The 50,550-nt window shown below is 38.9% G+C and overlaps 8 protein-coding genes across 8 annotated transcripts in view; 4 read left to right on the top strand and 4 right to left on the bottom strand.

Moving 5' to 3' along the window:
• Positions 1–210: 210 nt before the first annotated feature.
• Positions 211–8,256, top strand: LOC6647887 (neural Wiskott-Aldrich syndrome protein). Its single transcript, XM_002070491.4, has 7 exons — positions 211–499; positions 1,936–2,155; positions 6,232–6,459; positions 6,529–7,185; positions 7,250–7,432; positions 7,496–7,684; positions 7,746–8,256. The coding sequence occupies exons 2-7, from the start codon at positions 2,018–2,020 to the stop codon at positions 7,995–7,997; spliced, it is 1,647 nt and encodes a 548-aa protein (XP_002070527.2). The 5' UTR covers positions 211–499; positions 1,936–2,017; the 3' UTR covers positions 7,998–8,256.
• Positions 8,257–9,074: 818 nt separating this feature from the next.
• LOC6648048 lies at positions 9,075–13,196 on the bottom strand. Its single transcript, XM_002070490.3, has 4 exons — positions 12,894–13,196; positions 12,673–12,819; positions 12,415–12,617; positions 9,075–12,348 (listed from the first exon to the last, which is right to left on the bottom strand). Exons 1-4 carry the CDS (start codon positions 13,071–13,073, stop codon positions 9,444–9,446), a joined length of 3,435 nt encoding a protein of 1,144 aa, XP_002070526.1. The 5' UTR covers positions 13,074–13,196; the 3' UTR covers positions 9,075–9,443.
• Positions 13,197–13,363: 167 nt separating this feature from the next.
• LOC6648047 (DDB1- and CUL4-associated factor 10 homolog) lies at positions 13,364–15,979 on the top strand. Its single transcript, XM_023178821.2, has 3 exons — positions 13,364–14,087; positions 14,145–14,514; positions 14,568–15,979. The coding sequence occupies exons 1-3, from the start codon at positions 13,795–13,797 to the stop codon at positions 15,858–15,860; spliced, it is 1,956 nt and encodes a 651-aa protein (XP_023034589.1). The 5' UTR covers positions 13,364–13,794; the 3' UTR covers positions 15,861–15,979.
• On the bottom strand, positions 15,953–21,343 carry LOC6648046 (pre-mRNA-processing factor 39). The gene is made up of 8 exons (XM_002070488.3): positions 21,261–21,343; positions 20,881–20,981; positions 19,818–20,643; positions 19,572–19,756; positions 19,383–19,508; positions 17,985–18,259; positions 16,602–17,912; positions 15,953–16,517 (listed from the first exon to the last, which is right to left on the bottom strand). The coding sequence occupies exons 1-8, from the start codon at positions 21,304–21,306 to the stop codon at positions 16,145–16,147; spliced, it is 3,243 nt and encodes a 1,080-aa protein (XP_002070524.1). The 5' UTR covers positions 21,307–21,343; the 3' UTR covers positions 15,953–16,144.
• A 433-nt stretch (positions 21,344–21,776) lies between these two features.
• Positions 21,777–25,134, top strand: LOC6648045 (serendipity locus protein H-1). The gene is made up of 3 exons (XM_002070487.4): positions 21,777–22,997; positions 23,057–24,285; positions 24,354–25,134. Exons 1-3 carry the CDS (start codon positions 22,000–22,002, stop codon positions 24,758–24,760), a joined length of 2,634 nt encoding a protein of 877 aa, XP_002070523.2. The 5' UTR covers positions 21,777–21,999; the 3' UTR covers positions 24,761–25,134.
• An 11,777-nt stretch (positions 25,135–36,911) lies between these two features.
• LOC111519199 lies at positions 36,912–37,988 on the bottom strand. The gene has a single exon (XM_023178714.2). It carries the CDS (start codon positions 37,971–37,973, stop codon positions 37,104–37,106), a length of 870 nt encoding a protein of 289 aa, XP_023034482.2. The 5' UTR covers positions 37,974–37,988; the 3' UTR covers positions 36,912–37,103.
• A 93-nt stretch (positions 37,989–38,081) lies between these two features.
• On the bottom strand, positions 38,082–38,804 carry LOC6648044. The gene is made up of 2 exons (XM_023178253.2): positions 38,713–38,804; positions 38,082–38,638 (listed from the first exon to the last, which is right to left on the bottom strand). The coding sequence occupies exons 1-2, from the start codon at positions 38,739–38,741 to the stop codon at positions 38,089–38,091; spliced, it is 579 nt and encodes a 192-aa protein (XP_023034021.1). The 5' UTR covers positions 38,742–38,804; the 3' UTR covers positions 38,082–38,088.
• Positions 38,805–39,043: 239 nt separating this feature from the next.
• Positions 39,044–50,550, top strand: part of LOC6648043 — a 15,654-nt gene continuing 4,147 nt past the window's right edge. Inside the window, exon 1 of the mRNA XM_047013521.1 lies at positions 39,044–39,228. The gene's annotated coding sequence lies outside the window, so the exon portion shown is untranslated. The remainder of the gene's footprint in view (positions 39,229–50,550) is intronic.

Raw genomic sequence — 50,550 nt, forward strand, 5'->3', positions numbered from 1 at the left:
CTCTTAAATTTGTGACTTCATAAATGTGTTTTGGGTTATGTTTTCGTTCCGACAAATTTTTTTACTGCAATATTTGAGTTGTTACGGCCAATATTCAATTTGTTGCGGCGAATAGTCAATTTGTTCCGGCGAATATTCAATCTGTTACGGCGAATATTTATTGTGTTACAGCGAATTTACTATGTGCAGGCGAATTCAATTCTGTTGTTGTTGCATTTTAGTCGAGGCGAAGTGTCGAAATGTCATTAAATTGGACCTTAAAAATTTAAAATTGTTATTAATTTAATTAAAATATATGTGTAATTTGTTCTCAGAGAGTTTAGGCATTTCTTTAGTTAACACAGCGGACAAGTGAAATAGCAAACAAAACGCGACGTTCAATATGCAACAGACAACGCGTAAAAATTTAGAATAAATTTTGCAATAATAAAAATTAAATCGTATACAGTGAGGCCAACGAAGGCCAAGGAGTGCTGGTGGTGCTGCTGCCTCTGCTGTGGTGTGTAACAACAACAAACCAAAACGAAACGTCTTAAAAAGTGCATTAAAATAAAAGGCAACAAAAAAAATCAATGATTAGCTAAAAGTGTGCATGCATACACCCAACCCCACCCCATATCCAAAACCTTTGAAACTGAAACTGTAAATAGCATCCATGTATGTACATATATGCAGTGGGGCGACAATGGTGACGCAAAGACCTTGAGCCACACCGACAGCGACGAAACGAGACGATAGCGCGTCTATTTACATTTTTACCCCACCTGGAGTGGGCACTACTGCTACGGACAGGTGTTGGGTATTGTTTTAGCTATTCGTCGTCATCATCAGATCAGATCAGCATCATCAACACATCATCTTTATATTCTATCGCGAATTTGAAACCGCTTTTTTGGCTCAAAACCACACACATACCACATACACGTAACAATTTATACTTCGTTATACAGTGAAAACTCTCAATTGTCCGCTTGATAGACATGTATTTTTATTCCTAGCTAATGTAACTCAAAATGCAGAAGACATTGAGCCAATAAACTAAATTTTTGAAAATATATGTGTAGGCGCAAATCAAGTTTCTTTTAAAAACTTTCCGCAATAATTAAAGCTAACGTCTTGTGAGATAAACATTTATTTATATGTATGTATGTATGGTATTCAAGAGTGTGACTCAGGCCAGGCCAGGTGAAGGGAATTTGCATAGCAATTGATGACAGAAATAAAAACAAAATCAAGATAAATCAATTAAATTGGTGACAAATTTGAATTTCAAAATCAAGAAACTTTTGCTTTACATTCGGCGAGGTGGGAAACCTTTCATCAGACCTTTAACCAAGTTTTTACTGTATATACATACATGCGCATGTCTAATCAGTGTGTGCCTGTGTGTGTGTGTGTGTGTCTAAGTGTTTGGTAAAGATAAGAAAAACATTGGCCAAAAGAGTTAACCCCTTGTCTCTCTCTCTATGAACTCGGAATTGGAATCGCAACACGGCGATTGGTGACTCAACAATGGCCATTTGCCACTTTGCCTCGTCTCCATTTCCATTTCCATTACCATTAGCATTCGTATGACATTTGAGTGAACAAGATCCACTTGGAAATCCAAAACAAAATCGAGTTGCGCTGTGCTTCCACATTATTTTATTATTATTATTATTATAATCATCATTTGGACGACGACGACGGTTGACCAGTATTTTTTTTTTATATTTTTGGTGGGGAGACGACCTCTAGCTCTATCAGTCTGCTGTGTGTGTTCGGGTGTGTGTGTGTGTGTGTGTTCATTTTTATTTAATAAATAAATTAGTAACATTTCTCTTTTCGGCTTTTTTTGCGAGACTCTGTGCCCATTATTTTATTCATTTGTTTAAGCGATCGCGCGTATTGTTAATCAACCCAAAAAAAATAATACAAAACGTATTCAATATTTAGCTTAAACGGTATTCCCCGTTCCCCCTATATATATATATAAATATATACATAAAACCCGCCCTGGCCTGGCCTTGCCCATTAAATGATCAGCAGCAGCATGAGGCCACAGGATGGTCAACAGGCAGCTGGGCTGCCGCGTCCCAAATTGAATGCAACTAGCACACTGCTCACCCAGGAGGAGAACGACGCCGTCTTCAAACTTCTTGGGAGAAAGTGTCAGGTGAGTATCAATGGATGGATGGATGGATGATTAATGCCAGGCAAATGTGATTAATATAAATATGGTAAAAGGCTTGAGTAAGCACTTCCTGTTGATTCGAATTTTCGACCAGAACAGTTGTTCTTTCATATCAAGAGAAAAACAGTTGTCGCTTTTCCTTTCCAATGGCAAACTACTTTTAATTTCAATTGCGATTTACTCATCGCTTATATCATTCATAGGTATCTATCTACATAATTCCCAACCCAATGCCAACTTTAACAAATTCCATGTTAAATAGTCTTATAAAATCGTTCGTTCTTCGTTTGTAGTTTATCATTAGTTTGAAATCTTATCAACAAAATGCTTTAGTCAGCAAAATACTTGAATTTTTTTGCGTTGGTGGAGTTAACAAAAGAATAGAGAGAAAAAAACAAAAAGCAAATGCACACGGGAATGTGAGCACATTAGGGTGGTCTCCAGCTGAAGTTTTTCCCATCATCTATCTCTAAATTTCAAATAAAACATTTCCAAATGAGGTACTAAAATTTCTAAGGTTTTTAATGAATTCTTTATTTAAATATTTTAAATATGGGAACTGTTATAAGTTTTCTTTGATATTAAAGAAGTTTTATGTACATGTTTAAAAAAAAAACCACATTGAAAAGAAATGTTTTTTATATGAAATCGTTATGAACCCGTTTAGTAACATGCAACCTAATATCAACATCTTTTAAAGTCTTCAAAGCATAGGTTTACTATTACTTAAGGTAAATGAATGGGCTTATTTAATATCCGTGTGGAGTATTTTTGGCACTTGCCTACACATAAAAAACAAACAATTGCTCGACCCTAAAATCTAAAAACTAGTACAGATTGATATTGCAAAATTGTTATGTTCTTGTTTACCAAACTCTTTTGCGTATAATTCATTTTGTTTTATGTAACATTAACACCCCTTGCTCGTTTTTATATATTCGAATATTGGCTTAGTTTCCAGTCACCCACACAAGCAACCACCCATTCAACCATACTATTTATAGGCAATTGTTATCTTATCATATTCAGGTTGGCTCGCCCAATGCCAAGAATCTAAGCACGATAAGCAACTTGGAATTTTCTAACGGTTAAAGCACTCTCAATCTAACCGTTATGCGTCGGAGTCCTCTGCCCAATTATATAGTACATACATAAGTAGCAAAACAACATAAAAAGTTGTTCAATTTATAATTACAATTCCACGCTTTGTTAGTTTTTGGACTAACTACAACTTTATGTATGTTGCTCTCGACTATTTGCAACAACTTTCCATTGACAAAAACAGTTGAAAATTGTTTTGAACTTTGCAAATACAAAAAGGCAACAGTCTCCAACCCGCAACCGCAATAGCCCCTCCCCTTCAGGCCACCTAATTTGCCATTATGACGCGCTGATGACACAGTCCAAGCCCAAGACCCCGGTCCGGCCATAGCCCGTCATCGAGAGAGACATATAGTCATAGTCATTATGTGATAACGTACAAAAGCCGAAGCTTACTGCACTTGTTTTTTTTTTTAGTTTCTTGCTTGCTACACTTGCTCCTACATATTTATTCAATACCCTAGTCAAACGAAAATTAAGTATAACTGAGGATAAGTGCTTCTCTTTTAAACACCATGAATCACTTATTGATTACATTAATTAATCAATATGCAATATTATTTATGTGTGCCCCGATGTAGGGCAATAACACTAACAATAAGTTATAGAACTCTGATAAGAAGCATTTCCTAATTTATATGATTTCCTGATTTGGCAATCTAAAAAACCTTGAAAATCTGAATAAGCTAAGTTTCCTAACTAAATTCTTAGTTGAAGAAACCCTTTGATTGGTTTAAGTGCAGCTTAAAATGTAGTTTAGTTATTTGATTTACACTGTGTGTTTTATGATTAAATGGTTTTCATTTTAAGTTAGTTATAACTTTTGGCAATGTTATCTTTAATTGATTGTTGTTGGCTTATCCCCCCATCCTTTAAAACCACAGATTTCGTGGCGATTAGCAAATATAAATACAATTCCTTTATTCATAGGGTATATTTGGTTCGTTGCCCCTTTAAATTGTTAGCAAATCTTCTGCTTTTCCTTTACCAGGTTACTCTTGGACTTTCTAATTGCTTTTATTTGCTTAAAACTTCATTTTGCTGATGTTTAAATTTAGCAAAATCATGAATATTTTATATATGCATACAAAATATTTGTTTATAAATAAACGGGAAATACGTTTGGCGAGTTAAAAATAGTTTAGATCATACAGAAAGTGATGTGAATGTATTTTTACGGTTAGATTTAAAAGGGGTTAATGTTTATATTACTTACTACACTCCACTCAGTGCATTCAGTCTTCAATGGTGACATTCGCTAAGCCAAACAAACATTGAGACGATAGGCCTATCTTAAAAAATACTCTGTACAATTATCATTGGCTATTCAAGTGGCTATATTGGGTTAGACAAACTTTCTAAGTACATATCATATCTTTTTAAGCTTCAATAGAGATCAATAGAGTAATAGAGTAAGACCTTAGAAAATGAGAAGAATTAATCTAACATAAACCCCTCCTTTATTGCTTTTGATATCAGATCGTGAGGTAACTAATTAAGAGCCTTAATTAGATTCTCTCCTCCACCATCACAAAATTGATCCTTTAGTTAATTTTAACACAATCTAAACCTTTAGTTTGGAAGGAGCCAATCTGGGGCCCTTTAAGATTTGTCGTTGATTGATTGGGATATGATTTTGTTGGTCTAGCTGGAAGAGGGTATGTTAAAGTCGATGACTTTATTTATTTATGTTGTTTTTGTTTGCTCTGTTGTATGCCATCGATTTTATGTTTTTTTTCACAAAAAAGAAACAGCAAAGCTTGTACATAGAAGGCAAGACATCATTTTACAATGCTACTTATGTATGTCCACACCATAATACACACACTCGCACACACACACACACACACACACACACTCAACTCGTATGAATGGATACAAGTCAGCTAAACATCAATAAAAATTCAAATGTTCACAATTTCGCACTTGACAGAGAGTGGCATAGACATCGTCGACATGAATGTGTGTTTGTGTGTGTGCGGGGCAGTGTGTGTGGGTTGCTTTTAGAGAGCACCTCCATCAATGTCTCTTTCATTTAAGCCAAAAGGTCATTAAAAAAACAGAAACATCGACATGCATCTAATTCTGCACTCTGGAATGACCGCGCTAGTTAGCAGTTAGCTATCTGGACATTAATTGGTAATGTTGGATCACAGTTCAACTAGAATAACGATGCATTGAATCAATTAGTTGAAGGCCATTCAGGTCATGGCCAACAAAATGTAACAACTTGGCTTGGGGCACTAAATTAGAAAGTCCTCTGTATGCAAGGAAGATTTTCCTTCTTCTTCTCCTTCTCCGTGTTTTTGTATTGTTAGCCTTGACTTTTGTATCATCATGTGTTGCAGGTTTTTTTCTCTTGGCAAGGATCTCTAACTGCGGCAAATTTTGTGTGGCCTTCTCACAGTCGTTTGTCGCCAACGTTTCCTGCGAGTGCCAATAACAAAAAATTGCACGCACAAAATGCATTTCCGTTCCGAGCCCAGCTAGAGCTAGAGCTCTGCCATGGGCTATTAAATAAAAAAAAGTGTTGTTGAGGGGGAGGGGGAACTACGTGCTCCACATGCCAAATCATAGGATTAGCAATTGGAGGAGTTCAGTGGCTGGCAAATGCAGCGAATATTGAAGATGTTGTTGGCCCGACCCAAGCCAGCTCTAGCCACCAGCTAATCGGTATTCAAATGAGCGACATTTGCGTATGTTCGGGCCAAACTAAAACCGAAACTGAAAGTCAGTCAGATGAGTTTCTCAACTCAAACGGGACAGTTTACAGTGCGCTTGGGAGTCAGTCGAGACATTTTGCTGCATTCAAATGAGGCGCAAACTGAAGGTGTTTGGCTTTTGTTTGGCTCGAAAATATTAGATAACCGCTTGTTGGGTTGGCCTTTCCCTTACCTTTACCTTTATCTTTACGTTTACCATTACATAAATCAACTTATGTTTTGCTCCATTTACAGACACTAAATACGGCCGTTGTGCAGATCTATAAGACGGAGGGCAATGCACATTCGCACTGGAAAAAGAAGCACACGGGAGTTGTATGCTTTGTTAAGGATAGCGCCATTCGATCGTATTTCCTGCGCGCCTATTGTCTGATCAAGAACGAGTTGATCTGGGAACATGAGCTTTATGATGGCATGGAGATTGTAAGATCGCGTCCCTTTCTCTTGACCTTTGAGGGAAGTGTAAGTATTTACCCACAACATATTTTTTCACTTAAAGTAAATCTCTCATCATTCCTCTCTGGTGCACAGGATGGACATGTTGGACTTAATTTCGTGTCCGAGGAAGAATGTGATTCATTCTTTTGCATTGTGGATGCCACCATTGCGACTCGCAATCGCAAGCGAGAAGAGAAACGTCAACATCGCCAGAAGAGTCAGCAGGCGCCTAATGCTCCGACAGCGGCACTGCCACGTGAGCCAGTGCGTCCGATGACGGGGGGGCAACAGGGTAGCAATTCAATTTCGGCCACCGATGGTGGCTCAGTGCAGTTGCGCAACAATCAGATCAGTTCCGTAAATCTGACACCGGCGCCAGCCAAGGGATTCTTGTCGAATAATTTTGGCAACTTTAGCTCATCATCGGCGTCGGGGGCCAAGGATAAGAAGCGCAAAGTTACCAAGGCCGACATTAGCCAGCCCACGAATTTTGTACATGTTAGTCATGTGGGTTGGGACGAGAAACAAGGATTCGCTTTGACTGGTAATGATAGCGACGAGATTCTAAACAGTTTCCTGGTCAAGGCGGGCGTGTCAGAGAGTCAACTCAAGGATCGGGAGACAAGAGAATTCATCTATGACTTTATACAACACAATAATGTGTTGGCTTCGGTCACGCAGGAGGCGGAAAAATCACCAACGGAATCAACGCCACATATGCCGCCACCAGTGCCGAGTCGTCATCATCATGTAAGTGCAGCATTTAACCTCCAGACATCAGAGTCGAGAGATTAAACCCAAAATTTTATTATAGTCACAAAATGGCAACCAAAGAAGTGCACCACCGCCACCACCACCACCATTGAGAAATCCGCCTCCACCAATTCCCACAACTGTGCCGGGCGCAAATCGACCTCCGCCACCACCCAGCAGGCCACCGCCTATAAATGTAGCGCCACCACCGCCCCCAGCACCAGTTAGTGCACCAGCTGCAGCGGTAAGTTATGCAATGATCTCATTGGCCAAATTCGATCTTAATGTTCATATAAATACCTTATAGCCACCTCCACCGCCACCACCACCACCAGCGGCTTGTGCGCCACCGCCTCCGCCGATGCCCGTTGGAGAAATACCCATTATCACGACTACCCATGCACCCAGTCAAGCGGCCAGAGCACCCATTCAGCCGGCAATGCCGGATCCACGAAATGCTCTCATGGATGCGATTCGCAAGGGTACAACGCTTAAGGTGAGGATTGGTTAATCAAATTATGTTTCCTGTTGGATTTCAAATTCTTGTGTATTTGCAGAAAGTGGATGCAGCTGCCCTTAGCACTGGTAGCGGAGACTCTCGCAGTGACCTCATGTCTGAAATACGTACGGGTATCGAGCTGAAACCGGCAACTCAGCGGGAACTGGGTAATCAGCGCGACAGCGGCAACGAGGGCACTGATGCCCTGGCCAATGCACTGCGACGTGCTTTGGCGGCACGCGGTAATGCCATACATTCGGACGATGATGAGAGTGAATCCTCCGACAATGACGGCGAATGGGATGACTAAAATGAGAGAGTTTCAATTATCTGTGTGTGTGGGGACGAAATAATATACATATATATATACACATATATCTGTGGCAGACAACAAATTATTCCAAATATAAGCAATAATTTATTCTTGTGCTTTGGCATTTCGATTTATTCTCGACATTCGAGATAAGTCGCCTGTAAATAATGTTTAGTGAATTTTTCATCATACCTCTTTAATTTAATCAACCCGGAAAACAAACAACAACAGACTAAAAATCATTCATAAAATTTAATACAATTGCCTACATATATTCAATAGAACTGCTCAATCACCTGTTCAGAACTGTGCCAAAAACTTGAAAACAAAAAGAAAATTGATAAGGAATAAATGGACAAGAAATGAATCCAAATGCTTAAGTCTTGACCAGAGAGATAAGATTTTGCAATGTTTCCATTTTCAAGACATGTCTACGAACTGAAAAAAACCTTTAAAGAGAAACAATTATAAATAAAGGGAAAATATTAAACAAACAAAAAGAAGGAAAGAAAAATTAAACAATGAGCGACAACAAAACTGAAGAAATATAGCAAAAATATATTTTATAAAACTATAACAATTTTGAAGGAAATATATACATATACATATGTATATATATTAAAATTAATAAATTTATAAGGCTTAGCAGTTCCGCTATCAAATACTTACGAAACTAAAAAAATTAACATATTTAAATTCTATGAAATTTACAATCCTTTTGCTCAAAATTTAATGTACAATTTAAATAGAAAATTAATTAATAACAGAAAACAAAAAGAAAAAAAAAACTGAAGTTTTCAGAGATAGAAATTATATATATATAAATTAAACTTTGATTTGATTGTGAAAATGAATGAAAAATAATGAGTATACAACAAAAATGTAATCAATTTAGTTAGAACCAGAAAACTGAATGCTTCCTGGGCATCTATCAAGTGGATACCCAAAAACTAAAGTTTTTTTTGTTTGTTTTTGCCTCTATTTTGTTTTCCCTTTGTGTTAGTTAAAATATGCATTAAATGCAACAATTTGTAGTCATTTTTTTCCATATGTATTTAAATTATATGTATTTAGCTTAACTTTTTCGAAAGGAACTACTGGAAAAAAAAAATATATATATAACCCATTAAACATGTCTGACGAGAAATTTATGGATCCGAACGAGTTTTGTGCGATTTGTGTGTTTAAATACATATATATATATAGTATATATATATATATATATATATATATATATATATATAAATATTATATTATACTATAATATTATATAAGCCATTAATTTATGTAATTTACGTAAATCAAGTTGTGTATATCTAACTTAATATATAACTAAACTTTAAATTCCAAGTATTTTGAATTGAACCACAATGGGAATTCATGCATTTTCCCTTCATCCAGCATTATACAAATTGTTAAATGAACTGATCATAGCTATAGTGTCTAGATATTGACATTTTCCTGAGCCCCATTTGCATCATCCTGCAATTCACGTTCGATGTTGGCATTATTATTATTTTCAGCAATTTCGTTGATGTTGGAGTCATCATTGACCTGATCCTGATGGACTTGCATTTGATGCTGCAGTTGCTCTTGTTGTTGCAACTCATTGATGCGATTCTCAGTCTCTTCATTTGGACCAGGTAACTGATCTGCCTGTGCGGCTGGAACTGGCACCTGCTCCAGGGATTCCACTGGTAACTGCTCAACGGCATCGTCACCGACTGGTAACTGCTCTAGGGCTTCAACTGGCATCTGCTGTTCAAAAATTTCATGATTAAGCACATTTTGTTGCTCCTCATCACAATTGCTGGCACTGGTTGGTTCCAGAAAAGGCTGAGCTTCAATTTCATTGTCTTTGGCTGCAGTGAGTAATATAGATGGCAAGGACTCTGCCTGGCCAGGGACAATCTCACTTGGCGCACTCTCATCACATTTTTCGTTTTGCTCTGTGGTAGGTTCACTTGTCGTCTGGGCCGAAACAGCTTCATCTGCCTGACTGCAAACGCTGGTAATGACAATATTAAAGTTAGGATTTGGCGGATTTGGCTCCATTTGTCCAACATCTGCCACAGGTGGTGCTGTTTCCTCTGCTAATGTCTCAATAATTGGCTCTTCTGCTGGCTCTTCCGCTGTTTCCGCTTCTATAGACTGTTGCTGTTTCTCAATAGATGTTTCTTCTGTTGGCTTTTCAAGTGGTTGCAACTCAATCTCTTGGTAGATACGCTCTTCCTCATCCTCTTCCATATGCTCTTCGGCTTCGTCTGCAGAAGAAGCACTGTCATCATCCTCATCCTCACTATCTGCCGCCTCTTCCTCCTCTTGACCATTGTAATTCATGCATTCCGTTTGGCTACCATTGGCAGTCATATCGGTTATATCCAAATCCTTCTCTTGCTTAATAGTTATATTATTAAAATCTAAACTATTTATATAGGCATTCTCTTCATCGATCTTCTCATTATGATTGATTTCATCCTCCGCCAGCTCTGCCACAGCAGGCTCTGGCTCATTTTTATTTTCATTTGTCATTTCATCTGCATAGCCTCGATTCTGGGGTTCTGGTTTGATGGCAATATCGGGAACCATATTAAAATTAACAGCTGCTCCACTCTCCACTGCAACAATTTGAGGCACAGAAGCCGTCGGCTGACGGGTGGATCCACCACCAGTACTCTTTCGCGCCGTAGACTTTGCTGTTTTCTTATTGATTTGCGGTAAAGTTTCAATTGGTTCTTCGGCTGTGGCAGGGGCAGAAGATGGAGCAGTTTCCATAGCCTCTTCGGCCATATCTACTCCACTGGCCACATGTGATATTTTCATTAATCGATCCAATTCCAGACGATTGGGCTTAACATCTCGCATCTCTTCTAATGCTAAATTGGATGTTGGTAGAGCAGCAGAGTCCTTCTGCTGATGTCCTAGATGAGTGGTGGTATCGTCGTTGTAATTGCCCTCCAGTTGGGTCATTGGTATGCTCGTCATAACCGTGGCCTGGGGTAACATAGTTTCCGTGCCGTTTTCATTTCCATCAGCATATTCATTATCCATACGCTCCTCTTTGATTTTAATCCCTAAATCTTCCTGCACTGGAGTCTCCACTTCGGCTGGAGTAGCCAATGATTCCCTTTGACGTTCTTTGTGCTTGCGTTTTTTCTTTTTTTTACTGCCCCGCGGTTGCATCTCGTCATGGTCATCCACAATCGATGAATTCAACTGGCCGTGATTGTTGGTAATTTTCAGCTTAAGCTTAAGAGGTTCCTGTTTGATTTGAACTTCCCCCTGGTGCCCCGGTACCTGCTGATCATCTACAGGTTCCTGCTTAACTGCATCGAGACTGAACACATTGGAAGCCGAAGAAGAGCCATTTGCAGTGGCCTCTTCTCCATCGCTATCATCATCATCGTTGGCGGCATGAAAATCGCTAAAACTGGGTGGTTCCTCCGGCTCGGGATCGCTTTCAGCCTGATCGGCAGTCGGACCCGTATCATTTATGTGCACTTCTGGCTCATGTTTAATGCTAACCAGGGTGCTCATTGTATTCCTCAAGAGCTGATCAACCCGTTTCAAATACTTTTTGGAAGATACTCGCTCAGTGGATTTACTCTTGGATGTGGATGGCGTTGTGGCGCCCAATGTGTTGGGCACAATGGCTGATGCACGCAATAATGGAGAAGCCAGACGTTCTAAGACCACCATTGGCTGCATATCGTCATCTTGCAGGAAACTGGGCATAACAACTGTGGAAGGAGTTTGCTCATCCTCCACCTCGTTCTTGATGCGCATTTGAGACTCAGTCTGTACAACCTCTGGCAGAATGTGCTTCGAGTGACTTAAGTAGATTTTCGAGCAGCTTGGCGCATGCCGCATGTAGGCACCTTCCGTGTTGAGGGGGCGACTGCAGCCGCCACATTTGCGTTTGCGTATGGCACAGGGATGGGTATTGTAAAAGAAATTGGTCACGAATGTCTTCTTGCATAGAGGACACTCGCGATCGAGAACCTGCAACTGAAGTGGCGTCGGTGGCGTGTGTTCCCGCAGGTGTCGGGCAAAGGCATAAGCATTTGCAACATTCGCATCGCACAACGGACACTTGTATGGGGCTTTAGATAGTTTATGCCACAGTTGATGGGCACGTATGTCGCTCTGGTTGTGATGCGTCTGATTGCAGGCATTACAAAAATAACGTGGTATCCACGGCACATGGACCCTGTTCTTGTGCTCGTCCATTAGCTCTTTGGCTTCGAATTTCTCGCCGCACACACTGCAAACAGATTTCCTTCCCTTTTTCATTAGCGCTAGCTTTGTGGTCGTCGTGGGGGGGTCGGGATCAGCGGGCTCATCCTTACTGCAAGAATGAGGAACAAAGAAGAAGTAAAATTAAGTTCCAATAGGTTTAACGATTTCCACTCACATCTCTGATGACATTTTATTCTCCTGCTTTAGCTGTTGTTGATGCTGCAGTCGGAGCTTCTTGCGCCAAGCCATGGGCTCTTTTTTGACACTGTCCGGCAAGGGGTCGTTGACCACAGGTTCGTCTGACTTGCGTTTCCGGCCACGCTTAGCACCACCAGTCAATGATTCCGTCTTTACCAGGGGCTTGATGTCCATCACAAGCTATGCAAATGAAATAGTTAAAAAATTGTTCCAATTGATTTCATATTGGAGTTACCTTTTGGGGCTCCGCTGGTTTCAAGCCCAGAAGCTTGCGCGTCTGATTATTAGTGGCATAACACATCTCCCGAAATTCGTAGAAGTCATTGATCTTGTCCACGCACAGATTACACATTGTTTGGGGCATTTTATCATTCTTGGTCACCTGCAATTGGTGGACAATTGGGAATGGGGGCTAGACACACCTTAGCTGTGACACTCTAAAGCTAAAAAGCTCACCGTAAGTCCAACCAACTCGTATACCTTCTGGTAGAGACTCGGATCGTCCAGATCTGTAATTTCGCCTTCATTGGTCAACAGTATGGGCACCTTTTGTGGATTATCGATGCCGCACAGACGACAAATCTTGCAGAGATTCGCTTTCAGCGCCGCATCAATTTTAAATGCAAAGCGCTCCATATTGTCCACTTTGTTGCAAGGATATGCACCTTGTCCTTGTCCTTAATTGGCGAATTTTCGTTAAATTCTACATAGTTGAAAAACTGTTTAATTAGCAGCAGAATTTTGTTTATTCCCCAAAAATTGGTATTTTTGTGGTATTTTTCCCATACAGGGTCACCTGATCGGGGTTAATACAAAACTATTCGATAATTTTTGATTCGATAGTTGAATATACAGGGTGAGCACATAATATATTTGCCAAATTTTAAAAATAACATAAAATAACATGACATTCATTTTAAGATAATCTTTTCATAAATAAATGTCCATTTCGTAAAAGAATCCATAAGTTTTAAAATAACGAAAAACAAGTAAAAGATTGATTTTAAGAGTTAAATTTTTAATAGGCTCAAGGGATAAAAATATTGAATCGAATGATTGGGTATGACCAGACCACCCCAGACAGACACAGCCATGACCGTCCATATATAGTACTTTAAGACGTCCAAATTGGTTCCAGATCCAGTTCCACCTGGTCTATTCTATCCCTGGCCAAACGGAGGCCCAGCTACTTCGATAAAGGCCAGCAGTTGATCGTTATCGTGCCGTCTAAAACTACAAATCCAAATTCACTTATTATTTACAATATTCGAAAGACAGATATATATTGAAAGGTATTGGGCAGCTGGGTGGGATTTGGTGACAATACCTGGAACTATTTACTGACCACATACACAAAATGGACCAGTATCTACGCCGTCGTGAGGGCGGATTCAGCCAGCAAGGAGATACGAATTTTGTGTTCCGGCGTATTTATAGCAGTGTAAACATGTTCAATAGTTACCATGCCAATTGCCAACCCGTTGAGCCGGGACAACATACAGGAGCCATATTTAATTTGGACTTCAATCCCGATGGCAATGTCTTGGTAGCGGCCACAGAGCGCAAATGTGTCCTGGTCTTTGATGCCATAACCCAGCGTGAAATCTTTAATATACCCGATGCTCATACAGACAGTGTAAACTGCATAAAGTAAGTCCTGGATCCCCAATTGCCCGATACCCATGCCAAAAGAAAATCCTCTTCCAGATTCTTAGACGAACGTCTGTTTGCCACGGGCTCTGATGATTTCACAGTGGCTCTATGGGATTTGCGCAATATGAAACAGAAGCTTCGCGTTCTACATGGCCACTCCAATTGGGTGAAGAACATAGAATATTCGTCCAAGGACAAACTACTGGTCAGCTCGGGTTTTGATGGCAGCATCTTCACATGGGACATTAACTCACACACAGAGCAAGGATTAATCTCGCAGCGTGTGTTCCATGCCAGTGGACTGATGAGATGCCGCATCTCACCAGCCGGTGATAAATTGGTTCTGTGTACCAGCGGTGGTTACATTATGATTATCCATCACTTGGATTTGACCACCCTGCACAAAGATTTGTGTGGATTTCGAGTGAGTTGTCGCATCGAATATTAAATATGAAATCATTTTCATCTCGATTTTAGCCCGGCATTTACCGTCTTATGCAATTGGGCGAGCAATATATTCCTCAGGCTGCCAAGTATGACCATGTGTTTTCAAAGCGTCAAAAGAAGAATCGTGTGGAATTAGTCACCGATTTTCCGGAGCAAAATGATGCCGAAATGATAACCGCCTTGCAGATTCATCCGCAGTGTCTCTGCATGCTGACGCGTAATGTGAGCTGCGATGAGCAAAGTGAATGGACCTGCATACATGATATCAATGAGGAGACTACTCCAGCTGATGAGGACACAGAGGAAGAGGAACCAGTGGTGAAGCGAAAGCGTGTATCGACACCCAGCTCCACCAGCAGCAGTAGCAGTAATAGTAGCAGCAGCAGCAGTAACGGTAGCGGTAACGGTAACGCGAGCGATAACAGTACTAGCGGTAGCAGTACCGACAGTGGTAGCAGCAGCCGGAGCAGTTCGGCATCATCGACAGGCGAACGCGCTCAGTATCCAACGCAAGCTGATGCCCTCCTCATGCGACCATTGCGCCGTCCCACACGAAGTGTTCAAGTCATACATCTAGAGAATGCTGCCTCTGCACGAGCCGCAGCTGCTGCTAGCAATTCGCAGGCCACACCCAGAACAGATTCCTATATTCCAGACATATGGGCAGCAGAAGTGACAGTGCAAGAGCGAGCCATACGCCAGAGTCGGGCACGCAATTCGAGCAATCATGTCAGCGGTTATAATTTCGTCTACGCTATCAGCAGTGGCGTCTTGCCACTACGTCCTTCCGTGGCCAGTCGCCTGGTGGTTAATAGCACGCGTCAGCGTCCTAACGCCGAGCCGTCCACCACGCCGCCAACAGGTGCCGCCAGTGGCAACAATAGTGAGACCACTGTCCGATTTGAGATTAGTCCCCGCCTGCGTATACGCCCCTTTATAGACAGCCCAAACGTGAGTGTGGCGGCCATGAAACAGAAAGGACATTCGATTATGATGAATGCCAAAAAATTACTCTACTATGCCTCAGAGACGAATACCAAGGCTAGTTTTATCAAAGAACCCGGCTTTTCGGCCGATGGCAGAATCATCTGCTCACCTTATGGCAATGGAGTTCGCCTGTTGGGCTATTCTGCTAATTGCATGGAATATCCTAGATATCAAGTGTTCGATGAGGTCAAACGCAGCCCCCGGCCTCTGGTAGAGATAGCCACGATAACGGAGCATCAGGATGTGGTGCTGTGTGCCAAGTTTAGTCCACGTGAACCACTTCTAGTAACTGGATGCAATGCTGGTGAAATTACCTGGTATAGACCAAATCTTTAGATAGATGACTACCATCCTCCGCCATCCAATTCACAATCTTTTTACATATATTGGCGATAAAATATTATAAATATATAATTTGCGAGACGAGATTCCGGTGAAGTCTATATTCAAGTTAATATCTTGTTTTTATTTTATTTTAAGCATTCGGTTAGATTCAAGGACTGGCGGTCGTGGCCTTCGTAGTCATATACAAATATAATTACGAATCAATATATATATATATATATATATCAAAAAAAAAATGTACAATTAAAATGATGACTAAAATAACATAAGTCCTATTAGTAATAATTGCCGCCACCATAGCCGCCGCTCCACTGGCCGTAGTTGTATCCGCCGGTTCCACCGACTCCACTGCTACCAGAACCATAGCCCCATTGACTATAGTAGGAGTCATAGGATTGCGTTTGTTGTTGTTGTTGCTGCTGCTGCGGCTGTTGTTGCGCAGGATAACCACCACTGCCGCCACTGTTGGCCTGGCCATAATAGGCAGACGAAGCATTGGACGAATTGTAATTATAATTCGCATTAGCTGAGCCACCATTATTATAAACCGCAGACGGAGTTGCCGCCGAGGATGAGCTTGATGAGCCGCCGGCGCCGGCAGACGCATCTTTTCCAGCCGAAGAGTTTTTGCGGCTGGGACTAGTCTCGCTAAGGAAATGTAAAAACAAAAGTATATATATATATATATAAATAAATTGAGTTTAATAAATTAGCAGCCACCCTCTCACTTACCCCTTCTTTTGGGCCTCGGTTGCCTTGGCAAGTGCCAGCTGAAGGGACCGTTGTGCCTCTTGTAATCCTTTAGCCGTACTTCCAAAATCTTCCAGAAATTCCACTTTACGTTGAGCGAAGAGTACTTTCTGATCGGCCTCAATGTCAGGCCGATTCATGAATTTATCCATAATCTGGACAATCTCTTTCTCGTCTACCTCAGCTCGCTGCAGACACAAATCAATCATTTGCAGGGCTACTCTAGTGTTGGCCGGATCACGGTCAATAGCTTGCTGTAAAACTGCAAGGCCAGCGTCGAGATCGTGACAAATCTTGTGAAGAAAGCGGGCATATTTAATTGCCAGCGTGCCGCTTATTCCTTTATTCTTGCTGCCATCGATATAGTGAACATAGAGTTCCCGGCACTTGTCGAGAGCACCACGACGACGTTCCACGTTAATGCGTCGATAGGCAATCTGAAGGAGATTGGGACAACGCTCTTCAATGCGTTGTAGCACTTCCGCAGCTCCATCAAAGTTAAGATTACACTCTTCAAAGGCTGCCCACATCAGATGGAGACTGGGCTTATCCGGATGATGGATACGGCAGGCGCGGCGAAAGACATCGCGCATCAGATCAACCACATTGGTCTGGTCGGGCATGGACTCCAGATAGCGCAGCATCTTAAGCCAGAATTCATCGTACAGGGCACAAGCGATAAGACAGCGCTCGAATAGAACCAACACACGTTCTCTGTCGCCTTTCTCAATCTCAAAATCAAGGTAATCCTTCCAGTTCTTTAGCTGTGCACGTTCAAGCGGTTTCACATGGAAATATGGCCGTTTGATGCCTTCCTCGAAGGACCAGCGGGCAGTGACCGCACCCACCGTCACCTTGTGAATTTTGCGCCGCGCCGATATCACTTTGTCCTTTATGGCGGCTATCTCCTCGTCCACCAGCGTGCTGAGATCGCTGAAATCGATCGTCGTAGCGACCTTTGCGGGAACCAACGATGGTTCGCTTTCGATCAGATCGATAGTACTTGCTGATTCATCTGCATGAGTTTCACTAGAATCTTTTGGCGACTTACCACCGGAGCCCCGTTTCTCGCGTTCCCTTTCTTTTTCTTTTTCTCGCTCACGCTCACGATCGCCACCGCCCTTGGATTCTTTAGAGTTGCTGCTATCCCGACGGCTTCTCGATGATGATGACGACGATGATGATTTCGAGGTTTTACTTTGTTGACGTTCATGCCATTCCTTTCGCAATCGGATTAGCTCTTCATTGCCAATGGTGGCAGTAATTGGATGCTGGTTGATCAGGTCTTGGAAACTGTAATTGTATATGTCATTAATTAAGGCATCATTGGATACACTACTTCTCCACCTATCAAACGCAACTTACTTGTCAAAGTGCCCATTGTAACCCTGAGTTGGTATAGCCAAGAGTTTGTCATAGATCTGGACCACACGATTGTAACGCTTTGATTCATTCTCCCAGCGTATGAAGGCATCCCACAGTTTGTCAGAACGGAACTCAAAGCCACAGGCTTTCACTGCCCGTTCATATTGAAGGCGTATGAATTGCTCATCATCAACATGATGAGCTTTGATGTGCATCAGATAATGTATCCATAGATCTACCGATAACGGTATAGATTCTAGACCACGCTCAAACACCTGTTGCAGAGGTTGGCGGAGGAATTATCGTTTCGATTTGACAAAAGGAAAAATAGGTAGGTATAGAAATAATGATCAAATGTAAAATCGTACGATCACAAAGACTTAATCAATAACTTAGAAATGTTTTTCAATTTAAAGGTGTTGCTTAATTTAACTTAACTTAGCAGCAAATTTAAACATAGACACAAAATATACATTTTCGAACACACAATTAATAATATATCGTTTTATATTCTAGTTTTGTTTCACTTTTTTTTCCGTATTACAAATTCAAATCACAGAGAGACTTAAAAATTTCATTGAAACGCCATTTGTACTTACGACTGCACGAGATGTGAGATATCATTATCTATTTTGGTGTTGAAGGATGAAGGAGGAGAGTAGAGTAGTAGTAGTAGTAGTAGTAACTGGTGGATAACGAACGTAACTTAACGCAGATCAGAACAGAAGTAACACGAACTCGAAATTCGCTTAGATCCGCTATTCAATTTTAAATATTTGGTTTAAGGAAACGGGAACTACAACAACATTAGTTGTGGAACACAGAACACATTGACGAGAATCAAGGAATGACAATAAACATGTATTTCAAAAGGAATCGAAAAAGGCAAACGCGGTTTGCGATCTTTAGAGAAATATTTGGAAAGCTAATACATGGAGGCTACAACTATTTCATTTATAAGGATCTAAGTTTTTAGTATTTACATTATCGCACAATCAGAGTTCTTTCATTTCGTTGTTTCATTTATTCCCCTGGCTATAGTTGGTCAAATTAATTAAGTAGTTAATTTTCTACCAAGTGTATTTGTGTTTCCATAAAGTGAACTTATAGATGCTAATCTAATACCCTTGAATTAGACCTCTATTAACGGTCTTTGATGTTTTGCTCAGTTTTTTTGTTGTAATTGTTGCATTTATTGTAAGTTTTTTTTTATTAAGTTATAATAAATTGCATTATAACAAATTAATGTATATATATATATATAAATGTATATATATTTGTATATAGGAATTAAATTGTAAGCGTAATACAAAAAATTGCAAATAGTATTTGAAATGCACAGAACAAAAAAAGTATCGATAATAATATATATAATTGTATTCAGTCTGGGGTACTCACCTTATAGCAGTTGGCCTTGATGCCCTTTCGCTTCTCATAGTCGGCATATTTCCGCCAGTAGCCATAGCAATAAGGATAATGGGACAGGAATGTGTCATAAGCTTCACGTGCCGCTTCCGCATCGGACTAAAAGGGAAAAAAACTCTCAAGTTGATTTAAAAATTCGATTAAATGGGGCAGGGTATATACCTCACTATCCACATATTGCAACAAATATGTCCAGCCAGTGAAATCAGAAGAATCTTCTTTGACTGCTCGCCAGTATTTTTCCAGATCGGGTAACTTTTTACGCTCCTTCTCTTTGTCCCTTGTGTCCTTGTCTTTATCTTTGTCCCGTTCTTTGTCTTTCTTTTTGTCCTTCTGTTCGCTGACATCTGTTAAGTATAAAATGATTGGATTAATGGATTAATTATATTCATTTTTTCGACTTGTTACCCTCGACTTTGACTCGTTTCTCAGATGGTGGTGCCTCGTTACTTTCCGTGGTTGGACTACCCGGATTATACTGTTCACTGGGTTTCTCCTTTGGATTTGGATTATTGGCATCTTTATCAGCTTTACGCTTTTGAGTGTTCTTGGATTCATTGGTGTTGTTATTATTATTATGAGTGGGTAACTCATCCTCAGATATAACTTCAGCATCAGCAGGTAACTCAGCGCGTGCTGGGGCCGGCAATTCTTCATCTGAGACTTCTTCGGCATCGTTGATCTCTGGCTTGCTTGGCAGCGGTAATTCATCTTCCGAAATAATTTCTGTATTCACAATTGTAGCATTACTAGTATCTACATCGCCATCGCCCAGACTTTCGGCTATGGCATGATGTGAACTAGAATCTTCAGAGGAATTTACGGTTACCGTCTGGACTTGGGATTCGAAGTCCTGTTTCTTTTGGTTATCACCACTTTCATTGTCATTTCCACCCACAGAGGGCAGGCTGTTAGCATTATCACCGGCCAGTGAAGCTAAAAGTGAAGTTGTGTCCACACCGCCGTCAACACGGCTCTCCTTCACTTCATCGCTTGTCTCTTCGGATTGCTGTTCTGTGACTGTGGTGCCAAAGGGGAATGAAGAACTCTTTTCAGTTTCAGCAGCAGCTAGCATCTCAACATCTTGTTGATCTGTTGATTCACTCATTTGGCTGCTAACATGCTGAGACTGTTCCCCCTCCTCCTCTTCGTTCTGATGTGTTTTACCCACTTCCTGACCCATGGTAACTGTTTGCTCTGGTTCTAATTCTACTTCCTCTTCGTGATCGCTCAACTGAAACAAGAATGTAATAGCAACATGCGCTTTGAGTTCATCATTTGGCACAAATATATTTTTCAAAGTATCTATTTTTTTGGTTGCGTTTGCGTCATCAGTTGGCCCTTGCAGAAAATCATTTGGAACATCATATACGAATGGAACAACGCCACATCCGCATGGAAGATGCGTTTTTTTTCATCAACTGCAAACTAATCTTAAAGAGGCTGCATACTATAAACATATGATACTGACCTGCGCTTGCCGTTTCGATGTACGCCTCGTTGTCCTGGTCGCTACTACCGTGGATGACGCACTAGGAGATTGGGCAGTTCGTCCTGAACGTGTACGGCGGCCTGGCGAAATATTTGTAAAACAATAAACAAAAATATTAATTCTTGCGAACGTAGAAAATGTGAAAGATATGCCGACGATCTTTTCCCGCGTGATTTCACGTTTTTTTTTCGTTGCAGTGCGTTGTTCACTTGCTGCTAATGACACAGCTCATTGTAAAATCAAACGAGCTTTGAAGGCTTTTGTCAAATTGACAACTGAATATTGGAGTTGACATTCACCGCTTGCTTTTATCGAATCCATTTCATTTATTTTTATAACATAATTCTTTTTTTCCATACCTGAATTTTCCATAACAACGTTTTCGTTTTCTTCAGACGACGCCATATTTGTTGTTTATCGACTAGAGATGGGTAAATGCGGCATAGTGATTGAGATTGAAGAGATAATTAAAGCGGTAAATTTATCGACCTTTAATTACCCTGTAAAATGCAAAATAAATCTGAACTATATATAAATAAATTTATTTTAAAAATTTAAATAACTTTAACAATGTATGCATAAACATTACGTATTTATATGTTTCAAACCAATTACACGTGATGGATAACAGTCCGTGATTTTGATAACCACAAATTTTAATTTGTAAACACAAAGTAATGTGTAATTAATTTCAGAGACTATATTTACATATTTTATAAGTTTTAAAGTTGGTTGTTATTAAGTTTTTCAAATTATTTTATTTATAAGTACTGAAAGTTCTATTTTCCACCAAGTTAGTGACAGTCACTGCCACGCCACAGCTGCTCATCTCTAGTCGATAAACGATTAACAACCAATATGGCGTCGTCTGAATCGTAAGCGTGACAAAAACAACAAAGCCGAGGCGCATTTCACAATAATTAAATGTTTTTCATTCAATTAATGGCCGTTTTTCGTCGCGAAATTAGCGCAATGAGCCGCTTTACCCATCAGTGACTGTGCAAAGTGGACCAGTGATCCGAAATTATCGAGAAAGACAAGTGGAAAGCCCAATCAAAAGCCGACCGCATAACCTCTGTACGTGGTACGTAGTGGCGAATGGAGTGTAAAGGCAAAGGCAAGAGAATGAAAGAAGAGGCGCCAAGCAAAAAATTGCCGCCTAAAATGTGTGGTGGCGGTGGCGGTGATTCTGGAACCCCCACCAAGGCGGCCCACGATGAGATTCTCAGTTCCTTGTTGCGTATAAACAATTTCGATTCGATTTCGAGCATTAAGGACGAATCGCTGGACATTGATCTGTCCGCGTGTGTAACCATCAGCTCGGCTAGTCTGATCAATGGTAATAGTTTGTCATCGACGGATTTTTGGCGCGTGCTTGATGAGAGTGCACAGAACAATACAGAAATAAATTTGCCACCGGATTTATCAGTAAATGGACCAGGAACTGTGGGACCGGGTCCAGGTCCGAGCCCCAATAGCAGCAGCAGTAGTGACAATCACAACTCCAACTCCGAGTTCAGTGTTACTTTTTTACGACCCGAGCCACCCAATGCTTTCACCAATTCCCCATTCAAAAAGGCCACATCAATGGGGGCTACAGCAACAACAACAACAACCATAAAGCTACCTTCGCCGGAGCAAATGATGCATCGCAGCAAACCTAAGCTGCCTGCGGCTACCTCAGTGCGCCTAAAGGTCTTTAAGGAGGAGCCACCCGAAATAGTAACCAAAGTGGAAATATCTGATTCAATATCGGATTTTATGCCACCAGCATTTACCATCTTCCAGTCGCAGTCCCAAACGACTAGTATGCCACCGCCGCCTTCAGTTGGTGCTTCTGGATTAGAGTCTGTAGACTCTCCCCCTCCGCCACCTGTTTACAAGTGCCTGGACTGCAATGGTTTGATCTTAGACAATGCAGATGTCGATGTGGTGAAACATGAATCGGCTGGTCATCGTGTACGCATTTCGTACAAGTGTAATGAATGTCAAAGGGAGTTCGACTTGTTAGCCGGTCTTAAGAAGCATCTGAAAACACATCGCAGCGGAGAGGGTCGCAAGGACACCTGGAAAAAGTGTCCAGATTGCGGAAAATGGTAAGCCAACAAAATAATACTATAAATTGTGCGCTAACCTGTCTTCTCTTTCCATCTAGTCTTAAATTGGGCAGTATGTGGATGCATCGTAAGATTCATAGCGATAACAAGAAGTACCAGTGTGACATTTGCGGACAGAAGTTTGTGCAAAAGATTAATTTAACCCATCATGCCCGAATCCATTCATCGGAGAAACCTTACGAGTGTCCAGAGTGTCAGAAACGATTTCAGGAACGTTCCCATCTGCAGCGCCATCAGAAATATCATGCCCAGACCCGTTCCTATCGCTGTGAGAAATGCGGTAAAATGTACAAAACGGAACGCTGCCTCAAGGTGCACAATCTGGTGCATTTGGAGCAGCGACCCTTCGCCTGCAATGTATGCGACAAGAGTTTTATAAGCAACTCGAAGCTGAAGCAGCACTCCAATATTCACACTGGCATGCGTCCCTTTAAATGCAATTATTGTCCACGTGATTTTACCAATTTTCCCAATTGGCTTAAGCATACGAGGCGTCGCCACAAAGTAGATCACAAAACGGGCGAACATCTCGAGAACATTCCATCCTATTGCTCGAAGAAGTCTACAACAACCAAAGCCCAGAAAGCGGCAGCGGCGGCGGCAGCTGCTGCAGCATCAGCAGCCGCGACAGCTGCGGCAACAACAACAGCTACCACATCAGATACTACAGCCGGTGAGGAGGTAAAACCTCCAAGTGATCAGCCCCCAGTGAAACAGCCTCGCAAGAAAAAGCAACCGCAACAACAAACAACTCTGGAAGCTTTGGGCATTACCTTACCAGCGGGCACAGCACTGCAACAGGTGCATCTACCGCAACAACAAAAGCAGCAACAGGAGTTGACCACTGTTTTAGTGCCGCTGGCTCCACCACCTCCTCCGCCAAAGCAACAGCAACAGGCCAAGGTTAAGCGAGAACGAAAGCAGCTGGCCCCCAAGCAACTGCAACAGAAACCGCCACCCTCTCAAAACCAGTTACCCCACGTAGCAGAAACTCCCCTGACAGTGATGCCGCAAATTAAGAAAGAACCAATGAGCCAGACCCATGGCCCGTTCCTGGATCTACAGGGCTTGAGTCTCACCTCGGCCGAGGATTTAATAATGGAACAGGCTCTGGAAATGGAGGAATGTGGTCTCTATGATTCACCTGGTGTCAGTACAGATTTGGCCAACTCCGACAATGCCATTTCCTCGGAAACAGCAGCTGCCCTGCATTTTCAGATAAAAAATGAATTGCCAGATGACGTTTTGCTTCCCGACGAGGAATTCTGTAAGTATAAGATTGATGACCCCTATATCCCAATTTATGATAATCCATTTGATTTTCTTTCATTGCAGTGCCATGCAAAAATGGAGATCGATTAGCATGTCCTTCGCTAGAGTCTTCGCCCTTCTCATCGCCCGCCTCCATTGAGTTGGCGGCCGTCTCATCATCTTCCACCTCAACAATTGCCTCCGGATCCACCACTACGCATCTGCGGTCTGGAAACTATTATCTGCCTGCCTTTACGCTAAACGCCCAGGGAAAGTTAAGCAGTTGCACCACGTCATCCATGTCGCAAACTGTGACTGCTAACGCCTGCACACCAACCACTGTGTCTGTGGTCAATGTTCCGCTAATGGTGCGCTCCAATCAAATGCTGCCATCGGTGGATACGATACTATTTACCACACAGACCGGTGGTAATCGTTTCTTTTCAGCTAAGTCAGCAGCGACGGCCACCGCCACGCCCCATTTGACATGATGCCCCTCAACATCAAAGCCTCAACGATCTCCTGTGTCTTAGTTAAGTTTAGCGACCGACCGCTGGCAATCATAAATAAAAACATAAAACAAAACAAATCATAAAAGAAAACAAAGTATAGCACTAAATAGAGTTAAGCATAACAAAATGGATTTGTGTTTAGTATTTAGATTTCTAATATTTACGACGCTAAAATTTGTTTTAATTATTAGTCCTAAGCTGACTTGTAGTTAGTCATTAAGCATGTGTACATATATATACTAGTATATGTATATGACTATATATACCTATAAAATTATAAAGTTATCATAACGAACGCATGATTTGTACGCTTCACATTAATAATAATAAATTTCGTACATATTTTAGTAAAAGGAAGTGTATAATGAAATATATTCTATAGAAAGCTATATATGTTTTTATCGGTTTATTTTTCCAAAAAATAAATCAGGAATTATGCTAAATGCAGATTTATAGCGTCCCCAATTAATTATCCATTTGTTAATTAGTTTTTTTTTTTTTAGTATGCTGGTTTCCTTATATTTATGAATAATGACTGTCAAACTGTATGACTTTGATACAATTGTGTTGCAATTGCTTGATTGTCAAACTGTAAAATGCAATTTGCCTCATTTTAGGGGTTGCTATACAAACCCCCGAGAATATTTATTTATGGCAACTTTCATTCAAATGGCTGCATATCAAAGACCAAACAAGCGCTTAAACGATTTTGCCTTTCAGGCTTCACTTGGCTTACCCGCACACACACACACACATACAGATCCAGGGAGGGAAGTCGGTTGTTATGAAAGGGTGGGTTTTGCTACCTACTCTAGACATATATAGGGGTATGTTTATTTTGCCTCGAAGTTTGATACTTTATTGAGGGATTCTATTGATAAGCGACTAAACATTTAAGGGGCTGATGTCAGCTGTGGACTTTAATTGAATAAATGGTTGTTCTTTTGGAAATATTGTAGTCAACTTTAGGCAGAAAACATAATAGGGTATTTATACTTCGGCTAGGAGGACACCGATTACTGTTTTGGTTTTTGAGGGCGCTAATAGGGCGTAAGAGTGAACACCGCAAAGACTAGTGAAACAGCTGCCATTTTCAGTTGACTTAATTATGAAAAGCGAAATTTACCTGCCAGAAAGTTCAACCAATTGTTATGACCATGTTTTCATTTTTTCCCAAAATTTCTTCATAGTTCTGGCCTGGCGGCTGTTTTGAAATATTGCCTTGTTGACATTATTAGACATATGCGACAAGAGAGAATAACAATAACAAAACAAGATAGGATAGCCCAAAAGAGGATGAAAAAGAGAGAGAGAGTGAGATAGCAAAATTGATTTGTATTTCGGTCAATTGAAAAGGAACTGTAAATCCTGATTTAGGACACATATCAAGATCAATTTGGCAAAGAGCAATGAAAAATTTAGGGTGGGTGATTTTTTTTTTTTTGGCTATTTGTAAGGCATAATATGATTATCCAAAAACATATTGATATGCAAACATACATACATATGTATACACAAATGTTTATAAGTAATATGTATGAGAAAAGAAAACCCCTTTCGTGTATGTCTGTGTGTGTATATGGAAGGACAAACAGGGACACTCACCCACATAGAGTCCAAGTCTGTCAGAGAAAGGCCCATAGAACATGCACTGACAATGTCGCGACAACAGAAATGACAACATAATAATAATAATAATAAAAAAGAGGAAAGGAAAAAGGATACGAGACGAGTGAACGTGTATGTGTGTGCGTTTGTATGAATGTATGTGTGTGGAATAACTCAGGAAAAGGCAGAAGCAACAACTGCGATAAATATCGAATGGCATAAATAACACCACACATTCTTTGGGGCTGGGCCAAGGTAGTGTGGGACCCAAAAAATAAACAGGAGCGTATTGCTTTAAAGTATCATACAAATTCTGATAACAAAATAGTTACTAAACTATTATTATACTGAAACTATTAGTGTTATTAAAAAGACTAGAAGGTTTGTAAAACCTTTAAATGGGCTTTGCGAGGTATATGCTTATGTATTTATAAAGTTGTGGAAAAAACTATTTCAGATTTTACCCCACAAAGCTTAATAATGAATCAATAATAGTCTGAAGTGCTTAGTATTTGGCTAATAGTTCTTTTGGACTTTTACCATCCATAAAATCTAACTCATGCCTTTTTCATTTTTACCTAGTTTACTACCTAGTTTACCTAGTTTATTTTTAAACGATTTTTAAAGATAATATACTGATTTGATAGCATATTTTAAAAAGGTATCAACGGCTTAGGAAAATTATTCTCAAACTGAAGAGGAAATATGAATTTTTCCGAATTTTAACAAATAAATTTTTATGATTCCACCTATTTTTCTGTATTTTGGCCAATTTCAAATTATGCAAATTAGAATAGCACTTAGTTAAAGTAAGCAATTACAAAATATTGAGATTAGTAGTAGTTAATAGTTTTCGTTCAAGTCCGCTCCTGATAAGTGGGAGCCAAAGAGTTGCCAGTAACGACAATGGGGAGTGAGAGAAAACGGTAAAAGTGAAGATGCCTGGCGTCAGTTTGCCGACGCTTGGCGCGTTTTGTAAATATTTACACATGTAGCTGTTACCTGTGATTGTTGCCTCACTCTTTCTCTATATCCTGTTAGCTTTCCCTCTTTCTCTCTCTCTCTCTCTCTCTCTCTCTCGTTTTCTCTTTTGCTATGTGCTTTGTATGTATGTATGTGTGTGTGCGCTTAAATCTGCAGACGGCAGGATAAATATTTGCTTTTTACTAAAAAAAGGGAGTTGGGGGGCGTAAAAAGCATTGCCTGCTTTCAGGCGCAGTCATTTATTTTAGCTCTGTCGATATTTTAATTAAGTTTATAATGATGGCTTCTTAAATGGAATACAAGAAGATACGCTTATACATTGAAGGCATATATGTAGAGGGAATATAATGGGTAGGGGGTTGCACTGCTATCACTGGTCTGCACAAAATCAAAGCCAACAAAAAGCAATAACACAAGAGGCACGTGACTTGTTTACCATATTGAATTATTTGTCTTTACGGTTTAAATGTCGCAGTGTACTGACATCTAATACACACACGCACACAAACACATACACATACAATAGGCTCCTCCATCTAGTGTCACTATGTGGGTGTGTGTGTTTGTGTGTGCAGCAACTTTTTGTGGTGAGCAAAAATTGAAATTGTTACGAAAATATTGTTTGCCATTGCTTTTGAATCTACGTGAGGGGGCGTGAGTCAATCAGTAGCAACCACAGTCAACTAGAGCAAAAAATGGGGCATGCCACTGACTTCAAGCATGTCATACAACAACAGGAAGACAATACTCAAAAAAACAAAAAATACAAAACAAAAAAATCAAAAGAAAAAAAAAATGAGAGGAAAATGGTAAAAAATAAAATTTGAATGACAGCAAAAATAGCCACAAAAGCAGCCAAAATAACGATGACAACCAAAACCAATGTTCAGATCATTGAGGACCACAAGGACACGCCTGCATGGGACATTTTGAACAATTGAAAATATATTCTTTTACATTGTTGGTTAATTGATTTTATATACAATGTTGTGAGTTGACTTTCATTGCCGCTCGTTGTGTCCTGCTTCGTCATTTCTTTATTTTTTTATTGTTAGGTATTTATTTGCTTTATATGTATATGGTATGTATTATATTAGTTTGCAGCTTTTTATTTTGTATATTTCAAGTCAAGTGAGTTCTTGCATAAATCAATTTATCAATTTCAAAGTTCCTTTCCGAGTTGTCAAAGTGTTTTGCCTTGGCGACAACAGCAAGTCGAGAGGAAATGCAAATGCATTTTCTCTTCGCCACGAATAAGCGCATAAAATGTGCAACATGAAAAGACTGGGCGAGACACAAAACCAGCAAAAATCCAGCCAGCACAAACCAACAAAACTTCATTTGTCATTTTGTCACATTAACGCAATGGAAATGCAATATGCTAATGTCAAATTTTATGAATGAGCGCAAAATATAATGCACTATACAAACAGTATATATAAGTAGCTGTGTACATATATATAAATAAAAATAATTCTTATTTTGCTACTTTGCAATAAATATCAAATGTACAGAAAGCAGCAAGGATTTGTCCAACAAGTTGTTGCTGATGTTGCACTTTTAAATCAGCTAACGGTCTACAGAAGGACCTTAACTATCAACTAGTTGTGAGATGAGTTTTATATGAAATCGAATCACGAAATATCCTCAAAAATCAAGCCTCTCCATTCGAAACAGTCTCTTCAACTTTGCTATATCAATTCCAATTAGATTAAAAATTGCCTATTGTTGCTTTAAACAACAAAGAATAATGAAATAAATAATTTTGAACCTGGACACTTACTTTCCTGTAAAGTTTAATATCTTTTCTTAGTCCTTTCTTAGTCTAAGTCCTCTAATGTCAGCATTGTTATCATTTACAATTGATGTTTAATTTTCGTAGAATTTCCTTTATCCTCACGAATTGTCCTTTTTAAGCTTTTGAGAACTCTGCCATGGATAATAATTCATTACTGAAGTGCTTAGTCAATTTCCGTTTATATGTAAACTTCGCAGCAAAGTTTCTGACAAATAACATGAAGAATTTCGTGGAAACAGAATAGAGTGTTATTTCTGCGAATATTGAAAGGGTGTATCTCGTCCATCAGGTTTGTTTGACAAGCTTAGACATAGGTTCTGACGTGCAAAAGACAGACATCTATATACGTATATACACATCTATATCTTGGCCCGAAACCCTTTCAAAAATGATTCCTTTTGCCACATTAGACAATTAACGATTCATATGCCACGCATTAAAGTTTTTGCATTTTAAGTTGACCTCAAATCTTTTGCCATGGTTCTTTGGGTTCGAGTGTAAATGTGTGTACATGTGTGTCTGTGTATGTGATGCGAGGAAGTAAAATCAGCTTTTCATTAACCCATACAAGCGTATAGAACAATATTGGGGCACAAATTGAGAGTTTCTCTCGAGCCTGGCAGCCAAAAACTTTTGAAGGACGACATTTCTATTCATTAGTGGTAACTACACAAACATACATACATACATACAAACAAAAAAAGGACAAAAGGGAAGCCAAAGTAAAGAGGAAGTCGGCGCATTGATTTGGTGTCGTTGCCAGCATTGGCATTTTGGCTGGCACCAAAAAGGAGACTTACGCTTTATTAGCTTGATGAAAAGTTAACTAAACTTTTTGGTTTTTAGCCGGCAAATTCCCAGTTGATTTTGTTTGGGTTTTGCATTTGTCATATGTGCCTGCTGGGTGTATGTGTGTGTATGTTAGTGTTTGTGAGTGAGCGAGTCTAAAATATCAATAAATTCAATTAAAACTATTTTAAAAGGGGTTAAAAGCCATTGTTCTACCGCACGGCAACTCCTCAGCCAGCAGATAAATGTAAACTTTTCGTTTGCCAAATGAACTTCCCAGTGGCAAAAAGTTTTTCTCATCCCTGCAATCCTTAAAATAACATAACAGAGCCATGTTGTATCACTACATCCTGTTAAGCTTTGTCCCCTGTCAGCGGGGTGATTTTCGAAGAAGGGACAATTGAGGAGCGGGTGGCTGTTATGCTATGTGCTAACATTAACATGGCAAATGTTATAGTCCTCGCCTGTTAAATGTTACACCCACAACATTTAGACAGCTACAGTGAATGTTATGGAGTTACACAGAAGCAAATGTTGCCAATTTTTAACAGTATGTTTTGAAATCATTTTAATCTTAACATTAACGTAACTTGTTTACATTTTGCTAATAACGTGGAAAAAGACTTAGAAGATGGGACGATTTTATGTTTAAGTCGTCAATATTTTTTTTCTCTAGAAAATAAAATATTAGGAATTCTTTTTTAAGAATTTTTGTCTGTAGATTTTGTATATACCAGAAACATTCTATAGGTTTGGTAAATCGTAGCGTATTCTCACTTATTACGATTTTAAATTTCATTAAAGCTTTATTTTTACATTAAAAAATTGGTAGACCTTAACTGCTCCTTTAAATGCGAGCTGGTTAAGAAATCGAAAACCAATTAATTTGCCATTAAAAATGAAAAAAGTTTAACTCAGAGCTGCAAAAGCAAGACAGTTTGCATGACCATTTTATCTTTTAATTTTTAATAAAATTTCTTTCGTAAATTTTTAGTAATAAAGAAAAATGTAACGTTTGAGTTATGAACGTGTTCCGCTTCAAGTTTCATATTCCAATCATATTCCTGCCACAACTGCACTCATGCTTATTAAATGCCATAATTTTCAGGAACTTTTCAATGTTGCCCCCCTTGTAATTACAGACACGCGTTTCGAAGGCGCTGCTGCTGCTGGTGCTCGTCATGTTTGTTGGTTAAGTGTCTTTGCCATAAAAATAAATAAATGCTGGCAAGACTGGAGAACATTTCATTTACCATTTGCCAGATATAAATGACAGTCATTAGTGGGGAATTACTTTTCGTTCGAAATGAAACTTTAAAGTAATTGCCAACAACAAAATGGGAAATGATAAATGAAAAATAAAAAAAAAAATTGGCAAACGAAATTTTCAAGTATATGAAAAAGGTAAAATCAAATCACTTACAATGCGCTTAATTTGCCGCACAATGGAATGCAATGCCATTGGAAAGAACAAAAAAAACAAAAGCAACGTGTATGAAAAATGTTGGAAAATCAAGATGAAAGAAACTCAGGCGAAAACGAAAGGAAAACTGCCAAAAAAAAAAAAAAGTCGTAGAAAAATTGCTTTGGCATACAACGTAACCTACCCTACCTACTATATGTATGTCTTTGTTGTAATATATATAAATGTAAACTTACAACTATATAGAGAGAAGAAGTGCATAAAAATGACAGAGCTGGCAGTCCTTTCTATCCAGTACTTGTATTTGCAATTGAGCGCACAAAAGTTTTCATAAATTGCATCAATTTGAAGACTTCAAGCAGCAGCAGCAGCAAAAGGAGAAAAGAGGCTAAAGGTTCTCGTTTCCGTTCCCATTTACTAAAAGGTAAAGAAACGAGGGGGGTCAGAGACGGAGGGAGTTCTTGGGGAGGGGCAAGCGAGTTGCTTGCTGCTGCTGTTGCTGTCATTTTTCACTCACACCAAGACACATGCAGAAGGAAATCCTGTTATTTTTGTTGTTGTTGTTATGCGCCGCTTGACTGCTATACAAAGCGGCATATTATTTTTTATGATTTGATTTTCCTTTTTCTTTTGATACCCTATCATATGGATAGGGTAAAAGAATAAATTCAACACTGACAATACCCAATCCAAATAAGTATTATATGTTTTTCGCCTAAATGCGAAGCACTTGTTAAAAAAAAGAAAAGAACAGATTAAACAATTATATATATCTTCTACATATGTTGCTTACTTTGTTAGAGCATTTCAATGTCGAGACATCTAAGCTACTGATGTGAATAATTTTTTCAGTTTTTTTTTTCTTCATCCTATACAAATGAAGTCTAAAACGCTGTTGATTGTGTATTGAGTTACTGCGAATGCCAGCGTTGTGGAAATCATGTTTACAACTTGATTGAACTCATCAGCATGGCCATCAGTCATGCAATTGGATTTACAGGACGAACAATGCGAAAGGGAGACAGATATATGTATATATATTTATATAAGTATCAAAGATGAATGAAAGAAGAAGGCTTCTTACGTAGCAGACAAGTGCAAAAAGTGGTGGGGGAGTAATGCGTCGGGCACGTGTGCCCCGCCAGCGTTTAACTTTAATTGATTGCATTAGTATACAATTACATTTCATCCTTTTCAGCTTTCTTTTATTCATTTTATGGCCATTAATAATCAGATTAATGCAACATAAATGCTAGTTTGGCTTTACTCAATTGCCAATGACATGGCAGAGAGCGCGAGGGAGACAGAGACAGTGGCGGGGGCCAGGAAATAGTCTCTCGGCCATCTGCAAGCTCTCTGTGGTCATCATTTGTAAATACATATATATACTTATACCTATAATTTCCAATTATCATAAGACGCTTTGTCAATGTTCAGGAGCTGGAGATGGTTAAATCTTAATGGAAATTGAAGTATCGATAGTTCCTAATGAAGCTGCAGGGACAAGCAAAAAGAAATGGGCCAACAGTAATTAAACCATTAAAAACATATTTTATATCCTTCATATTTGGTTGAGTAAAAAATATTATTTAATTTTCCTTTGGATTTGGTTGTGTAAAGGAAAATTCAATAGAAATTATTATGACAGTAGAAGGCAATTTTTATCAGTTTGCCCCATTGTTCCTTGACCTGAATTTTTTCTTATCCTTTCTGGTCATCACATTTACACTCAATTAGTTTTGTGCCTTTTGGGTAAGCAATTATATTTCTACGTCTGCGTCTTCGAGCAAGCTTATTGAATCAATTTGGCTTCCAGGCATGCCCCATGTGCCTATGGGGGCAATAGCATCGCGTCGTTATGGATAGCCTGACCTTGCCCAATGGCCTCCAAAATCAATTCAAGTGGCGACTTGGCCTTGGGCAGCAGGTTAATTTGATTGATTGATTGTTCCTTGTGTTTTTTTGTTGTCTCTCCTTCTCCTTGCTGGTGGTGGGGTGGTGGAGAACGGATGGCCGAGTCATGTGTGTGTGTGTGTGTGTGTGCTACGAAATTATCATTTGGGCTAATAAATTAAAACGTTTTATTTACGATTTTTGTCTCCTTTGCAGCTGCTTAAATATAAATAACACTCATTATGCGCAGCTCAAATAAATATGTATGCTCCATACTCTTTATTCCATAGCTCTCCACACGATTCCACTTCACTCCACCCCGCTCCACCTCACTCCACTCCACTTCATTCAACTCTTAGTTAGGGGCGGCTGCTCATGGACGCATGTGGCTTGGCATACTAAACAGTCGACAGTTGCTTCCAGCACGTAGTGAGAGGCGTAAAAGCCGCCTCTCCACCCACCTCCATCGAAAAAATGACTATATGTGGGAGTCTGTGTGTGTGGGTGTGTGTGTGTGAATGCGATTTGCTGTACCCACCGAAGAAAAATGTACTTCTAAATCTATGAAAAGTCAACGTGGTTGGAAATGAAGGCACGTTGGTGGTTCGTTGTCGTTGCTATGGCACGTGGTGCTTAAATATCTTTCGTCTATGACTCAGACAACACATACTGGCCATTGTGAATAATTTATGTAAAATATGCAAATTTAGTTATTCATTAAAACTATAATAACAAAATCTATAATGCAAAATAAACATTCATGCCTTTAAATAGTTAATGCTAATGTTACATTATAGAATTTTGTAGTTTTATTTAGACAGGATTACAAAGAACAATGACAGTATCGAAAGACAAACAAATCTAACATAAATGAAGGAAAGTCCAGAAGTTTAAGCTTGGAAATCGAATTAAAGGACTGACTTAAGCCTGAAATTAGCCAATGATTAAGGAGTTACTCGCAGGGTATGTATCTATGTATCTTTGACTCTTCCTTTATGGTTATAAATTTAGATTCTTACTTTGTAGATAACATCACTTTGAGATTAAAGTGCAATTTGTTAAGTTTTTCACTGACTCCCTCTCTCTCCATCTCTTTCTTTGGTTACCTTTCTGTCAATAGGAATTGCCTTAATTTCCGCACTTATCCAGGCGGTCCGTCCATTTAGCTGGCTAATTAAAAACACATTAAACCAGACGACCACAGTGATTTCTACATCAGCTATCCATAGACTTGTGTATATCAAAGATCCATGTCCCTGGCCATGCAAATTGCATATCCTTTTTAGTGCTAATTAAGAGATATGCCTTGACTTGCAGTCAATTAGAGAGGTGTGATGCGATATCTATTGGTTAGGATTTTGTTATTAAAGCTTAACTCATTTGCTAATTTTTGTGATTTTCATTCTGTCAGGTGTAAATGCATTTTAAAGTTCTCCAAAAAAATCTTATAAAACTCCAACAAGGACGACGGAAGGAAATTGTTGCCAATTACATTATTATTTGCATTTAGGGAATTTAGTCAGGCCCACGAACCGATGACGAGTTCAACTTCAAGTAAAACTTTTTGACGACCTTAAGTGGTTAGTAGGGGGGTAGCGAAGCGGGAAAGTGCGGCACGTTTTATTGCTGAAAATCTTTCGACACAGCTCCACGATATAATGGCCATTGGCATTCCCATTGCCATTACAGCAGCTGCCGTTGTCCTTTTCAAGTGTGTTTTACTTTTTCTTTATTTTTTGTTTATTGTGGAATGGCGAATATATATATATTTTTTTAGAGGGTATTCATCATTTTTTCGACCGTCGTTGTCGTTGTCGTTGTCGTTTCCGTTTCCGCTGTGACTGCGGTGGCAGCGGCGCGTGGCCATTTCATCTATGTAGGTGTGAATGCGAAAGCGCATGGATTTAAACTTTTCATAAACCTTAAGTGGAAAACTTTTATTTAATGCCCCCCGCCCCGCCAGAGACCCTCATCTTGCCATGCTTGTCCAAGCTACTGCTCTTATTGTTGTTGTTGTTGTTGTTTATGCCACCTATTTGATTCAGTCAGCCGAGAGCGGCGGGTCCCTGTTCGGAAATGGGTAACAATATGTATGTAGGCCCAGCGAGTGGCCAAAGTCACGTAAGGCAAAAGTTTTTCAAAATCATTTTAACGCCTTTTGAATTTTTTTTTCCTGTTTTTTCTTTGTTTTGTTTGCTGTGTAAAGTTTTCAGTTTTGTCTCCACCAACAACACCAACCCTTAGCAATATAACCAACTGTCCGACAACAACAGCCTGAAAGTAGGCAATAAAAATTGTCAAACAAATAAATATTTATTTGTGGTAGGTCTGGGTTCGAGGTCCTGGCCCATAGCAGCCAGCAATTGTATTTGCTAGTGAATGATGGGAAGTTGGAGGCGATGAGAGGTTATATATGTATGTACACAAATACATACATATATGGGCTTTATTGTTTCGCTTGTCACGTGAGTGTTAAAATCGAAGTTTTTAATTCTTTACCCAGTTTACCCAGGACACTGGGTAATAGAAACAACAAAACTTATCTATTGAATTAAAGGGAGGGGAATTGCTTGCGGGGGCCGAAAACATGTTATTTTCATTATTAATATCTATGTACATAAATTTAGTTGCTGCTGCTGCTGCTGCTGATGTTTGTTCTCGGCCAGTTACCTGGATACATATTCGACAGGCATGGCTGCATTTTAATGTCGTAGGGAAAACTAGAAAAATATCCGACTAGTCGGCGTCTTCAATCCGTTGCTTTACTTCAAGTTTCCCCTAATGAATGAGAAATACGAACAAAATAGCACTTCAAAGGCACTAAGGAAAATGAAAAGTTTAAATAACTATCATGAAAAAGGATGCAAAGGTTTGAAGGATGATAAATTTAATGAGCTATGAAAAAGGAATAACTTATAAAATAATGATTGTGACTTGTAAAAGAAAATAAAACAAACAAAAAATTAGTTAGTTTGGTAAAGGCAACAAGTTTATTTAACCGCAAAAACATTTTGACAATAAAATAAAAAAGGAATAAATAAAATTTGCCCATTTAATGCTATTAAATAATTTAGTTCAATTCAAAACGTGGAAAAGAATTAGAAATTCCTAATTTTTAATGTATTATCTATTAATGATTATTAAATGGTCAGTAGGCCGCTATGAGTTATAATTAATAAATAATGTAAAATAATTTACTTTTTTTCGGTGCGTGGGAAACTAAATGTCAATTTGATGTTAATTTTTATATATTTTTGAAGGGTATTTGGGAAACTTGAATAACTAAAATTTATTGTATGTATTCATTTTGCTTTCATTTTTTAAATGTTTAATTTTTATGTGAATGTTGCTTTTGAAATTTATGATATTGTTGTAGTTGTTATTCCCGTCCGGTTGTTCGTCCTTGTTGTGTGGACATGTGCATATTTCATGACAAAATTGCATATTTTAGCGCAAAGCCAAAGCCAAACGGCAAAGCTTTTTTGCGGCACCCGTCATCCTACCCTATCCCCGAATCCCTCCTCCCGCAATGGGTGTAAATTTCAAGCCAAGTGTAACACCTTTTTGCTGTCATGATGTTTTTTTAGAGGGATTTTTTTTTTTTTTCGTTGACGTTGCTTTTGTTTTTTGTGCGAGTTTTTATTTTATTTATTTCTTTTTTTGTTTTTATTTTTAGACTAAATTTACATACATCATAGTCAAAATGCTGGGCAAAGAGAAGGATGTGGAGGAGTTTATATGTATATCCACAAATTGAAAGAAAATACAATGTTGACAAAAACAAGGGAAATATTGATATGCTTGGTAAATTTTCCCCTCCCCTGTGCTTAAACAAATTGTTTAATCATGCGTTGCAGATAGCCGCGAGCCTTAAAGATATTCGCATACAGATCGCCATTGGACGCTCCATTCACACAGTGTGAACCGTAAATGTTAATGCCACACAAATGATCCTTGTGTAGAAGCAGATCACCCTTGGCCGTTTGACAGTCCTTCAATTTGGCCGTATTCTGGACACACAACATATTAGCCGTAATATAGACATTCTCATCCTGGGCATAGCTACGTTTACAGGCTCCATTGGCTATCACTTGGGTACGCAGGAAACTCAAACGTTTTCTCGACATGTACATGGTCACATTCTCAAGTGGTTTGAGTGATCCATCACAGAGACGAATTGGCTGGATGGCAGAATCATGAATTGCTGCCTTGAGGACAATAAGGACTAGATCTTGGGCTAGACCGGTACCAAAGATGATTTTAACCATCTTATACCTACGACTACGACTGGCCTGAATGCTGTAATCTTTTGGCATTGCATTTTTGGTCAAACATTGTGATGAGCTAAGCACTAGACGGCGAGAAATCAATGCTCCTGTGCATAAAGTAGCATTTTTTCGAAGCACTTTGACCAGAAAATGAAGAGATTTCTTTGGTTTTTTTGTCGGCTTCATCTTCAAAAGAGAATCAATGTCGGCAGGTATAATCTCAAGGCTATCTACTTGTTTGGTTCTGGCTATTTTGTTTGGAGAATATGGCACTAAATACTCAATAATGCGCACAATTTGATAGGGTTGACCCTTGCTTGGTACATCACCGACCATGAATTGGGGCACAGTTTGGCCCAGATGTGTATGCGCCACTTGTTGGAGAGTCAAACGCGTTAAAAGTATGAGAAGCAGGCACTTTGGCTGCATAATAAGAAGAGCTAAATAAAAATTTACGCCGATTGCAAGCATCCAAAATGCTCATCAATCCATGAAAATTGTTAATTCGTTACGGATAAAAGATTTAACTATATAGAATTGTTGATTATTTTTCTAGTTTTTTTATAAACACATTGATATATTGTCGCATTGTATAAAGATTGGCATAAAGATCTGCATTTTGAGAACGTGAATGACACTTAGAGCCGTAGATATTGATGGCACACAAACAATTTTTCATGAGGAGGGAATCTCCTCGAATGGTGGCACATTTCGAGGGCTTCAAGGAGTTTGTTAGGCACAGCATATTGGGTGTAATGTAAACGGATTCATCCTGCAGATAAGTTGATTTACAGGCGCGATTGGAAATCAATTGGGAACGTCTTCTGCCATAGTAGCTAAGAAACGGGCTAGCCATCATCATATTTACATAGCTGCCCATCTTCAGGGGCTGTTGACAGATGCCAATTGGCTTTATGCCAGTTGCACTCGATTTTAGACTAATAAAACTTATTTCTGGATAGATGCTTTGATGTAAAGAAGCCGCTTCCAATGTTCTTCCACCACTAATCCACACCTTCAATTGGCTAGCTTTAGTTTGATTGGTGAAACAGTTGCCGGAAGTGATGACTAAACGCAATGCCACCAAAGCGCCACTGCAATGGATTGAATTGTTTATCATTATCTTTACTATAAAAGCCAAGTCAGCTGGTGGTATGGAACGCCTTACACCCTTAAAGCTGGTTTGCTGAATATCATCTGATTTCAAGAGTTTGAAACGATTTATGATACGTAAAATTTGCACATTTTTAGGTATTTTTGGATTGGGTATATCATTGCCATTTATTGGATATAACACATTCAAAACTCTGCAATCCTGGCACAGGTGGTTGTTGCCATCTGCCCATCTGTTTTGTATCAGCCAAAGGCAAAACGTTAACAAGCAAATATCAACTAATGCCATCAGCGGACTTTGACGTTTTGTTTATGGCCATTTGATGCGCTTGTCAAAGCAAAACGAGACCTTTTCATCCTCTAACAGGGCGTATGCGTAATCAAAATGTTTTGCAACGGTAAATTGCAAACATAAACACTGAATGAAAAGTACTACGTGTATAGGTCGCGTGTGTGTGTGTGTGTGTGTGTGTATGTGTCTGTTGACAATATCTCATGTCTAATGACCAAACAGGCAATGGACAAATAAACATTTCGCTTCGGAAACGGAAGTGCAGCTCTTAGGATTTTGGTGCGTAAAGCTTTTCCTTCTTTTTTTTGTGTTTGTGTCGTTTGCCCGTTTTACAATCCATCTAAAAGCATTCGTGTTGGCGCTTTTGAAAGGATAATCACTAGTTGAATGTGAACAGGAACTTCAATTCAATATGAAGGCTACTAAATTAACTATAAAACCAGGGATTTTTTTAAAGAGCTTTCAATTAGAATTCAATGACTGAAAAAGAAACTCTAAAGTCCTAAATGTGTTTTTTTTTTCAACTTTGACCATTTTTATTTTTAGCATAATTATGGAAATTTTCCACATTTCTTGTTTATATTTAAAATGCGCAAGCTAACCCAAGAATTAAGTCAGTCGACTGTATAAAAGCGTAAAAATGTTTAAAAATCGGTTTAAGAGTGGGGTACAAAAAAAATTCTACTCCAAAGCTTTCTTTGGAGTCCTCTGCGGTCTGTGTGTATGTGTGTGTGTGTTTTTTTAAGCATTTTCTTTCTTGTCAAAGCCAATCGGCCTCTTCATTTATATCATGGTCGATTGCATGGGCAAGGCCAAATCAAACGCAGCTAACCACAAGGATGGTCCACCCCCCCCCCCTCTAAATGGCCAATGCTTATTTGGCCAACTTGAAATTGCTTGTTGTTTTCATTCCATTATCGGGTCCATATATAAGTAAATATATATATATATGAACTTACTTGCTACTGTCTTGGGCCCACAGTCAGTCAGTTGAGCAGAATAAAAAGCAGCTGCAGTTTGTCTTGGTGGTCGGTTCTTTTGTTTTATTTTATTGTAATTCAAATTAAAGTTTTAAATTGCTCGGAAGCAATAAAAAGTTTATCAAGTGTAAGACTAAAATAAGACGGCCTCTGACTTTTTGGCAGTTCGTGTTAATTGTTTTGGGTCAAACTAGGCTTAAAGTTTTGGCCAAAGAAATGTGAAAATGGTGCCACATTTCAATGGCCTAAGCTCTTTTGGGCTTCATTCAAGGCAAAAGTAATACAAAACAATGGCCAACACACGCACACACATACAAACACACACACACACAGACACAGACATACAGACATAGATAGTCAGCAAATAAATCAATTGGCTTTGGCTAAAACGTTTGAAATTGATTTCAAGTTCTTTTGGCCCATTGTTTTTATATGCAACAAAGGGACAATTTTTCATTTCAAACGATAACAATAAAAACAACAACACATCCTCACACAAACACAGACAGACAAAGAGAGACATGCACACATACATATGTATATGTATATGTGTATGTGTGTAGCCCATGCATGTAAATTGGCCGCATTGTTTATGAGCTCCCCATCAGGCTAGGAGGCCCGTAACGCCTTTTGTTCTTTGCAGCTTCTTTCCCCTGCTACCGTTCCCCTCTCCGGCTCCCGATGTCTCTTCGCCTGCTGACTTTGCCCTTGGCCATTGGCCATTGACTGTCAATTTTAAGAGTCGGCCATAAATTCAACAAATGAGCAGAGTCAGCCGCAAATCAATTCTTCTTCATTTATTTAAATGCACAAGCATATAAAAAGACAAAAAGAAAAAAAGAAAATTGCAAATTGTTTAAAGTGAATTTAAATAAATGACATTTAAATTTTAACTCTCAGTCATTAAATTTTGTAAAATCACATAAAGAGAAGATGCCACTTATAAATGTAGCAGAGGATTCGTTGACAGGTTTATAGTAGCTTCTTTATTAAGTGATATCCAGCTTATATCCATTGAATTAACTGCATTTGATATAGTATTTTACTAAATGACTCATCATCGCATACAAATCTTATTCAATTGTTTCTTTTGTCTGGAGATATATAGCAAGATAATAACCAAAACTTCTCTTGTTTAGTTGCTTCTCAGTCCTTCTTTTGAGTTTGGACTCATTTTCGAGTCATTTTTTTTTAATTGCATACGACTAGACAAATACGAGTTGTTTTAGAATTATATTTTGTTTTAAGGGTCATATTTCAAGACGTTCATATTTTGAATCATGCGCGTTTCTCTTTCAATTCGCATTACAATGAAATATGAAAATACATGTTTTTTAATCAACAAGAGGGATTAAAATAGACTAATCGAGATGATTTCTTTTAATAAAATCTTTCAAATGCTCGGGCGGATATTTAGTAGTATATTCACAAGTTTATTACGATTATTTCTAAATCAAGATCAAAGAAAGACAATCGTAAAATGAAAAGGTAACTTTAGTATGGCTAAATTAACCAACTTTCTGTTACGTTAAGTAAAATATTAACATATATATATTTTCCAAACATTTTTGTTAGTTTTACTAAGAAATACAATTTCATTTTTACCGACCTATACTTCTATTATATATTTCTATTTTTCTATTGACTATAATTTCTTCTGTTTTCTAATAATTTTATTATTGTTTACCAGTTATAAATTAAACTAAAAGTACAGAAGGGACTACAAAAGCTTTTGGTTGGATTTGCATACATTTTAAAAACTTTAAAAATGAATTAGATTTTCTGGTTCTAGTTAAATAGAAGTAAGATCAAATTTGATTTGGTGACGAAAGATATTTCGATACGCATAAAATCCATTCCAAATCATAAGGTAAAAGTGACCTACAGTTTGATTGCTTTTGAATGCACTTTTCTACACTTTAGTTGCCCCATTTGGAATGCATGACTGACTACAGGGATTTACATCTCTATGCTCCATTTCCAAACATTTTTAGTAACCATAGAATAGCTATGCTTATGCAATCGAAAGTCTTTTTGGTTCATCGATACTTTTGTTCGTCGGTTAAGTTTCCATTGATTGGCTTCTAAATGCAGAGCTAAATCCTTTGAACAAATTGCCACACATATGCGCATACATACATACACACACTTACAGAAACACATACTGCATACAGACATACATACTAGCCCCTTGGTTGTTACAACAATTGTTGCATTGTTTTCGTATAATAAAATTAAACTTATGCACTTTCGCTGTAGGGAGCTGGAAAATGAAATGAATGTGGGTGTGCATTTGTTAAGTGGCAAAAGATTGAAATGAAAGCAAATACACGTACTACAAGGCAAAAGTGACGTGCAGCTTATTGGCTGTGTCTGTCTGTGTGTGGGTGCGGTGCCTTGTGTATGTAAGTGAAATGAAATGGAATGAATTGCTTGCCAGTTGTTGAGGGCGTCAGGGTTCAAGGAGGGGGTTTGAAGGGAGGGCTTACCATACGCAAAGATAAAGTTTAAAGGGGGCGCCAATGCAATTTGCTCGAGGTCAGCTCAGCTTTTCCTGCAATTTCATTGATAACTTATGTCATTCAACAAATGAAGTTGACATGAAGTTGGCTCCATCTCCCTTCGACCTCACCTACAGCTATTGCTTTCCATTTTGGCTTGCCTTTAATACTGGGTGCAAAATAACTTTGACCATATTAAATGACATGGCAGCCTTTAACATGGCTAACATCAGGTTGCTTGTCAATTATCTAATTGAAAGACCAAAAACACAAATGAGATGCAACGCTGACGATCTCTGTCTCTGACTTTCAATCTGGCTTCGGAGTCGAAGTCGAAACCTTGTGCTATTTCAATTTAGTCTTTGACATCTCTCCTCTGTGTCACATGCAAATTGAAAAATCATCGTAACCCAGCCAGCCAGGGCTGGCAAAATGAAATCAACAAAAGCAATGTTTTGCCGGAAGCGTTTTGTAGCCGCCCAAACTAATATTGAGGCAGGCGCGCAGCAAACTGTTTCCGCCAGGCGGCAGATGGAGCTACTACTACTACATTGTGGTAGGTATAGAGAAAACAGGGCCAGTAGTAGGTATTCGAAATGGGATTGGAATTGGGATTGGGCTTGGGTTGGGCTGGGACCAACCAATGCCTTAAGCGCCATACTACAGTCGCAATTTTTGGCACGCAAAAGCGTACAAAGTTTTTGGCACTGCTATTGTTGTTGTTGGCAAAAAAAAAAAGATGCTTGTTAAACAGCGGAAACGGAAATGCCAACAGTCGCTCAAAGGGAGCTTGATCCAGTACAGGGGAACACATCTAACTTAAGCAGGGGAAAGGAGGGAAGGGAAAAAAAGAAAGTGTAAATCAAACTAATTGAATGTTTTTGCTCAGCGCACAGCCGGTGCCAAAGACATGATGGCTTTATCGAGTTGGAAGGGATGCTAACAAAAAATATAGTATGCCAAAGCGGGAGTGAGAAAAAAAAAAACAGAAACACATCCATATACTAATAAGAAATTCAATTTCATTCGGTACCGAATATGAGCTGCCGCATATCCTTTAAACCCTTTGCCTTTGGTCACATCTCTCTTACCCTTTTCTAACTCTCCGTCTCTCCACCTCATCTCATATATGCACCCACACAGGGCCGATTATTCAAGCCTTTGTCTATGTTTTTAATTAATTTTAAGCATCTCAAAGTTAACGAAAAAGTATCTCCTTCATCCAATGTAAGTTAAATCAAAAGAAATTAAAGCAAAAATGGAAGCATAGTCTAATATAGCTAAATCCCATTCAATGTTATTCAATGTTTTAAAATATAAAAGATTTTTGATATTTTTTGTGATATTTCGATATTTTATTATCTTTTTGCTCCATAAAAATACTGTTATTTGGGTTCAGTCTATTTCAACAATCCCAAGATCCATAAGCTCTAGGATTTTCATTATTGAAAATATCACAAAATTTGCTTTATTTGGATATAAGTGTAGAAAATAAAAATATACATTAAGACTTTGCAATTTGTCACTTTGCCATATAAAATAATTATCATAAAGATCATGATGAAAGATTCTAGACCTCAAATTTAAAGATTTTTCCTAGAACGGAACTAATTCTGTATTGCAACAATTTCCTTATTATATTTTGCAAGATTGTTGCAAAAATCAAAGACTAATTTAAATTGGCGCCAGGTATTAAGTTAATGGGCCATCGTTAAAACAGTTTACGACTTCCCTTCGACAAGAAAGAAAGGTAAGAAAAGGTAGTCGATAGTCCTCACCTAGCATTGCACCTTGGCATCGATGCATTTGTCTGTGGCAGCAAATTGCCGTTAATTTAATGAGCATTTTGGGCCATAAAATCACTTGGCATGGCTCAATTGCCACCATGCTGGCAGCTGGCACAATTTATTTGACTGTTAATTAGAAATTTAAATTATGCGCTTAGCCTTTGGCCCCCGCCCACTACTGTTGGGCCACCGAGCTGAATGCTCTTCAATCGGTGAGGGGGGAGGGTTGAGAGTGGATGCGGGGTTGAAAGCCATTCAATTGCCGCTGCACAATATTAATTGCAGGCATCTCTGGTACTTGCTCCTCTGACCATCAACCAATGCAGCAGCAATTTTCTTTGGTGCCCTGGCGAAAATCGAAATAATTTATAATTTGGCACAATTACGCTCAGCCGCAGGCTGTCGGTGGCGACGGCGACGGCGGCGACGACGAGGACGACGCTGGGTTTGCATCTTGCTTTGGCTCTCTGGTTGCTTCCTGCTCCTTCCTCTCTGGTTTATATGGGTCATTTGCTTTCGAATTGCATTTTATTGATTTTCTTCTACTCGAACCCAATGGCTGGGAAGTTGTAAGTAATAAACTTTCACTTGTTTTGTCGCCATCGTCGTCGGGTGAATGGGGAGAAATGGTATGGTGGTGTGTATAGGTAGATTGTCCAGGCAAAAAGGATATGCAAGGACGACGTTGTCCAAAGTGGTAAACACATTGCTCAAAGCCAAACATTTGGCACACTGCCCACACCGCCCAACCGCCCCTTCTCTGTGTCTTGTATATGGAATTCCAAGTGGTTTTTGGTCGAAGTTTAAGCTCTGAGCTGGGCAGGGTAGTGGGGGAATTTCTTTTCTGGCTGTTTCCATTGTTTGCCTAGAAATTGGGTCGATAGCCTTTGGCTGGCATTTGAAATACTGGAGATGCTCGCCACTCTCTGATGGCCATGATAATAATGATGATGATGATGATGATGATGAGCAGCAGCTTGCCAGCTAGATTCTTGGCCATTGTTTTAGCTGCTCTGCATGTAATTTCCTGGATGTATGTTTGTGTGTGTGTGTCTGTATTGTTGCATCTGCAGCACAACTCCCTCAAGTTGCTGTTACAGTTTTCTAGAAGTGTGTGTGTGTGTGTGTTTTTTTTTTTTTGTTGTGTTTTTTTGGTTTTTGCTATTTGTGTATCTGTTTGTTGTAACACTGATTACTCCTGCTTGTTAGTGCGTTTGGCTTTGCGGTTGTTATGTTCGTTTACATGCCTGTATTTGTATGTTTTCTATGCATGAGCGTGTGAGTATATATATATGTCTTCTCAAATACCTACCTCCTCCTCCACTTGCCAAAGTCTCCTGCATTTTTGCCAAAATACACATTTTAGCTTAATTTGCAACTTGTTAGCTGCCAACAAAACATTTCCCTCCCAAAGGCTCCCTCGCTCCCTCTTAAAAACCCTCTTTATCACGTCTCTAAACTAAGCGTAACCGCCCATACCCCAATACCATACCATCGTCTTGGCCAAAAGCTTATGTGTAAACAAATCAAAACTCGAAACTTTAGTTGTTTTTGGGCATCTTGTTGCTAAAATTTTCGTTATAATGAGCCATTGGCCCGAGGGGCCCAAAGCTTCCATCTAGGGCAACAAGTTAAGCCCAAGACAAAAGGGAACAAAACGCGACTCTTCTGGTTATTTTCCATTGTTTAAAGGTTCTCTACAAAATTCAACAATAGTTTAAACAAGAAGCCTTAAAGCATTTAAATTTACTTTACAAAATAAAAGAACGTTTGTTATGGGTTTAAAAACTAGTCGAAAAATAATTTAAAATACTTTTTCCATTACCAATTAGTAAAATGATTTAATCTCAAATATCATCCGCTTTAATTTTCATAATATTTTAAGCAAAAGTCTTTCTAACAAAGCATTAAGCCACGTTCAATGAAGGGAGGAGCATTTGAGCATTTGAGTTTTGCTTTGCAATCTATTTATCCATTCAATATATGTGCTGTAACCCGATAAGTATGCATTACTTTTTTGTTCAGCTTGCTGTTAGTTCTTGATTTTTTTACAAAAAATAGTTTTCAGTTAGTATTTGCTGATAGTAATGGCCATTCGATATGATTTCACGACCAATTATTTCAAAGACAAAAAAGAAACGAAACGAAAAACAAACTGAATATGTGAATCACTTGTTGCAAGTGAAATGTTTCTCATGCAACTATGAACATAATCCGTTTTGCCATCTATCCAACTTTACTCCCAAATGACATCGAATGATGTCGTCGGTGTCCTGTTGTCATGATTCACTCATTTGTAATTTGCCATAAAATAAGCATAAATTGGTTCAATTTACCAAAAGCTCCATTACAACTGCACAGCAGAAAAAGACAGGCCAAAGAATGGCGAAGACCAAACCCAGCAAAGTATACAGTTACAGTTGTCAACATCCCAAGACCAGACCAGAGTACCATATCAAGTACAGCAGTTGGGTCCTCATCCTTCTTGTCACCATCGTCGTGGCAAGTGCATTGTAATGACCAAGAGTAAGAACTGGAAGCTGGAGTCAGCAATGCTGACAGCCCTGCGGTTTCTGTCACGCGCATTGAATCTGAAGCCGATGCCCAAGTCGAAGCTGAGGTCTCGGTTGCATTTCACTTGACGTCGTCGAGCTGCTTAATGTCAACTCTTGGCATTTTGTCTTAGTGGCCAACTGCAAAAAATTGGAGGAAAAAAAAAAAAAAATAATGCTTTTGGAATGGAATTTATGATGAGACTTTTTTGTGCTTGCAATGCGAAAATCGTCATACTTAATTCGTGACTTCAGCACTTTCTAAAAACCATAGTGAACCATGGTTAGCATTTTCACAAATTTCAAATGAGTAATTTCGTTAATTTTCAGCGCCATTTGCAAAGTTTTGTGGGCTGTTGGCGTTTCCGGTTGGCTCGCAGCGTTGTGAGAGCCTAACCAAACAGCATGTATCCAACTTTGGCTCATTACTTTTGGTGGCTGGACTCATGCACTTAGAGAAAAAATGCATAGCAAAAACAAAACGGAAATCACTGATAGAATACAAACTGATTACTTATTTAATCGACTAAATGATTGTAAGATTATCTTCCATCCTATGTAAAATATTTTCTAAATTGTTTCTTATTCTATTAAAAAATTTCCTTTTTTTTAATAGAATAGGGTATATAGAATGTTTCCTTCAATCAAGGAATAGTTCTTGCCTTCTGCTTCTTTTCATAATTTATTTTATGTTTCTGTTATTTTTTAAATTCTTCAGATTCACATATTCTCGTAGTTTTGGTTTGAGTGTCGTTGCGTATTTTATATTACGGCAGCACATTTGGCTTTTAGTAATTTTCAGATTTTGCTTCTATCAGCTGGACTTTAGATTGGTTTCATGCCACCAACTCCGCCAAAGGTCCACCGTGTGTATGTCGATTGGGTACATTTATATATGTATGTATATACTATATATGAATATTTACCTATATATGAATGCATATAAAATTTTTTGAATTTGGTTTCAGAGTCAGGTCTGATAATGTTGTTTTCTTCGCATTTCGTTATATTTGTACAGGTATTCGTGTTGTATGTGTGTGTGTGTGCGTGCCTGTGTGTGTTTGCTTGTTTACCATGCATTGCATTATATAATTTGAGTTTGCAAAATCAACATGTGGCAAATGAATGGCCCTGGTGGTGGATAGTTACTACCAATGCGGCTGTTGGTCATGCTGTTGCTGCTTTTGGCAATATTTTCTACATGCCACATTGGAAACGTAGAGCGCGTCATTATTGGTCTGCACTGCTCGAAAAGCCATTGAAACACCCCTCTTCTAACCTGCTAGTGGTATGGAGGGGTGAGTGTGTTTGCATATTCTGTGCCTTTGCCTCAAAAATACATGCCCAAGCCAACCTTGTGTGCAATTTAAATGAATTTGTTTAGTCAACGCTCTTGGAGTTTTTGGTTGCCATTCAAAAATTACCTTCCATCTTGATTCACTCACCGACAAATTTCATATTCATAATTTAATTAAATTAACATTTTGTGTTGAATTATGTACTTGCATGTGCTCCCTTTCCCTCTGTCTCTCTGGGGGTGTATAAAAAGCATCTATGGTCCAAGGGACTTAGATTTCCAGCCTCATACCTATAACCGCACGCGGCACGCAAGACCCATATACTAGGCTAGTGTATGGGGGGCGAATGTATTTCGAAAATATTTAGATGAGCGCTTTAAATGCAACAGACCAGAAAATTCCACCAAGCACCAAGTAGGTTAAATAAATAGAAAGGGTCCTGAATTTATGTTGGGGGGCCATATGCCTCAGCAGGTTCCGCAACGTATTAAATTAATAGGTCCTAGCCTAGCCTATATATGTAAATATCAAGTGAAATCGTTTTAGTTAACGTTTATACAATGCAACTTATGCTTAAAATGAACAGACATTGCAATTTGAAAAAGATTTCCATAGAGATTTGACATACCCAAAGATATCCTTCTATGTGTGTGTAAAAATTAAGACATATTTTGAAATCTGATTAAGATTTATCAACGGATTGGAATGGATTGGATTGAGAATGTATCACCCCATCAAACAACATATCCGTTTTTTCCCATAACTTTCGAAATACAAAATATTTCTAAACATCAAATGAAAACTGACTGAGCTACATCATTTCTTTTTGTTGAATCTTTAAAATTATCACACATTTTTGATTTAATAATCTATAATTTCTTTTGCTAAAAGAAAGTAAATTATAAATGATTGCTTACATAGAACATGATTGTTATATTTACTTAAATATGTTAATCTTGTTTGACCAACTTGTTAAACGACAGAGAGACAATGTTTCTGTTTGTTTATCTTAGATTTTTGTTGGTGTTGTTGTTTTTTAAACAGCTTTTGTGGCATCGAATTGCCTGCAATCACACATCCGCACTCTCGAACGCACACTCCAGACTTGCACATGGACACACACCCACACACATACACACCTGGCCAGTGTGTTCTGGACAGGACATGGAAGCTTTGTCACTTGTAGCAGTTTGAAGTTTACAGGGTCACTTGGGACCCTGCTAGCACATAAAGGACAGCAAAAACTTAAAGACAATGGGCCGGCAGGAACATAACAAAAAAAAAAAAGAGAAAAGAAAAACCTAATCTACTCAACAACTTACTGGGAGAGAGGGAACTACACACACACACACATACTTAATGTATATGTATTTGGGAGTGTGTTGGTTATTGTCTTGGGCATCACCCAGAGACTGGCTTCGATTCGAAGACGACAAGCGACAAGTTTTGCAAATAAAACCAATACAAGCGACACACTTAAGTATGAACAAATAACAAACTAAATAAAATGCCAAAGATACCAGCCCAAGGGGCACAAAACTGGTAGTGGGCGTGGGTCTTAGATTGGGTTTTGGGGCGTGTGTGTGTCTGTGTGTGAAGGGGAACCATAGCATGAAGGGGAGCTATGTATATGAAAATCAGCTTTTGCTTTGCATGCAAAAATTTTTACTTTACTTAATTTTTGGTGGCTTTTTGTTTTCACTGCTTTGCTGTTGTTGATTTTGGTGTTTTTTTTTTTTGCATACAGCATCAAAGTTTTTGCTACTTGAAAATGTGAAGAAGATAAAAATAATGGAAAAGTTTCACTCGCTTTTTTGTTCGCATATATATAGAGAGAGAGAGAGGGAGAGCTGAGGGAAGGACTTTTCGGATGGATGGATGGATGAATGGATAGATGGATCGTCGGTTGGTTGGGATACAGTCAGTGGGTGTTACTTGAGCAGTCTATATAGAGTGTAATATGCTAGGTTTGGTTTTGCTACTTGCCGCAGCTGCAACGTCTTAAGGTGCCATCTACTTAAAGTTCAACTTTGGCTTAAGCTTTTCTTGCTGGTGCTGCTGCAGGTAACAGGTCCATGTGTGTGTGTGTGGCTTTGTTTGTGGGTGTGACACTTTGGTAACAAGACCATTTTATTTATTGCCTTGGCAGCCAGGCGAATCTTAGTGTTGCACCACTGGGTATTCTCTTACCAGAAATGTAATGTTCGTTCTACTTTTTAGATTACTGAAACTTGCATTACAGATGCGTATTTGTTTGCTTTTGTTTAAAGCGCATTTTATAATTAAAATATTCATACTAATCGGCTTACTCAAGGCATAAATTTTCTGTTTTAATAATATTTGTTGTTATTTTAAATAAGAGATATATTTTTCTGTACAAGATATGTACGTAAATAAGATAAAGAATTTGCAACATTGATTAGTGATATCAATTTAATTGATTAACAATTTAAAAACATTTACTAAAAATAGTTATCAATCTG

The sequence above is a fragment of the Drosophila willistoni genome, chromosome 3R (genome assembly GCF_018902025.1).
Source record: "Drosophila willistoni isolate 14030-0811.24 chromosome 3R, UCI_dwil_1.1, whole genome shotgun sequence".
NCBI lineage: Eukaryota > Metazoa > Arthropoda > Insecta > Diptera > Drosophilidae > Drosophila > Drosophila willistoni.

What these genes read in the sequence shown, in the direction of transcription:
- LOC6647887 (XM_002070491.4), top strand. Translation starts at nt 2,018, where the DNA reads ATGATCAGCAGCAGCATGAGGCCACAGGATGGTCAACAGGCAGCTGGG. An exon ending in TCTTGACCTTTGAGGGAAGT is followed by an intron (nt 6,460 to 6,528) that starts GTAAGTATTTAC and finishes TCTGGTGCACAG; the next exon opens with GATGGACATGTTGGACTTAA. An exon ending in TGCCGAGTCGTCATCATCAT is followed by an intron (nt 7,186 to 7,249) that starts GTAAGTGCAGCA and finishes ATTTTATTATAG; the next exon opens with TCACAAAATGGCAACCAAAG.
- LOC6648048 (XM_002070490.3), bottom strand. Translation starts at nt 13,073, where the DNA reads ATGGAGCGCTTTGCATTTAAAATTGATGCGGCGCTGAAAGCGAATCTC. An exon ending in AACCAGCGGAGCCCCAAAAG is followed by an intron (nt 12,618 to 12,672) that starts GTAACTCCAATA and finishes TCATTTGCATAG; the next exon opens with CTTGTGATGGACATCAAGCC. An exon ending in AATAAAATGTCATCAGAGAT is followed by an intron (nt 12,349 to 12,414) that starts GTGAGTGGAAAT and finishes TCATTCTTGCAG; the next exon opens with TAAGGATGAGCCCGCTGATC.
- LOC6648047 (XM_023178821.2), top strand. Translation starts at nt 13,795, where the DNA reads ATGGACCAGTATCTACGCCGTCGTGAGGGCGGATTCAGCCAGCAAGGA. An exon ending in GACAGTGTAAACTGCATAAA is followed by an intron (nt 14,088 to 14,144) that starts GTAAGTCCTGGA and finishes ATCCTCTTCCAG; the next exon opens with ATTCTTAGACGAACGTCTGT. An exon ending in AAGATTTGTGTGGATTTCGA is followed by an intron (nt 14,515 to 14,567) that starts GTGAGTTGTCGC and finishes TCTCGATTTTAG; the next exon opens with CCCGGCATTTACCGTCTTAT.
- LOC6648046 (XM_002070488.3), bottom strand. Translation starts at nt 21,306, where the DNA reads ATGGCGTCGTCTGAAGAAAACGAAAACGTTGTTATGGAAAATTCAG. An exon ending in TACAATGGGCACTTTGACAA is followed by an intron (nt 17,913 to 17,984) that starts GTAAGTTGCGTT and finishes ATACAATTACAG; the next exon opens with TTTCCAAGACCTGATCAACC. An exon ending in ACCGAGGCCCAAAAGAAGGG is followed by an intron (nt 16,518 to 16,601) that starts GTAAGTGAGAGG and finishes ACATTTCCTTAG; the next exon opens with CGAGACTAGTCCCAGCCGCA.
- LOC6648045 (XM_002070487.4), top strand. Translation starts at nt 22,000, where the DNA reads ATGGAGTGTAAAGGCAAAGGCAAGAGAATGAAAGAAGAGGCGCCAAGC. An exon ending in TGTCCAGATTGCGGAAAATG is followed by an intron (nt 22,998 to 23,056) that starts GTAAGCCAACAA and finishes CTTTCCATCTAG; the next exon opens with TCTTAAATTGGGCAGTATGT. An exon ending in GCTTCCCGACGAGGAATTCT is followed by an intron (nt 24,286 to 24,353) that starts GTAAGTATAAGA and finishes CTTTCATTGCAG; the next exon opens with TGCCATGCAAAAATGGAGAT.
- LOC111519199 (XM_023178714.2), bottom strand. Translation starts at nt 37,973, where the DNA reads ATGCAGCCAAAGTGCCTGCTTCTCATACTTTTAACGCGTTTGACTCTC.
- LOC6648044 (XM_023178253.2), bottom strand. Translation starts at nt 38,741, where the DNA reads ATGATATTCAGCAAACCAGCTTTAAGGGT. An exon ending in AGCAAACCAGCTTTAAGGGT is followed by an intron (nt 38,639 to 38,712) that starts GTAAGGCGTTCC and finishes AATCCATTGCAG; the next exon opens with TGGCGCTTTGGTGGCATTGC.